General features: G+C 36.6%; 2 protein-coding genes and 1 long non-coding RNA gene across 3 annotated transcripts; 1 reads left to right on the forward strand and 2 right to left on the reverse strand.

Annotated features, from left to right (window-relative positions):
• Window positions 1-685: 685 nt before the first annotated feature.
• On the reverse strand, window positions 686-3951 carry LOC110928993 (pentatricopeptide repeat-containing protein At4g33170). Its single transcript, XM_022172082.2, has one exon. It carries the CDS (start codon window positions 3888-3890, stop codon window positions 846-848), a length of 3045 nt encoding a protein of 1014 aa, XP_022027774.1. The 5' UTR covers window positions 3891-3951; the 3' UTR covers window positions 686-845.
• A 17374-nt stretch (window positions 3952-21325) lies between these two features.
• Window positions 21326-21903, forward strand: LOC118490185. The gene is made up of 3 exons (XR_004888535.1): window positions 21326-21419; window positions 21508-21586; window positions 21669-21903. It is a non-coding gene; the product is annotated as an uncharacterized LOC118490185 (long non-coding RNA).
• Window positions 21904-27916: 6013 nt separating this feature from the next.
• On the reverse strand, window positions 27917-33962 carry LOC110928994 (polyadenylate-binding protein-interacting protein 7). The gene is made up of 6 exons (XM_022172083.2): window positions 33772-33962; window positions 31416-32206; window positions 30460-30910; window positions 30295-30365; window positions 29822-29946; window positions 27917-28659 (listed from the first exon to the last, which is right to left on the reverse strand). The coding sequence occupies exons 2-6, from the start codon at window positions 32112-32114 to the stop codon at window positions 28356-28358; spliced, it is 1650 nt and encodes a 549-aa protein (XP_022027775.1). The 5' UTR covers window positions 32115-32206; window positions 33772-33962; the 3' UTR covers window positions 27917-28355.
• Between the last annotated feature and the right edge of the window lie 38127 nt (window positions 33963-72089).

The following is a 72089-nucleotide window of genomic DNA, read 5'->3' on the forward strand; positions in this document are numbered from 1 at the left end:
ACTCATTGTTCCTAAACATATAATTTGCTCCATAAGTTTATAAGACAACACTAACCAGTTAAACAAAATAAACAATCATGTTCAACCATAGCCTATAACTTTCAATTATATTTTTAAACATTTAAGCCCTAATATTAAATGTTGATTAGTTGTAACTAATTATTTAAACAAACAAAGCTACAAATAAAACAACAAAATCATTTAACTACAAGTCTAGAACAACAAAAAAATAAAAAAATAAAATAAAATAAAAAGATTAAACCCTTACGCATCTATATTTTCTCCTAATCATCACATAAAACAAAATAAATAAATAAATAAACAAACCATACTAGTTCTATATTGGAATTCTGACGTAATATGGGTCGGTCCAACTGGAATTTTGGTTTTTACGGTAAAAAAAAGCCACCAGGTCGTGAGCAGTGGAGTCAAGTCGCTGGAAGTTTTAAAAATTGATTGTAGATTGGGCTTTGGTTGTATTAAATAATTAAGTGAATAAGTGGTTAATAATTATTTTTTTCTAAGTGGGGTGGTTCAAAATTTTCAAGGGGTGCGGGTGAAAATTTTCAAGGGGTGCGGTCGGGATTTCCGGCAAAAAATAACATTAAAAAATATTTTTTCATGGGGTGCGCCCGCCCACCCTTGGCTTAGGGTATTCCAAAAATTCCTAGACCAACGAACTGGATAAAATTTAAAAACCACCATTGAAACCAAAAAACTAACCGGTTTGGGCGATTTCACAATTTCAAATATGAACACCCCAAATGCCTTCCAGAACTGGACTTATTGAAAAACAGCTAAAAATAATACATCTCTCTTATATCTCATTCTAACCGGATTCATTGTCACCAGTAATCACCACAAGAGCAGACCCCATTACTGAACCGATGAAACCGATTAGCATCACGCAGCACGATTTCTCTTTCACAAACTTTAGATATATGTTTGATCGCGTTATGACAGTCGCCACAAACCCGAAGGTTTTTTATAACCCGCAACGTTGTAAACGAAGGTGTACTTAACAACCCGAACGCGATAGCAAGCTTCTCACTATGATAATATAAAGACCTTACTTTTTCTTCTTCTTCAACATCTAACAACACATAATCTGTATCAGGAACATATCCATCTTCTTTTATCAGTTTCATCATATCTTCAATCTTGTTGTATATTTTTTCAGATTGTGGGTGTGATCGATCATCGACAACAAACACATGATCTTTACTTTTTACGTTAATCCAACTGAACCCCGGGTCTTTTTTAACGTTCTTGCTGGTCATTGTTTTCCGCGCATCGGCTACTTTACTCCATTGATTTGAAGCAGCGTAAATGTTCGATAAAAGCACATAAGCCGAAGAATCGAACGGGTCGAGTTCAAGAAGCTTCGTTGCAACGCGTTTTCCGGTTTCCATATCGCCTTGAACCCTGCAAGCACCGAGCAAGGCTCGGTACATTGAACTGGAGGCTTCAAATGGCATTGTTGTAATTAAATTTTCAGCCTCTTTTACGCGTCCACCTCGACCTAAAGCATCGACAAGACACGAGTAATGCTCGATTTCCGGTTTGATACCGTAATCTTTAACCATCGAGTCAAAAAACTTATACGCGTCGGAAACTAAACCCGAGTGGCTACAAGCCGAAAGCACTCCGATAAACGTGACGCGATCAGGTGACAAATCGGGATTCGATTTCAAATCATTGAAAAGATCGAGAGCTTCTTTTCCATGTCCGTATTGAGCTAATCCTACTAGCATAGCATTCCATATAACAATATTGTCGACACGGGTTCGTTTAAATAACCGATATGACTCTTCTATGTTGCCACACTTGGCATAAAAGTCGATAAGTGACGTGCTGACGTAAGCATCAACACCACAGTTTGACTTGATTGCATTAGCATGAATCTGTCTTCCTTGTTCTAATGCAGTTGAGTAAGAGCATGCTTTGATTAACGTAGCGAAAGTAAACTCATCGGGAAACACGCCCGATCGCGTCATTTTATGGTATACTACAAGAGCGCGGTTTTCATCTCCGTTTTCTACGCATCCCGAGATCATAGAAGTCCATGAAACCTCATCCGGAGACGCGATTTCATCAAACAATATGTGGGCATCCTCCATGTCTCCACATTTTATGTACATATCAAGAAGGCTGCTACTAAGATATAAATCTTGATCGACCCCGAGTTTAAACGCATAACCATGAATTTGTTTACCGAGTTTTAAACTTACGAGAAACGCGCACGCTTTAGCCATGGTTGCTAACGTTATCTCATCCGCTTTCTCTCCGTTTTTGTGCATCAGAGTAAAGAGCTCCCATGCTTTACGGACATCGCCACTGTTTATATATCCAAACATCATCGCGTTCCATGATCCCAAATCAAACCCGTCTTTATCACGAAAAAGGGACTCTGCTTGTTCCGTTTTTCCGTTTCTAGAATAAGAATCAACAAGCGTTGTGGAAACAAATGTGTCACCATCGAGTCCATTCTTCATAGCCTGAGTGTGTATTTGTTCGGTTAGATATAAGTGTAACCCTCGAGAAAGCGAAGAACATGATCTTAACACGCTTGCTAATGTGAAATGATCGGGCTTTAATCCCTTGTGTAACATATCCATATACAAGTTAAACGATTCTTCCATCAAACCGCTTTGAACGTAACTGTTTATCATCGAGTTCCATGAAACAACATCGGTTTCATCCATTTTAAAGAATACTCCGCTTGATGACGCTAAGCAACCCATCTTTGAATACATGTTAATAAGACTATTTGACACGTTAACATTGGTTTCAAAACCTGACTTCACTGTCATCGCATGAATCTGTTCACCCAATCTTAGATCGCCAAGTGGCACTATAGTAGCAAGACACACGATGAATGTAACGTCATCTTGCTTTACGTTTGATTTATTCATGTCTAGAAAGCACTTGATAGCGGACCGATAGTCACCAAACTGGTAATGTTGGGACATGATTTTGTTCCACGATACCGCCTTTGAAATTTCATCATCGGTCCAAGATAACTTAACGGCATACGCTTGCACCTGCTCCTTATACTTCCTATTTGTGTCATTATTCTCAGGAAACCCGTTAAGAACACACTGCAAGGTGCCAATATCAGGACATACAACCTCACTCCGATGAAACTCTGACAAAAAACGGAACGCTTCCTCTTGAAATCCCATTTTCACATAGGCTTTCAGCATCACGTTCCATAACACAACGTCCCGATCACATTCCGCCATGTGATCAAACATCAACCGCGCTTCTTTCGCTTTCCCAAACTTGATATAAATGTTAACAAGAGCTCCGGAAACAAACACCTCCGATTCCAACCCAACTTTCACAGAACACCCATGAACACATTCCGAAGCCCAAACATAACTCGACATCAAACACAACTTCAAAACGGGTGCAAAAGTCATCTTCGTCAAAGAAACATCATTTGCTCTAAGCAAAAGCCTAAAAAGATGAAACCCCTCTTCTACATTTTCCAAATCAGAATCCCCACACGAAGCATACGCTGCCAAAATCGAGTTCCACGTAACAAGGTCTCGTTGAGGCATTACATCGAACAGCTGGCGGGCGAGATTAATGGCGCCGCATTTCGAGTACATGTTGATGAGATTGTTGGTCAGGAAGCGGTCGGATGCGTTGTGTCCGTGTTTTATGATGCGAGCGTGAACCGATTTTCCGAACAGGAAGTCGGTTCGGGCAATGGCGATGCGAATGAAGGGGAACCATGGTGAATTTGAAGAGGAAGATGTGGTGATTGTGCTGTAAGGATTTTGGGTATTTTGAGGAGTAAGATCGGATGAATTTGATCCCCGAAGAGTGTTGTAAGACGGCCGGTGGAAGGAAGATCGCCGGAATTTACAGTGTCGTTGCATTTAAAGGATGGAGATTACCTTTCCCTCCAAAATTTGTCTTAAATAGCCCTAACTCCCAACTTGGGACAATTTGGCAAAATAACTATATATAATTTTTATATAACTTTTTTTTGAACAAATATAATTTTTATAATTATATCTTTATAGGTCACAACATTTGTTTAATATAAATTTTGTTAATATTTATACGTTATAAAATAAACTAGTCTTTGATGTCATATAATACTATAGAGCTTGCAAACGGTTGTGGGTTGAGATGGAAAAGCTTGCAAACGGTTGTGGGTTGAGGTGGAAAAGAGACGCGGCCGAGAGGGAAAGGTTACTCCTAACTCTTATTTTCATATCCCTTTATATTTTATCTCTCTTTATATATGTCTGTGTATGTGTATGTATAGAGAGATAAAGTAAAAAAAAAACTTTATATTATGAGTATTATTTAATAAAATACATTTTAAATATACAGATAAATATGTCTTTTTTAGAATCATCCATTTTATCAAACCTATATTTTTTAAATTAATTTTTAAACCTTTTCTTTATAATAAACGTCTTTTTTGACCTATGTTTCTAAACTGTTTGTTTGTTTAAAATTGTTCGCTTTTAAATTCCTTCAATTTTTAGAATCATTCATTTTTTGAAGTTTTTTTTTCCTAACGGCTATAAATAAATTATAGAATACAAGGTTTAAAAAACGAAACGATTTTAAAAAGAACGGTTTTAAAAAAGGACGACATATCGTAAAAAAATTAACTGTTTAAAAAAACAAATGATTTTAAAAACGGTAAAAATGAAAAGCTTAGAAAAGGAAACAACTTTAGAAATAACGATCATAAAAAAATAAACGGTTAAAAATGAACCATTTTAAAAAAGATTGACGGTTTAAAAAATAAACGATGTTTATATTAGTCCATCTTACAACCTTTATATTATGCATCTTTTCCACCATCATGTTATAACTATCTCAACTTTATATCAGTTATGTGTCTTTTTAATGTTATAAATGTTTATCTATCCGTCCATCTTATAATCTTCTCTCCTTCGTTATATTTTCTTTTTTCCTTCACACCCATGCAACAATTAATAACTAAGTATAAATTTATTTGTTAAGTAAAAAAATGTGTTGGCATGAAATGATTGCATGTGATTGGATATGACGAATAGGTTGAACTTGGGATGAGTTAATTACACCATTAGTCTCTCAGTAGTCTCAGTGGTTTGTGGAAAGTAACTATCTTAGGTACTAAATATTTAAAATAACAATACAAGGTTTTAACGATTGATTTTGTAACAACCTGGTGTACTAAGACTAACAGATGTTAGTTTTTCTTTTAGGTTTAAGGGTATTTTAGTCATTTCACGTCTAAAAGACTAATTGTGTAACTGTGTTAACGAGCGACTGTTTTGGTAATTTACTCTAAAAGTCTAATTATGTTCATCTCCTTCTTTGTCTCAACTCTCAAGGACATGTACCAACCTTGTTTATCTCCATGGTAAGAACCTCCAATTTGTCCATGGTGTAACACGTCTCTCTAAAAATAAAGCTGAGCAGGTTTCGAATTTACCCGAAATTAACCAAAATCGAGACCGATATCTTGCATAGGATTGGTCTTCGGTTCATATATATTTTCAGTCTTGGAAACGGGTCGGTCCTTTGGTTTGGATTGAGAAAAAACAAAAAACAAAAGACCGACCCGATGATATTCATCTAGTAATGGCAAAAGGTGAAATACCATTACTGCGGAAAGTGAAACACAATTAGATGGCAACTCTCACTGTCCATGGTAAATGGTGTGTAAAATGTTTATATGTTAATTAAAGCATCAAATTAAATTAAATGGCCAGACTAACTTAATTACACACAATCGAAAACTGTACAGGTCATGATATAGTAAATTCGGTAAGACCAAGTATCAATCCAAGGACACAAGGGTGCGACTCTCGATACTAAACCATTATCGAGTCCTAGTCTATACTATTTTATAATGTATAAGACTAATGGGTATGGGGCGGGGGTTGGGGCGTGGGTTGGCCACAAACGCCCAAGTCACCACCCCGGGTGGGCTTGGGTTTCGGCGTGGCCCCTTGGGCGGGGGATTCAGCCCGGGTGTTGGGCGGGTCTATCAAAGTGACATGGCGGGATCTGATTGGCCAAGACAAGTAGCCATTGGGCTAGCCGTTGGCCAAGACAAGTAGCCATTGGGCTAGCCGTTGGCCAACAGCTATGTGTAAAAAAATTGATTTTTTCACTATAAAAACTCATTTCTATTCATTTCTTTTTACCACAACTACTCCCCCTCTTTTATAATCATCTCTATCTTATTTTAAAAAAAGAAATTCTTACCCAACCACAATACGAAAAATGAATCCTCATAATTGTGGTTTTGACCCGAACAACCCGTGGGCATTACAAGAAAATCCTAGCCCACCACCCAATCGTCCAATTGCTCCATTTTTAATACACTCCTCTATGCTTGATATGGCGGGTTACGCATCGTTTCTCTCGAATCGTGTGTATACTAACTTCCCTCACACCGACGATTCTATACCTAGCCCGATTCCACAAACGCCCATCAACCTTTCACAAACGTCCATCAACCTTTCCCAAACCGAAACCGTCCCCGAAACTCAACCTCCCATCGATGCTCCTTCCGCATCCAAACCCATCAAAAAGAGAAGTCACAAAAAAAAAACCGAGGCCGAGAAAGCACTTGAAAGCGCCAAACGAAAACAACAAAGATGGGGGCTTAAAGAAGAACTTGCATTGGCGAGGGCTTGGGTTTAGAAATCTCTAAATCCGACTTTAGGTATTTTTAAAAATTTTGTAGCCCTTATTTTAATATTTATGTTTTTTTATATAACTTTGTAATATATTAAATTTTGTTTTTATTAAAATAGGAAATTCTCAACATAGAAACCATTTGTGGGACGCGATCAGTAAAGCATTCCATGAAGAAATGGAAAAGGGAACTTTATCGTGAAAATGATAGCTTATCCTCGAAGTGGACCGAGATAAGCGAGCAACTCACCAAATTTAGTGGTTATTTGCATAAGGCAAAGCAAAACCCAAAAAGTGGTGAAACCGAAGCCGACTTTGTGACAAATGCATTGGTTATATACAAGACGAATGTGGGGAGCGACTTCCGTTTCATGCATTGTTGGGACATTTGTAAGTTCCATCCCAAGTGGGCGAATATCCCCAGTGGTAGCAAAACTAACACGTCTTCCAAAAGGTCAAGGACACCCTCGTCCCAAGCCCAATCGGATACACGAGATCAAGACTGGAAGACTATGTGGATGATTCGCCAAACCGGCCAGAATACGGAAGAGATGCCTCAAGTTAGATACATTTAACGTATTCCAACAACAAAGGGCAGAAATTCGGAAGAACAAAGAAGCTAGGGATGCTCTGAAACAAAGACGAGATGATATGAAATTTCTAGCCCAGCCCATCGATCACCTATCAGGTGAAGAGTTGGAACTAATGTTGGAGACGAGAGAAGAGACAAAGAAAAAATATTACAAGCACTAGGAATTTTTTTATGTAATTTTCTTTATTTAAAAAACATTATTAAACAATTTAAATTTGTTTTAAAAATATAAATATTCAGTTTGGGTCAGCCCAACGAAGCCCACCCAAGCCATGCCCCAAACCCCCGCCCCACCATACTGTCTTCATTGTGGGTCAGCCCAGCGAAGCCCACCCAAGCCACGTGTCAACCCGTGCCCCAAACCCCCGCCCCACCATACCCCACGGTCTAAAGGAAGGAAATTTTAAGATACCCAAAAGTTAAGAAAACTTTTTAGTTTAATGTATAATGTACAATCCTAAAATGAGGATAAATTAGTTTTCAAATAATAATTACAATTTAGTCCCCATCATCTTAATTACATTTTAATTCCTTCGTCTATAACCAAATTATATTACGCTTTATCCTCGTAAAAAACTAACTACCAACATGATATCTAAACAACCATAACTTTTTGGTACGTTAATATTAAAAAAAATACACCATAAAAATAAGCATTTTATTCTCTTTGATTTGAGTTGTAGCATAGCTATAGTTTTTTTTAGTTAAAAAAATGATATGTTACGTGATTAACAGTATCTAGGAGAGAGCAATAGCTTAATTGTTAACCAAAACCAATCGGAAATAGACTAAATCGAACTGAAATCAACCAAATTTGTATTAACTGAAAACCGGTTATCATATTTTTTTGTATCCTCGTTTAACCAAAAGTAACCGAAACGAACATGTAAGGACCTTCAAAAATGTCTTTAATATAACCGTACATGAAAACCTGGACCCTAAAACCCTAACCTGCATGAAAAAATCAAGAAAAACAAGATTTTTGGGTTTTAGGCGGGCCGCGTAATAGATACCTCAAATCCTACGCGGGCCGCTACAACTTAGTAACTAAACCGGATAAGTTTTAAGAGTCCAGGCGGGCCGCGTAAAAGCTGAATGTATCTTGACGCGGGCCGCGACAACTTGAATTTATCCGGAAACCGTGGCCACGTATAGCCCACCTGTCCAGCCTAGCCCATGACCCATCAAGCCTACGCCTAGACTAGGCGGCTAGGCGGGCCGCGTAAAGGCTGCCTATGGGCTTACGCGGGCCGCGTGAAGCCTGTTTTCAGGCTATAAATAGCCAGGGCATGAGACGGCCTTCTGTTGTCGAAAACTTTCAATTCTCAGACGAAATAATAGCATTAGAGGGTATAATTTTGAATAGTAGCGAGGTGCTGCCATAATACCGGGTAATAACTCGATCGCTATTACGATCCAACGTCCGATCGATTGAAACTATCCAACGAGTGTTTAAGTGCTGCTCAATCTGGGTTTATACTTTGTTATTCGTTGTGATTCCAACAGGATATTTGAGCTATGCTCTGTTATTCGTTGTGAATCCGCTTGATATTTAAGTATAGCACTTTGTCATTGGTTGTGAGGGTTGTATCTCGTGCATTATCGTAACTGCTGTATTAGTTACTAACCTGGTTGTGTGCATTATTGTTTAAACTAGGTTATCCGGCTTATCAGTAGGCTAAGTACTACCCATCTAAACTTGCAATGTGAGTCATTCTCTTTTTATCAACTGTTTTACAATACCTCAAATTATTTTCAAAAAGTTATAATTACAGGGATTAAGTCGCGGTTATCTTGAATCACTGGCTAGTGGGGTATTGTGCACATTACTAAGTTCTCACGGTTAGGTTAATAAGCCCTAACACAGGTTAGGCAAATAAGTCCTAACAGTGACAATCGTCACTACTTGGGTGAAAGGACCCAATAGTGGCATGACCATAGTCACCAGGAGGTGACAAGGCGCCAGATAAAAATAAGATACTGCCATTGTAATCGCTCTTATGCTGTAAATTATAACTAGGTGTCATTTTATTAAAATGAATGATTCACTCAGTATTTCCCCGCTGACAAAATATTTTTACAACATGTTTCAGGTGACCTACTTTGAATCAAGTACAAGTGCTCAGGAGCACTCTGAAGCTTAAAGTAGTGGCTCGAATAAAAAAATAAACATGTTTGTAAAATAAAGAAATTATGAACTTTCTCTACTGTAAATTACGGGGTTTATCCCGAATTATAAATAAATAAAAACTCGGGCATTTTCAAATTTAAAATGATCCTCATAAGACTTCCGTTGTGAAAATGAATACCACGGGATTTCTGTCCCGCGGCTCCTGAACCGGGTCAAACCAGGCACGGGGGCCGTGACAGAAAAAGGTGGTATCAGAGCCACTGATTTAAGCTAATTAAGTATTTAGAAAATACTTAATTTATCTGATTGCCATTCTGTGATTTTGTGAAATTTTAGTTTACAAAATTTTAACTTAGGATTATGTGCCTCTTCGTGTGTGCTAACAGCATGAACGAAATATCAGAAGCCCTACAGAATATCTCAATCCATAGTACAGATATGGATATCACCAGTATCACTACTGGATACCAGGCGGATGTAGAGGAGCCTATGGTATTTAAAGCCCAACCTTAGGAAAAAACTAAAATAGTGAAAAAGAGACATAGGTGGGCGGGTTGGAGGCGTGTGCGCAGGAAGAAGCCAGCAACCCAGAAAACCATGAAAAAGGACGACCCAAAAGACAAAGGAAAGGGAATAGAAATTGGGGAGAGTTCTAGACAAAACCAGGAACCACTATCTTGGGAAGAAGAGCTGGACCGTAAACTGTCACTAGCTGATATCATCGGACCTGCCGATGAAACTCTTTTTAACTACCCAGCAGAAGCCCTAATACCTGTTAACCTAGAACCTGCCGTTCCAGACCCTATTATGCACCCTAGACCTTTTCCAGGAACACTAGAAGAGTGGTGGTCTGCCGACTGGCAATTTCAGAACATCATGAATAGCCCTAACACTTTTCTCCCTCAATTCGACCCGGAACCTATACCAAACCCACCAATGAGTAACGAAAACCTAGCTGAACTCCGCCACTACGATGAGGAGTTGGTGGATGCAGGAAATAGGATTCGGGAGGTAGGAGAGCATATCTCCTGGAAATACGACGAGAGGGAACGTCGTTTCTGAAAAGCTAGTTAACAGGAAGTGCCGAGGGTGGTGTGGTTGTAATGTATAATGTATAATAGTAAAATATAACTCTTGTAAAATAGTTCTAAAATAAAACCTTGTAAGATAAGCTGTGTTTACGGAAGCATAGTATTAAAAATATATATAAAAATCGAATAGTCGCAAAGTCGACAGTTTTGGCTGTACTTGTTTGTGTGATTATTTGTTTCTTAATTGATCTTTTTGTATTAATTGACTACTTGTTAATGTACAGAATGGGTAAACAAAAGCTCTCGGATATTTACCATCAACTAGACAGTGCCCAAAAGACTAAGAAAACCTCATCCCAACCAAAATCCTCAAGATATTCAGTAAACACTAGTGAAGGAATATTTATTCGTAAAGCATCTTATGAAAACCCACTTACTCCCAAGAAAAGAGATTGGATTATTAGAAAAAGCCAAGAAAAAGTAGGAACGTCCAGTTCAAAAGAAGTGGTAGTTAATAAGGAAATAGGTAAAAACCCGCCATGGGAAGACGGATTAGATGAAAAATGGTCAGACCTTTATATGTTAGCCACTACTGCAGTGAACCTCGATCCGTGAATTAGATAAGTGGCCAAACCAAAAGCAACCATGATAAATAAATAAGTCCGAGGAAATAAAATAGATGCAGGGTATAATTGTCATAGTTAAAATAGTAGTCTGTTTTTTAATTTCAATTGTAATAGATCTATAAAGTTGTGTGTTGCTACTTTAAATAAAGTTTGATTGTACAGTGTACCCAAGTGTTTGTACTAAATAATAGTTCATATACGTTCAGATGGAACACGCCGTAAACGAACCAGTTAATGAAGTTAACCAGTCAGAACATAATAACGAGGATCACTTCCTAAATCGGCAAGACATAGAAAATATCGTTGCTCAGGAAATAGCTAATGCTATCCCAGCTATCGTCGCTGCGGTAAAAAGTCCTGTTGAGCCATCGCAAGCTCACCCTAGTAAACGTACGCACGACGATACTACAAGTAATAGTATCAACGGAGGTGGTAATAATAATGATAATAGAATTCACTCCCCAATACATAAAAGGATGAAAGCTGCAACACCTGGTTGCACTTACAAAGAATTCCTTGCCTGTAAACCTGTGGAATTTGCAGGCAACGAGGGGGCGACTGCGGCACTGCGTTGGTTAGAGAAAACCGAGGCAGTGATCAAAATAAGTAAATGTGCTGAGGAAGATAAAGGTCATGTACGCTTCTCACCTTTTCAAGGAAGAAGCATTAGAATGGTGGAACACGGTATTACAAGCCAAAGGAGGTGACATGGCCTATGCCATGAGTTGGGAAGAATTTAAACATCTGATAGAAAGGAAGTTCTGCTCTGAATACGAAAAAGAGCAGATGGCAAATAAGTTTCTGAGCCACCGAATGGTGGATGTAGATTGTCGAGGGTATACTTCAAAATTCTTTGAGTATGCCAAAATCGTACCTACTCTGGCTTCGCCAGAACCGGTACTTATTTCTCGCTATATTTGGGGTTTAATTAGCAAGATTCGTGATATTGTCAAAGCTGCAAGACCACGCACAATTGACGATGCGGTGGAATTAGCCAACACTCTGACTGACGGTCTGGTACGCACTCGAGAAGAAAATAAAAAGAAAGATTTAGCTCGGAAAATTACCTAGGGATTTCGTGTGGGTAATAGCAGAAACTTTAGAAAAAGAGGGACTGGACGATTTTCCACTACCCCATTTTGCAATACCTGCAAAGGAAGGCATTTTGGAAAATGCAAAGGATATTGTAATTTCTGCAAAACTATAGGACACCAAGAAGGAGACTGTAGAAGAAAGAAAGCAATAGTCTGCTATAACTGCGGAGAACCTGGACATTTCAAAACAGAATGTCCTAAACTGATCAAACCAGTAGACAACAAGGCTAAACCGGCTAAAGGAACTACCAAGAAGAACGCTAGAGCCTTTCAATTGACTACTCAGGAAGCCGAACTAATTCCTGATGTCATAGCTGGTACGTTTTTAGTTCACGGCGTTTATGCAAAAGTATTATTTGACTCTGGTGCAAACTAAAGTTTTATAAATACTTCATTCTGCCAAGCCCTTAATTTACCTTTAACCAACCTTAGGCAGATTTTTACAGTCGAAACGGCAGATGGAAATTCTGTTAAAATCAATAAGGTTTTGCAAGAAGGGAAGATAGAACTTTTAGGCCATAAATTTTCTGCAAACTTGTTACCCATGAATTTAGCCGGATTCGATGTTGTGTTAGGAATGGATTGGTTAATAGCCAACCATGCTCGAATTCTCTGTGATAAAAATTCCATAGAAATTCATACCCCCACAGGAGAATTAGTGATAATTACCGAAGATAAACCACAAAAGCCACTGAAATTTATTTCAGTAATGAAGTTGGCCAGTTATTCAAGAAAACAAGGAATAATATATATGATTTCGGTAGTTATTAATAACAAAAGTAAGAAACTGGAGGATATTCCGATAGTATCCAAATACCCAGATGTTTTTCCGGAAGACCTACCAGGATTACCACCCGATAGGGAGGTAGAATTTAGAATTCATCTAATTCCAGGAACTATGCCGATGGCCAAGGCACCCTATCGGTTAGCACCTACTGAAATGCTGGAATTAAAGAAACAGTTAGATGAATTACTAAGTAAAGGGTTCATACGACCAAGTTCCTCTCCATGGGGAGCTCCAGTGTTGTTCGTAAAGAAGAAAGACGGATCAATGAGAATGTGTATCGACTATAGGGAATTAAACAAGGTTACAATTAAGAATCGATACCCATTACCTAGGATTGATGATCTTTTTGATCAATTGCAAGGAGCTAGATACTTCTCTAAGATAGATTTGCGCTCCGGATATCATCAATTGAAGGTACAAGAAGAAGACATACCTAAAACAGCTTTCAGAACCAGGTGTGGACATTACGAGTTTACAGTCATGCCCTTCGGGTTAACAAATGCTCCAGCAGCATTTATGGACATGATGAATAGAATCTGTAAACCGTACTTGGATAAATTTGTGATCGTTTTTATCGACGATATACTCATTTACTCTAAGAGTCAGGAGGAACATTGTGAGCACCTACATGCACTCTTAACTTTGTTAAGAAAAGAAAAGCTTTATGCCAAATTCTCGAAGTGTGAATTTTGGCTCCAGGAAGTGCAATTCTTAGGACACATGGTGAATCACGAAGGTATTCATGTAGATCCCTCCAAGATTGAAGCTATCATCAAATGGAAAGCCCCACAATCAACAACGGAAGTTAGAAGTTTTCTAGGATTAGCTGGTTATTATAGACGTTTTATTAAAGATTTCTCTAAATAGCCGTGCCATTAACCAAGCTAACCTGTAAAGCTGTAAAATTTGAATGGGGACCAAAACAGGAAGAGGCTTTTAGGATTTTAAAGCAAAGATTAACAAATACCCCAATCTTAGCATTACCAGATGGAACAGAAGATTTTGAAGTTTACTGTGATGCTTCTATGCTAGGATTAGGATGTGTGTTAATGCAACGCAAGAAGGTAATTGCGTATGCCTCAAGACAATTGAAAAAGCACGAATAAAACTATACGGCTCATGACTTAGAATTAGGAGCGGTAATTTTTACCCTTAAGATTTGGAGACACTATCTGTATGGAAGTAAGTTTACTGTCTATACGGATCATAAAAGCTTAAGATACATATTTGGGCAAAAAGAATTAAACATGAGACAAAGAATATGGATGGAAACTCTAAGTGATTACGACTGTGATATTCAATATCATGAGGGAAAGGCAAATGTAGTCGCAGATGCCTTAAGTCGTAAGTACCATGAAAAACAAAAGCGAATTCGTGCTCTTAGATTAAATCTACAATTAGATTTAATGGAACAATTAAAGAGTGTTCAAACCACAGCAATCGAGGATGATACTGAAGGAATGAAAGGACGAACAAAAGAATTGGAACAAGGAAGTGATGGAATTTGGAGATTCCATAAGAAAAGAATTTGGGTACCTAAACAGGGAGATTTAAGGAATAAGATTTTAGAGGAAGCCCATAAATCTAGGTATACCATGCACCCTGGAAATAATAAAATGTACCAAGATTTAAGAAATAATTTCTGGTGGATAGGAATGAAAAAGGATATAGCTAGTTATGTATCTAAGTGTCTTACTTGTTCACAAGTTAAGGCTGAACACCAGAAACCTTCAGGGTTACTTCAACAATTAGAAATGCCTGTTTGGAAATGGGAACTTATAACCATGGATTTCGTTACTAAGTTGCCCAAAACCAGAAAAGGTAATGATGCGATTTGGGTAATTGTGGACCGATTAACCAAGTCAGCTCGTTTTCTACCCATGAAAGAAACTTTCACCATGGAAAGATTAGCAAAATTATACGTAGATGAAGTAGTATCCCTACATGGAGTTCCACTCTCTATTGTATCAGATAGGGATAGTCGTTTCACTTCACACTTCTGGACAAGTTTCCAAGAAGCCATGGGTACTCGATTAAATTTAAGTACGGCTTATCATCCCCAAACAGATGGAAAAAGTGAAAGAACCATTCAAACCTTGGAAGACATGCTTAGGGTGTGTGTAATAGATTTTGGTGGAAACTGGGATGATCATTTGCCCTTAATTGAATTCTCCTATAACAATAGTTATCATGCAAGCATTGAAGCTGCCCCGTTCGAAGCGCTATATGGACGCAAGTGTAGAACTCCAGTTTGTTGGGCAGAAATAGGAGAAAGTCAATTATCAGGACCTGAGATTGTGCAAGAAACTACCGACAAGATAACTCAAATCAAAGAAAGACTGAAGACAGCTCGAGATCGCCAGAAGAGCTATGCCGACAATCGACGTAAGCCATTAGAATTCCAAGTCGGAGACAAGGTACTTTTGAAAGTTTCTCCTTGGAAAGGAGTAGTACGATTTGGAAAGAAAGGAAAGTTGAGTCCAAGATACGTAGGACCATTTCAAGTAATCCAACGAATAGGACCAGTGGCTTACCGTTTACGACTACCAGAGGAGTTAGCTGGAGTACATGATGTATTCCATGTATCCAACCTTAAGAAATGTCTATCTGACGAATCTCTGGTAGTACCTCTCCAAGACGTGCAGGTAAATGAAAGATTGAAGTTTGTTGAAAAACCACTCCAAATAGAAGATAGAAAGATTAAGTTTCTCAAACATAAACGACTGGTGCTAGTCAAGGTCAAGTGGGATTCAAAGAGAGGACCTGAATATACTTGGGAGCTGGAATCCGAGATGAAACACAAATATCCACACTTATTTCAGTAAATCTCGAGGACGAGATTTTAATTAAGGTGGGGAGGATGTAAGGACCTTCAAAAATGTCTTTAATATAACCGTACATGAAAACCTGGACCCTAAAACCCTAACCTGCATGAAAAAATCAAGAAAAACAAGATTTTTGGGTTTTAGGTGGGCCGCGTAATAGATACCTCAAATCCTACGCGGGCCGCTACAACTTAGTAACTAAACAGGATAAGTTTTAAGAGTCCAGGCGGGCTGCGTAAAAGCTGAACGTATCTTGGCGCGGGCCGCGACAACTTGAATTTATCCGGAAACCGTTTTGGGCCACGTATAGCCCACCTGTCCAGCCTAGCCCATGACCCATCAAGCCTACGCCTAGACTAGGCGGCTAGGCGGGCCGCGTAAAGGCTGCCTATGGGCTTACGCGGGCCGCGTGAAGCCTGTTTTCAGGCTATAAATAGCCAGGGCATGAGACGGCCTTCTGTTGTCGAAAACTTTCAATTCTCAGACGAAATAATAGCATTAGAGGGTATAATTTTGAATAGTAGCGAGGTGCTGCCACAATACCGGGTAATAACTCGATCGCTATTACGATTCAACGTCCGATCGATTGAAACTATCCAACGAGTGTTTAAGTGCTGCTCAATCTTGTAACATCCGTCAAAAACGGATATCCAAAATCCGGCCCGTTTTGATATTTGGATCCTAACCTTTGAACCAACGAAATTTTTTTCGCAAAATGAATATCCGTTGAAAGATTTTTATCTTAATTTAATGCGGTTTTAAATATGGGTAATTATTTATTTGTTGAAATAATTAAACTAATTTTTACCATAAAAAAAAAGTTACTTATTTCTTTAATTAAATTAATTAATTTAAAAATTTATATATATTAACCAAGTTAGTTTGTTTGATATTAGAAACGAGTTTAAGGTTATATGATTAACCAAGTTAACTATCAAGTTAAAAACTTAAGGGACCATTTGTGTAGAATATAATATGATCATCAAACAAAACAAAAGGATCACCCTAAATTAAATTAGGACAGTGTTTTTAATTTGCCGCCAAAATGAGTAACGAAGGATAGATATCTTGTTGTCATTGTTTCTTTTTTTTTTTCTTTTTGGCTAAATTCCTCCTAGATTGAGACATTCCTTGTTTACCAATCTTGAACATGGTCTACTTTTCAAATAAATTTACACCAAATAGTTACATATATAGGCAAAAGATCAAATACAAATAATCTTAACATACTAAACATACAAATTGAAGTAAAACCCAAAAAGACAAGGTGGCATTTTTGTAATTACCACCAACTATCAAAGTTACAACCAAAAATACCTAAAAAAAACACAATTTTTTTTAAACATTTTTTATTAAAAAATCGCTACATTTCGTTAGCAAAAAAAAAAAAAAAAAAATTTTTTTTGCTGCTACTAAAAGTAGCGATTTTTTAATAAAAAATGTTAAAAAAATAAAATAAAATAATTTGTGTGTTTTTTTTTATTTTTTTAGATTTTTTAGGTTTTTTGGGGGTTTAGTTTTTAGCATTTTAGCTTGGGTGGGGTGGGGGGGGGGTTAGGTTTTTTTTAGGTTTTTGGGGGTGGGGGGTGGGGGGAGGGGTTAGGTTTTTTGGGGGGTTTAGTTTTTAGCATTTTAGCTTGGGTGGGGGGGGGGGGTTAGGTTTTTTTTTTAAGTTTTTGGGGGGTGGGGGGGTAGGTTTTTTTTAGGTTTTTGGGGGGTGGGGGGTGGGGGGTTTAGGTTTTTTTTTGGGGTGGGGGGAGTGGTTAGGTTTTTTTAGAGGTATTTGTAGAGTAACTTTGATAGTTATTGATAATTACAAAAATGCCACCTTGTCTTTTTGAGTTTTCCTTCAATTTGTATGTTTAGTATGTTAAGATTATTTGTACAAGAACTTTACCCTACATATATATCGATTTCGGAAACTTTAAAATATAACAAACAAGTCAACTGTTCCTTTGTTCCGCAATCTCTAATTGATCGGAATAAATTACGATTCCGTGTTTCCATTGTTATCTCAGTCATGAACCTAGTCCCTTGTCAAACAAAACATACATCAACCGACACTCTTATTTTCGGAATTCTTCGAAACTTACCGAAACGAGATTTCGAAATGTGTATATATATAGCATCAATCCATCTTGACACTCTCACACCTCCTCTCTCTTTCTCACTCTATATTTCGAAACAACCTGCACGTTGTCGGAGGCATCGCCGGAGACCAAGAAGACGACCGGAAATAACGAAGCTCGCCTGTGTTCGAAGCTTCTACCGGAGCAACCATAGTTGGCCGGAGATCGGAGAACAAACCGTGAACCCTCAAGCCTTGTTCGGCAGTCCGGGCATCAAACGTCGGCGTCTTGACAACACAAATGTACCATCTCTGCAAACCGAAGACGAAGACGACGTCGGAACACGGTCGAGACTAGAGTCGTCATGGTTCGGTATAATCCTTTAATTTAATCGATATATTTTATATATATATATATATATCTATATATATATATATATATATATATATATATAATGGGATTTTAACAGATGAATAACAATATCTTAATTTCTGAAATGCTTATGATTTGATCACTATTCTGCTCGAAATATCTAAAAGAAATTATCAAATTTTTACTTACTTTATAACAATAAAAGTTGTATTGAGATAAAACATATCTACCAATTACTAATTTGTAAACCATAATATATTATTATTATTATTATTATTATTAATATATCAGATTTATTATTACATATTACTTATCTATACTATATAATAAAAGAAACCACTTTAGGGACACTTGTCATTATATTAGACGATCTCTTACAGATAATTATTATTTTAGTTTAATCTTTTCTAATTAATTATAGATAATCACCATACTAAATATTATTTAGTTTAATATATTATATTATAGATAACCCTCCTACTAAATATTATTAGTTTAATATCTTATGGATAAATATTATTAGTTTAATTTCAGTGAGTATTATATATTCATAAATCTTAAGTATAAAACGACTTATTTCACTCTTCCATATTTAGACCATGCACACTTTACTTTGTTATTTACTCCATATTTAGACCATATACTCTACTTTAGTTCAATTTCTTTATAGTCTATTCGGTTAACTTTATACTCGGTATTTCATATCCACCTCCCTTTTTGTAGTGTTGTTTGTCACATTTGTAGCGTTGGTTATGGATCCATGATATGAAAACAAATTATGTTATCGATTGAAACAACCGATGATGTGAACATCTATATCTATATCTATGCTATATAATTAAAGAAACCAATATGTGACACGTGTCATTCATTGGAGGCACCTATTTTTTGGGTTTTCCGCCTTTCTTTTATATTTATTATTTAGTATATAAATTAGATTTTTTACTATTATTAGTATTTTATTATATATCAAATATATTAATTACTTAAAATTTATATATAAGACTTTATCCAACATTATATTTATTTAATATACTATTAATCTAAAATTACATTTATTCAACTCGTGTAATACATAGAGTTTTTAAAGATTTAACTTTTTTATTATTTGGTATATAAATTACAATACACGTGGTTCTTAAAAATATAATAGTTTTTATTATTTAATATATAAAATTACATTTATTCAACCCATGTAATAAATGAGGTTTTTAAAGATATATTGTTTTATTATTTAGTATGTAAAATAACACTTTTTTCAACCCGTGTAATACACGGGGTAATAATCTAGTTATTATTAATAATCAGAACTATTATTAAGCGAGAAATCAGTATTTATTTCGTTTAATATAAATCCAATTACTTCTAAAATAAATTATTATAGAAACTATCTATATATATTCTAAAGTTTAGTTATATGTTCTATTTTAAAACCAAAATTTATGGTTGTTTTAAATGCATCATCCTATAAAAATCCTATTAATTGCATTTAATTTATATTAAATAAATAAGAGATAAGATAAAAAATAAAATAAAATAATTATATATCAATAATCATTAAAATTAATATCATCAATAACACATTATACTAAATAATATATTATAGATAAAGGTAGATTAGTTTAAAGTTAACTTTGATCTTAATTTGTTTTAATAATTGGTTTAAAGATAATTATTCCAAACTTATGATTATTCTATAAAATGATCTTTGACAAGGTAACCATAAATTTAAATTTCGAAGTAACTAATATATTAAAAGTAGCTCAAATATAATTCGTAATAAAAACACAACAATATATTTTCAAAGAAAACATATAATAAAAAAATAGGTAAAGGGATCCAAATGATATCAAATATTAAGAACTTATCCATGATATTAGTATCAGAATTTAATAGATTAAGATAAAATTTAAACCGAAAGATCATAAGTATCATAAAAATATCATTAAATTAAAGTTAAAAAGTAAAGAAAAGAATTATTATTATAATATTAAAATAATAAAAATATATAAAAACTATATATATTATTAAAATATTAAAATTACTATTTGTACCGACACCAAACAAGGCCGTACCGGTATTTTCGATACCAGTACCGGTTGACACCAAGCTTATCCCACCCCGTGATACTAAAAAAATCATTAAATTAAAGTTAAACAGTAAAAAAAAGGAATTATTATTATAATATTAAAATAATAAAAGTATTAAAATAACTATATATATATATATATATTATAATATATTATTAACAAGATTTTGGCTAAATTAATTAGATTATTATAAATAATAATAATAATTTACAAATAAAACAACACAATTTGCAACAAAGCAATGCATGAAACACCATATTAACATATAGTACAGTACATTAATGCTAGAACCTAATCTATACTATATTATAAAGCATTTCATAAGGATACCAACCAAATTTAAGTAATTACAATCTTTTATACTTATGGTACAACAACTTAATGATGTTAGTAAGGGGTGAAATGGTCTTTCTACATTAATATTAAAAAATAAAAAAAATAATTATCTATATCTATATCTATCTATATATATTATATTATAAAGCATTTCATAAGGATACCAACCAAATTTAAGTAATTACAATCTTTTATACTTATGGTACAACAACTTAATGATGTTAGTAAGGGGTGAAATGGTCTTTCTACATTAATATTAAAAAATAAAAAAATAATTAAATGAGAATATAATCACAATTAATTATAATAATACAATAATAAGTTCGGTTCTTAAATGCAATTAATAAACGAAACCTATTGGGATAAACCGCAAAAGCACTCCAAAGGTCCAATTTCAATCAATATGTAATAAATTTGACCGATTAAGGAATCTTCTATCATTGCTATAAATTCACCATTTCACTCAACATCAACTCCTTTGTCTACTATTGTGCGAGTTAGAGTCGAAAAGAAAGAGATAAGAAAGAGATAAGTTGATATGAAATTTATTTATCTTGGTGGAAAGGTGTGTTCTTTTATACCCATTTCAACATTTATTCGAAAAAACTTTGGTTTGTTTCTTAAAATATTCAGATGGGATAACAATTTTCTTTTACATAATCTATGAGTTTATATTGATGTTTTATTATGTTTTTGGTGATTTAGTGATTTTTTTTTTCAAATTATGATTTTATATTACATATAAAGTATACACACAGGTTATTGGATACAAAAAGACAGACATTTCATACTTCATCAAGGTACCCTTGCATGACTATAGTATCTGGAACCATTTACCAATGTATTGTTTAATTGTTCATAAATTTATAGTCTTTTTCCTTTTTGCAGCTTCATGTATATGGAGGTGTAAAAGGGTGGGTACGAGAAAAGTTATTCATTTGGAGATAGACATTTATTTGGCCTATTGGTATTTCCTTTTTTAATTTCTACTTTACTATATTTTTTAAACATATGATGCTTTTGTGTGATTTAATTGATACTATATATAGGCAATATAGATGCAGAGGAAATATTTGAGGAGGTATTGTTTGACAGGATTTGGCAGCAAACTTTAAGGGCTCGGATGTTTTCAACCCGCGCAAAAGATTTAAATTGATTGCGTTTATCTATACTATCGTATAAAGCATTTCACAAGGGTTCCAACCAAATTTAAATAATTGCAACATATTATGCTTATAGTACAACAACTCAATGAAGTTAGTAAAGGGAATTAGTCTTTCTACATGAGTATAAATTGATAAATACAATTAAATTGATAACTTTATAAATTAAGTATTGTTAAATACTTGATAAAGAATTAAATCATTTGACTTAGTTGAACATCATCACCTTCCTCATATTTACATTGCTTTTCCATTTCAAGTTCTCCGTAACCGATTACTTGATTGAATTTTATAATTAAGTCATTATTATTTGGTTTAGTAATTGCTAAACATCATACAAATAAGGTTACAACCTTTTTTGCAATTTTATCAGATAGTTGATGAACATCATATGAAATAAAAATAAAAATAAATAATAATAATAATAATAATAATTAAATATAAAAAAACTTAATCAACGTTATTATGAATTTAATTATAACTATAAATGGTTTTAAAACTTAAAAGATGCTAACCAATTAGAAACGAAAATTACTAAAAAGTAATTTCATGGGGTATTATTATCTATAATACCTAATAATTGCAACAATAATGATTAAATAATGAACTTAATTACAGATGGTTTAAAACTCAAAAGAATGCTCTTTGCATCTTACCTCAAGTCTCATGGAATAAGGTTCAAATGATAACCATTGCATAATTAGGAACCACTTTTTAGCCCTTGGATCGTATTTTGATGGTTGAGACCTTTAAGTGCAATATCTATATCTCTAAGATGAAGATAATGTATGGTAATGAAGATTTGGAGCAGCAAGAGGTAAAAACAACCCGAATTTTTCCTTTTATAAATTCGATTCTATTCGTGAGTGTTAGTGTGTGTGTTTATATTGATTAGGGTTTCATCAAATGCAATGTGAGGGTTTCCAATCGGTGTTTATACAAATAATATAGAACCCAATTTTTATGTATGTGTATGTAGTGTGTAGTATGGGGTCTTGCTTACCTCATTCAAGGAATAACAATGAAAGACAGGGGTCATTGATTTCGAAAAACTCCGCCCCTTTGTTCGCCCTTCTTCCTGATTTTAAGTTACGGTGAGTCAATTTCCTTTTTTCTGATTCTAATCGATTAAGAACTATACGTGATTAACCAACGAATTGTGGTAGATTTTATGTTTCTATTGCAGTATTTGGATTGAATTGACTGTTGCAATTTAATAATCGTCAGTTATAGTTCGTTTTTTGAATATAGAGAAACACTGACTTATTTAAGGTGCTTGATTTGGGTGAATAGTAGCAATATAAACTGCTATTGTAATTTGGTGTGATATTCAATTCAATATCAGCAACCTAATCAAATTGTTCCCTAAACATAGAGTAAATGTGTTCACCAGCAAGGTAATAATATGTACTAATTTTCAATTATAAGAGACTTCTAATAAGGAAATATAGCTATTAGGTTATGTCAAGGTAAGCATAGTTTATAAAGAATATGTTGCAGAATAAAGTTAATACAACATTTTAGTAATAAATAATAAACTGCTTTCTTATCTATAAAAGGGAACAAAACCTGCAATTTGACTTTTAGATGTCAAAACTGAATTTATATGTATATGTGTATGTAGTATAATATATATATTTAACATCTATTTTACACCATCTAAAACAATGAAAAAGAAAAAATAAAAATAAAAAAATTTGAAAACTGTGACGTCTTTTGAAGAGGGTTGAGAAACCACACGTCCATAGAATTGAAGTTTTGTGAGACCACATGTGGTGGGGCACAAACCTCTCTCAAAGCGTCTTAAAAACGCGGGGGAACACTGTACCCTCGGGCGTTTTGGGCCTTTTTTTGACTGGTAGTGCTACCACAAAGCGCCGAACGAGGAGTGGACTTTGGTCAAAATAACCATGGTCAAACGGCTAACTTTAAAAAAAAACCGGTTTTTGTTTTAAAAATCTATACTATATTCGCACTTTCGTACCGTGTCACGCACTATCTATATCAGTCGTCGTTCCAGGAAAAACAATAACTATTATGCATGTCGTGCATCGCACGGGTGTTCCCCCTAGTTTATTAATAACAAATCAGTTATATTACTACCATTATTAATATGATCACTTTTAATATTAAGGTTATTTATTCACTTAAGATTAACATTTTATTACCATATTCAATCCCACTAAAATTCCCAATCCTCATTTTGAACATTTTATCGTCATCCCTTAACATATTCTCAAATTACAAATAGGGTGAATCTCTTGCAATCTCTTGGATAATCTCAAACCATTCTACTCTTCCTCATTTACCAAGAAAACGCAACGCAATCCAAGGTGAGTATACATGACCCATTTTCGTTTTACACTTTTGGGTGCAATATGTATTACATATCAAACATCACAACACATTAAACATTTTATGCACACTCATTCCATATTCTATGTGACACACTCTATTCATGTTAGACATGTTATTCTACTGTAAACACCTAATGACTATGTGTTCATTAACTTCGTACAAGCCTCCCCTAACAATGGTAGCGCTATAGGTTGAGAAACGCCCCTCCTGTTCTACGAGCAGGTATTGTTAGGTTAAACTATGTCAACCTACTCAAACTCGTTTGGGTACACTTTAATTGCGTTAAACTTTGGTTTGGGCACATAGAGTAACATCGTTTCGAGTACAAGATTCAAGAATCAAGCTAGGATGAACTCTAGAAGCCCACATAACATTTGAATTATTGCTGAACAATATGTTGTGTTGTTTGGAACTATGTATTTCACTTTAAAGTTTATGAAATGAATTAAATAAATTATTGTCACATTTAGTGTTATATTGTTTTGAGCAATTTGTTCGTCTCATCCCGATGTTTCCGCCATCGGTTGGGGTGTGACAAATCTGGGTTTATACTTTGTTATTCGTCGTGATTCCAACAGGATATTTGAGCTATGCTCTATTATTCGTTGTGAATCCGTTGGATATTTAAGTATAGCACTTGTCATTCGTTGTGAGGGTTGTATCTCGTGCATTATCGTAACTGCTGTATTAGTTACTAACCTGGTTGTGTGCATTATTGTTTAAACTAGGTTATCCGGCTTATCAGTAGGCTAAGTACTGCCCATCTAAACTTGCAATGTGAGTTATTCTCTTTTTATCACCTGTTTTACAATACCTCAAATTATTTCCAAAAAGTTATAATTACAGGGATTAAGTCGTGGTTATCTTGAATCACTGGCTAGTGGGGTATTGTGCACATTACTAAGTTCTCACGGTTAGGTTAATAAGCCCTAACACAGGTTAGGCAAATAAGTCCTAACAGTGACAATCGTCACTACTTGGGTGAAAGGACCCAATAGTGGCATGACCATAGTCACCAGGAGGTGACAAGGCGCCAGATAAAAATAAGATGCTGCCATTGTAATTGCTCTTATGCTGTAAATTATAACTAGGTGTCATTTTATTAAAATGAATGATTCACTCAGTATTTCCCCGCTGACAAAATATTTTTACAACATGTTTCAGGTGACCTACTTTGAATCAAGTACAAGTGCTCAGGAGCACTCTGAAGCTTAAAATAGTGGCTCGAATAAAGAAATAAACATGTTTGTAAAATAAAGAAATTATGAACTTTCTCTACTGTAAATTACGGGGTTTATCCCGAATTATAAATAAATAAAAACTCGGGCATTTTCAAATTTAAAACGATCCTGATAAGACTTCCGCTGTGAAAATGAATACCACGGGATTTCTGTCCCGCGGCTCCTGAACCGGGTCAAACCAGGCATGGGGGCCGTGACAGAACCTTTCATAATTTCATATATTTCTAGTTATTATACCTTCAGTTCATGTATTTTATATTTTATACCTCAATTTCATGTATTTATTATTCCACTTCATGTATTTATACTTCCATTTCATGAATTCATACCCCTCAATTTTATATATTTTTAAGCAAAAGTTTTAGCCCAAGTGTTGTTTTGGCTATTAACCGGAATTAGAATAACCGAACAAAAAACCATCAATCTAGGTGAATAAACCGAACTGATTAACAGAAAACTGATTGGTTAATAAAATAAACTAACCGGTGACTTTGGTTTTATTTTAGCTTTGGTTGAGGATAATAGCCGAACCGACCATACCATGCACACAACAAAGAAAAGGATTAATCAAAAATTTCACTTATAACGTATATCCACCACAATGATGCGACAATCTATACTATATATTAAAAGAAACCAATAAGTGACACGTGTCATTTATTGAAGGCGTCTACATTTGTAATTTCCTGCTTTTCCATACTTATCTTATATCAATTAATTAAATAATAAATAATCAATTAATATTAAATCTTATCTTACTTTGAATGTCGGATAAAATTATTCTATTTTTTCTAATAATAAAATTTTATCTTTAAATTTAAGCTATAAATATTCTATTTTTTCTAATAATATATTATCTTCAAATTTAAGTTATAATTAAAGATATTTTTTAAATAATGCTTTCTTTCCCTTTGTATTTTATCTTTCTTATTTATTCATAATATTGAATTGATTCTAAGAACAAACATTTAAGATGTTGCACATATTATATATTTTTGTATAAACATTGAACATCATATATTCGCCCCGCTTGCGGTATGCGCATATAATATAGATGTGTGGACGCTCGGAGGGCAAAAGTGAAATTGCACTAATTTTAAAGTTATTTTACTAAGTTCGTAAAAATAATGTTAAAAACTATGGACGGTTAATAATGCATCATCATCATGTGGTGGCGTTGATAACAGAAAGACAAAAGGGGACATGCACTAATCGGTCTTTGTCCCGATTGCTGAGTGTTATGTGGTTTATGTCCAAGGCTTGATGCAAAACTACTATCGAGTCGGGGGTATCACTGAAAGCAGCCTTTACATCTTACCCACCTCAGACCCTACCTTAGCTTTGCTATTGGTGAGATTTACTGAGTATGATGATAATGATGATTTAGTACGTATAATTAGATTTATTCAACCCGTATAATACACGAGGTTTATAAGGATATAACTTTTTTTATTATTTAGTTTATAAAATTAAATTTATCCAACCCGAGTAATATACAAGGTTATAAAATTACATTTATTTAACATGTGTAATACACAGTGTTTTTAAAGAAATAATTTTTTTTATTATTTAGTATATATAATTAGATTTATTCAACCCGTACAAATCACGAGTTTTTATTATTTGGTATATAAAATTACATTTATTCAGTACAATACATGGGATTCTTAGAGATATAATTTTAATATATAAAATTACATTTGTTCAACCCATGTAATAAACGAGATTTTTAAAGAATTAATTTATAAAATTACATTTATTTAACCCGTGTAATATACGGGGTTATGACCTAGTATATATTATATGAACAAGAAAACTAACGGAAACGAGTAATGTAATGCAAATTGTCACCCATACCGCATCACGCGAACACCCTGCTGATGTCTTTTAAGTGTTCGGATTAGCATTGACTTTTTAACACAAATAAATAAATATATAGGTAGTGATCTCTACCTACCACCAACCAGACAAAATTACAAATGTGTGCAATCTTCAACTCAATAGTATTTTTAGCTAATTGTTAACATGTTTAGCCAGATAAGCCATATCAGAAAATTACCAGTTCGACACTAATTTGAAGAAAAATATAAATTAAATTACAGATTTACAACCACTAATTCAAACTTGTATTAAAGATTTACTTTATATGAGAAAGCCACTATTTGTTCACGTAATAAGTTAGGTATTAATATTCACATATCCCTCCCTTCTATGTCTCTCTATATATACATAAATATATAGAGAGATAAAGTGAAAAGAATGTAAGAATACGATTTAGAAGATGTGGGAATAGAATCACCCCAATTTAATTGTTGACATAAAACACTTTGTCTAAAAATAATCATAAAATAAACATGCTACACGTGTCAACCCACAAACCTGTAAAGTTGACCTGAACCTTATTAGCAAAATTTGTTTGTGGATTCAACAAGAAACCAACTCGAATCCATTTAAACTAAACCCGAAGTTTAAACTAAACCCAAACACGCAAATTTCATGTTAGGTCATGATCCGAAATTCAAACCCATAACCAAATACTCTTTTAAGGCCCAATACCTTCCATCAAGAACATTGGTTGCAGTTCAAATCGACAACATCACGAGATTTGATGATCGACAAGTTTATGTAATTTGCATCACATTTTACAGTATCACATCAAACAATCTATTACACTTCTACACCTACAGCCAAAAAAAAAAAAAAAAAAATACAAGTCACTGATGTTTGTGACTGATCAAAAACCTCCCTACCAAAAGGTAATTCTGTTGTTGGATGATTACACCTTTATAATACACACAGATACACTAATCTATCTCATAGCCCTTACTTCCACCATGTACACCTACAACAATTTCATTTTTTCGCTCCTTTTTCATAAACCTTGATTTTTTTTTTTAAAACGGGTTATTTTTTTTTTTATTTTTTTTTTTTTTTGTGGTGTCAAAAAGCGCGTATACTTCCAAGATTTTTTTTATCAATATAGCACAACCCGTAGAAGTCCGGGCTGGGGTTCAGAGTAGTCGAGCCCTTCTTCCTCCAGGAGGTATCTTTGAACAGCAACTGGGAGCCTAGCTGGAGTGCGGGTCCCTTTTGTGTGGTGGCCTGTTCCAACACATATGTAGACTTGCATCCGCTGCCCTGCTGACCTGGCGATGTTTCTTAGTGTGGTGAGATCTCGTTTTAGGACATGAAGCGCTTCACTCACATGTAGCCCGTGCAGATCGATCATCCTTTCTTGTCCTCTTCCGTTTCCTTGCATATCTAGACTTGCTGGGTTCCTGCAGAAATAAGAAACAAGGCCGAGAAAGAAAATTAGAGGTGGCAAGATGGGTGGGTCGGGCATGTCAGGTAAGAAGTCACAATATTTTCAACCAGGGCATATATATAGGGTTAGGTTCATTTGTGAACGATAGTGAACTGTGTGAACCAGGGCCGGCCAACCCGTGCCGTCGCTCGAGGCCCAAATTTTTAAAGGGACGAAAGTTTTTAAAAGCTTTTATATATATACTAAATTATATATTTAATATATGCATCCATTTATGGGTGGTGGTGGGGTGGGTTTATTTTGTTGTGTTCACATTGGTTCTCGTGGTTCTCGCAATAAGAGTGGTTCTCAAATGAACCCTACTCTGTACACGGGAAGGATATTACAAGATTCGTGAGAACAGTGGCGGATCTTGCCCGTTGAACGTGCCAGGGCCGAAAGACACGGGCACTAAAAAAAGCCCGGGCCAAACATAGTATATATAAAAAATTTCGATCGAAATGCGGAAAATTAGCACTACGGCCGAAAAACTTGCCCGGGCCGTGGCCCTGCCACAGCCCTTCTAAGAACCGCCCCTGCGTGAGAACGAATGAAAAACTCAATCAAAATCAATTTTAATAATTGTTTTACACGTGTAAAAACAACAAATTTACACATGCGAATTGCAAACTTACTCATGTATAAATTCTCTTTATTTATAAATGCATGTAAAAATTTAAACGTGTAAATTTAGTTTCTAATATTGTATTCGAATAAAAATAATAAGTGTAAAAAAATTGAATTTGAATTGTTTTTGGGCAAGTTCTCACGGTTTTTTCATTCGTTCACGCAATATATATCACATCTTGAACTATAAATGACAAAATGCCTATGAATGTACTCAAAATTTCACCTGCAGTATGAATGTACTCCTTAAACTTACGAAATAGATTATCGATAAATAAGTGTTAATTATAACGACAAAAACATTATTATAAGAACAATAATAATCTAAATCTTAAAATAAAGAATTTGAAAGTATTAAAAGATAGATTTTGGGATATGTTCCCCACTTGGTTAACTTTTCCTAAAAAGTGGTACAAGTACACTTGGCCCATTATACACGGCCCAAATCGACCCATTCATAAGTAAATGGGCCGAAACTTCCACCTTAATAAACAGAAATAAAAACTAACCTCTGAAAGTAAATAGACTCTTGAGCCTTTTCATGAGCAGCCTTCATTTGCATGTTGTGTAATTGCCCTTTTAGACTCAGTTCCTTAGCTAAAGCCTTGTTGCCGACAAGGTAAGCCTGCCGGGCCTATACTCATGGCAAAAACGCATTTCATCGGCACGCATAAAAACAAATTTTAATAATAAAATATTCAGTATGAATGTAGCAGTCTGATTAGTTTTTTCTCAATTAAATCAATTATAATTATCATGTGCGCTAGAATTATTGAAAATTTATGTCATTGCAAGTATATGATATTATGATCTAGAGTTACCTCAATGAGATACGTATAATTAGTATATATATCACTTTATGTATATATATATAAGTAAATATATATATATATATAATAGATTGCATGATAACACATGATAACTTCATAATTCAGAAAAAGGAGTGAAATTAAAAGAGCCTCAAATATATAAAAAAACATACCTGTTCAAAATACGCGTTGCGTAGACGCGCATGATCACGAGCTTCGCCCCGCATTTCCGAATACATATTTGCTGTGATCTCACAAAGTTAAAGTGCATAGACACAGCCCATTCAACCAATATAATATTATTTAACCAAATATATATATTTCATCAAAAACATTACCGACTGCTTCACCAGTTTCAAGCCAGACAGGAGCCGAACGTGTTGAACTCCGATTAACATTAACCAACCGATCCCCATAACTGCCACTTCTTCCATGCCCGCCAGCTAAGCTATGAGAACTTCTACTAGATCCAGTAAAGGAGTTCGGAGAAGGGTTTTTATCGTACTTCCATATGCTCGAGTCTTGCGACGCCATTTTTCTAACCGCAGCAGCAAAATCTGTAGCGCCTAAAGATGGAGCGGTTGAGGAAGATTTAAACATGAGTAATTCTTTCTCCAAAGAACGATAATCATTAATATTCTGCTGCTGATTGTGTCTGGAAAACGTTGCCACGTTATTATGATTATCGGTAGGAGAAAGTGCGGGGAAATCCATAGCACTGAGATTCGGAGCTGAAGCTGATAACGCCTTGGAATTTAGATTCTGGTTCAGACCGTTATCTACCTGAAGCTGCAATTGTACATAAGGGGATTCAATTAGGACTATAAGAGCTCGATCTCGGCTCATAAAATGTTCGAGCCAGCTCGAGCCAAGTAGAGCTGGCTCGTTATTATTATTTTTTTTTTTTTACAAATACTGATAACATAAAAAATATAAATTAATCCAAATATATTTTTTTTATTTTTCTAATATTTTAAAGATCAAAAGACATATTAAAAGTATTATATGTATAATTTTTGTTTATTCTCCCATCTTTTTATATGTTACTGATTAATTAAACTTAAAATGTTAACACTTCAACCCACTCCCACATATTTATAATTTTAATACATTTAAAAGTTAAAACTAAAGATAATATATATTAAATATTATAATTCGAGTCGGCTCACGAGCTCACGGGCCGAGCCGACTCATTTACAATCGATTTTTTTTCGTGCGAGCTTTTGGAACACCCCTAGATTCAATCAACTGGACCCACAACATGTAAACGCAGAATATATATACATACACATACCTCAAGCTGAGTAAGCATCTCAATCGTCAAATTCAAGTCGCACCCATTTGCATAATAAACCTCAGCAAGACTTTCAGCCGCAAACCCTGGAAACTGAGAAGCCAAAAACTCAAGTGAATTTACTTCCATACCCTCCATCTGCTGTTCGTTAAGCACGTCATCTACGTATCCTTGCCCAACATCACCGTTGTAATAAAGCTCGTCTAAACCAGTAACCAACTGATCACCGTGCATATCCCATGGCTTATTTTCTCCATACGATGGAAGATATCTTTTCTTCTCAGTATAACCGCTACCGTTGATTTGATAAGAGGATAACCTTGGGTTCCCGTTGACATCGGTTAACGATAAATTCGAAAAAGGAAGACTGTTGATTCCTTGTGATTCTTCTTCTCCCACAATGTTAAAGTCGGGAGTGATGTCATCAGGTAGTTGGTCCCGCCAGAACTGGTGGGCCGTGTCATCTGAATTATTTGACGCAGACGATTCTTGCCTATCTAGTATTGACTTCCCTTGTGTTGAACCTCCGAACTTGCTAAAACTTGACGATGTGTTCGCAGCATTTGTGTTTCCGGAAGGTGATCGTAAAGCGAACGGGACGAATTCTGCAGCATCTGGATTTAAACTTTTTGCCTTTCCGGTTGTTGTTGTGGTAAGTGTTTTGTCGATGGCGGAAACCCCTCTATTGACCAGGCTCATTCTTCTTTACGCTATGAAATTAAAAGTAATTTATTGGCATGTAATAGAACTATAGATTTAACCTTCGAATTGCGGGTCGCATTACCCGTATCCTGAATCCAAAAAGGAAAACCATAGCACATTAATATTGTAGTAGATGCGTACACCCTTCTTAGTCAACAAGACAGCAACTTGGTCAACCTTTTTAAAATTAGTAAGGTTCAACGTTCAAGCAAGAAATCACGTTTATAAACTAGTACATCACATCACAAATCTAAGATTACTATAAAGTTACAATCACCGCCAACTATCTGTCTAAGGAGTCCTTAAAACTAACACACACATGAATATACACGCGCGTGCACGCACGCAGATACACACCTATCTATACCTAATAAATAATTAACTTGTTACGCCACGTGTCACAATTCTACGAGTCGCAGATTCTTTTTCCCGCTTCTATTCTATTTCCTAATTTAATTAAAAAATAATAGTTTATTAAAACAGAATATTTTCTAAATATCCATTACTAACTATTTAATATGTCCTTATACGTGATTTCAATTATATCTTATCTCAAAATATTGTTTTATACTTCGGTAGTTCCTAAATATTTATTACTGACTATTTAATATTTCATTTATTCAACCAATGTAATAATCTGGTCTCCAACCTAGTACATATATACACTAAACAACAATTATATATGTATACTAAAAAAGATTGGGCATTTTACAATTAACATGATATTAATCTATAACATCATGAGCAATAGTGATGTTTGCATTTGTTGACTTTTGCCACGTAACTTCTTCAATTCGACACCTTTAATCCCTCATAAGTTAGGAAAAAAATGTTAGTTATATATTAATTTCAAACATACTAATTAATAATAATTATTTTTTGTCTTTTTTTCATTGTAAACATTAGAGTTTTTTTTTCAATTAATTTTGTATTTTGGTTTTTAATAATTTTGCTATAAAAGTTAAATGAGTTTAGTTTTTTATTAGTTTTTATTTACGTTTTTTCTTCAACTTGGTCGTCGTTCGGTTGCTACTTAGTACGGTGTTTGATGGTCATATTTGGTCCCTCGGGTTTTTTTACCTTATCAACTTTCAAATACGTGTTGGTATAAATTCAACTTCGTCTACTTTTTACATCATGTTAGTCACTTGGTGTTATAGATTCATGTTTTTGTTTTACATTTTTTCCCGCTTTTGGTCGTTGTTCGGTTGCTACTTAAAACGATTTTATGCCCCCCGGTGCCGCAACGTTGGTAGCACGGTATTACGCCTCCTGCCCCGCAACGCGGGCGACTTAAGACTAGTTCCAAACCATCCATATAACACAACAAATCATTCAAATATTTCACTCAACATATTATTCCAAACCATGAGCCAACAATAGAAGTTAAAAACTCATAAAATGCATACCAAATCCAACAAAACCAAACTTTCCCCAATCCTTATTAACAAACAAATCATAATCAACAATAACCTACCAAAGTCAATAACCAACTCCTAAAAGGCTAAAACTAAACCCTAACCAACAACACACAATCTCACACATTACATAATCATCAACAGTAACAGATCTCAAAATTTAAACCAATAACAACATAATCAACAAGAAGATCTGATGATGAAACAAAAGATAAGTGGTGAATTATTGTTATCACCTTTTCGAAGCTCTAGGATGAAGGAAACCGTAGAAAATGGATCCATTGGGGATAAAGTACAGCAAGAAATGAGGATGAATGTGTTAGAAGAAAGGGTTGAGGAGAGTGATGAATCTATCCGTGTACACGTTGACACCGAACCACTTGCACATTGTTTTCTTGTTCCTGACCCTTGGTCACTCTTTGGAGGTGCATTTAATAATATTATTCTTTTTTAGAGTTAATTGCTAAAATCGTGCTTGAGGTTTGGGCACGCTTGTCATTTTCGTCTAAAATGACACTTTTGTACCAAAATATCCACAACGTTTGTAACTTTTTGCCATTTTCATCCAAACCATTAACGTAGTTTATTTTTTCTGTTAAGTCAAGGATATTTGGATGAAACTGACAAATATAAAACCACAGGGACGATTTTGGCAATTCACTCAAAACCTTTTTAATTTCTTTTATTTAATTATTTTTGTTACATATATAATAAAAAAATATACATGGAGTTTTTAGAAAAAAAAAAATTAATAGTTTTGTCACATAATTTTTATAAATTTTCATCCAAATCACTAACTCAGTTTATTTTTTCTGTTAAGGTGAAGGATGTTTTAAATTTTATAAATTAAGACAGAAATTAAATTACAGCTTCATTTATATAAATCAGTTTTGTAAAGAGAAAACGTCATTGGTGTGCAACACATAACAATCGATTACAACTTTTAGTATTTATCAGTTGTAGAGATAGAAAAAAATTGTAAAACGTTACATATTTTGTAAATGTGTTGAGCACCTAGGAACTATGTTGGTAGAAATAAATTATTTATTTAATTAGGATTATGAGGTAACTAACTAATACTTATTTAGAGTGGCTTGACTAAAGAAACTTTTGGTTCATAGCATTATAATTACAATTTGGTGGGTAATTTTAAGGTTTGGTAACGATACGTTGTTTGATAGAGGGGGGGGGGGCGCACTGGCTTCTGTTTTTCCTTAGGAGCGAATTTAAAAGAGTAGAAGATGAATTACAAACTTGGTATATATGATAAGTTTTTTTTATCTGACCCTTTTCAATAAGGTCACCAGCATTTTAGTTTTATAAAATTTAGAGGTTTAAGTAGATTTTATTGTTATAAAACTAATCTATATAAAAAACTAGAAATTAATTTCTGTCTTAGTTTATATACATCCTTCGCCTTAATAAAAATTAACTTAGTTAGTGGTTGGATGAAAATTTATAAAAATTATGTGACAAAGCTATTATTTTTTTCATATAAAAATTGCATGTATATTTTTTTATTATATATGTAACAAATTAATTAAATAAAAGAAATTTAAAAAATTTTTGAGTAAATTGCCAAAATCGTCCCTGTGGTTTTATATTGCCAGTTTCATCCAAATATCCTCAACCTAAAAAAAAAAAAAGAAAACTAAGTTAATGGTTTGGATGAGAATGGCAAAAAGTTACAAACGTTGGGGGCAATTTGGTACAAAAGTGTCATTTTGGACGAAAATGGCAAACCTGCCCAAACCTCAGGGACGATTTTGGCAATTAACTCTTTTTTAAGAAACTTCAATAAAACATACCAACCCATAAAACGGGGCGGCCGAACGAAACGAACTACATATATACAAAATTACAACACTCGGTTCAAGACACGTGCCTAGCTTTCATTATACTTTTAGTCCACAAAAAAAACCAACTGATCTAATTTCACTAAAAATATCTTCTACCCGAGCTTGACTATTAGAAAATTTACTTCATTCCTGGCGCGTCATATACTCCAACAACTTATCAAGACAATTCCATGGAAATCTCTTTCGGCAAACCTCTCAAGCCGATATTATTGTGAAGATCCAAAAGCTCCCTGACCGAGTGAACATCAAAATTCGCAACCTTACACCATCTAGATATTTGATGCCATAACCTACACACCACCATACAAGAAGCAAAAAAGATGGTTGCTCGTTTCATCACTGGAATCACGTAGCGGGCAAGAAATATCTTCAATCTCGATATTCTTGCCTCTAAGCGCCATTCCTGTGGGGATTTTTTCCATTGCAGCTCTCCAAGCGTGAACGTTGCATTTAATAGGAATCCATTTGCACCATTTCATAACGTAGTTTCCACTGAGATTCGTGCCTCTTTTTAGCACTCTTCTAACAGCCCCAACCAAATATTCTCCCGTTCCACGACCATTTATCTCTTCGATCTTCAAACTTGACCGAAGCCAAATCCCTACTAATCCAGTTTAATTTCGAGATCTTCAGGAAGGAGCCGGGACCACTTCTCCAATTCCAAGTCGTCTTGAAGGTTTCATCTTCACTCCTGCCAATCCTGCTATCCACACTACATTTTTTGTCAATTCTCTAATTTGAAAATATTAGGATATATGTCTTTCAAAGGTTCATTAAAAAGCCAAGGGTTCGACCAAAAAGAAGTATCCCCGCCATTACCAACCATACTTTTAAAAAAATTACGTAAAGGAATACCATCAACCATAATTTTAGCAACCATTTTAGCAATACTGTTCCACACTCCATTCAAACTTCTTTTGATCGGAAGAAAATCCCAGTTGCTTCTACTCTCATGAAGCGCATCTATCACCTTCCTCCAAAGTTGATTGATCACCGTCTTGATTCAGCATCCCCATTTGGATATGAGAGCAATATTGATGTGTTTCAATTTACTCAAACCAAGCCCCCTTCATCTTTAGAGGTAGTCACACGATCCCATGCTACCCAATGCATCTTCTTGCTTTCACCCGATCCCCCACATAAAAACTTTCTTATCATCGCTTCCAAATCTCTAATAACTTTCGTTGGGGCTTTGTAGTGAGAAAATAGTAATTTGGCAAGCTTAATAGACTTTATCAACACAATACGACCTCCAATAAAAAGTAAATTCACTTTCCTACTTGAGAGCTTTGCTTCAAAGATATCGTACACCGGCTTCTAGTTGTTTATTCGATTCATATTCGCCCCCGGCTTCTAGTTGTTTATTCGATTCATATTCGCCCCCAACATCAAGCCAAGGTACTTGAAAGGAGTACTTTCTGCTCTACAGCCACCAACGTTGCATTGTTCTTAACTTCAACCGTATCCACTCCAATTCCATACAGATTTGACTTGGATAGGTTTATCTTCAAACCTGAACACATATAAAACGCCCGAAGAATTCTAACCACATTTAATTAAAGATGGGTATAATAACCGGTTCCAAACCCGACTCGTTAGACCCGACCTGGAACCGGTTCTAGTTCCTACCTGCTTTATTGAAAAACCGGTTCCGGGTTCAAAAAACCCGTAGGTTCTTACCCGGTTCCACATTTTATAAAAAAATTGGTTCGTACCCGAATCTTACCCGGAACCGGTTCCTACACAATGTGGATGTGGACTTATTGTGCTCGTGTTCTACTGCTTGATTAATAATATAATGTTATATATATCTACTTTTGCTTTGATCAGGAAGATGGAAGATATGTTGGATGCCTTTGCTGACGGAGTTGCTAACCCCGCCTCTATTTTACTGATAAGATGCAAATCCCCTTGGTAATCATCACTTCTCTACCTTTTTACTCATACAAATTATATAGAAACCGCTGTGTTTTGCTTCTTACATTTAAGCTTGTCGCCGGAATCCATGGAGATTTGTGATTTTCTCTTTAAAAATCAACAAAAAACTTGCATTTTTAAATCTCTCGAACCGTTTTTATTGACTTACCCGATGGAACCGCTTCTTCAGAGGAACCGATTACAACCCTACCCGGAATCAGTTAGTATCGGAACCAGTTCCTACAAGAACCGGTTCCACCCACACTCATACAAGAACCGGTTCCGGGTATAAAAAATGATATGCCCATCTCTACATTTAATATGTTAGTATTCAACCACTCTCCAAGAATAATGGCATCATTCGCATACAAAAGATGTGAAATCATGGGGCCACCATTCGGAATTTGAACACCATGCATCGCGCCCCCTGCAGTAGCTTTAACAAACATACAAGATAGCGTTTCCATAACAATAATAAAAAGAAAGGGAGAAAGCAGATCATCTTGTCACATACCTTTACCGCATTGGAACTCGAAGGTAGGCATACCATTCACCAAAACTGAAGACCTCCTGAGGATAACACCCCTAAAACTCACTTACACCACATGAATGGGAACCCATTTGACTCATAATATTTATCACGAATTTCCAGTTAAGTTGTCATAAGCTTTCTCGAAATCTATCTTCAAAATAAAAGCTTGTTTTTTTAGTTTTCTTAATCTAAGATATTACCTCGTCCACCACTAAATGACCATCCAGAATGAATTTCCCTTTTATAAAATCCGACTGAAAATCCAAAATTACCACCTCTATAACCTTCTTAAGACGAGTAGCTGATGTATTGCAAAATACATATGTTTTATGTGTATATGTCAGTTTTAGTCTCGTTTTTAGTTAGAATATGAGTACTACTGATTGAATTGTGATTTCCAGGTCTCGGGAATGAAGAATAGCTGAAAAGGTATAAAAACGGTTCATATTTGTCAAAAACCGAGCACCGAATCGAGTTCAGGAGTACGAGAGTTGAAACAGAACAAAAAACGAGGAAAATCACCTGGACGCGTCACGCGACCAGGTATAGGCCTTTTCCCCGCGCGACGCGAGGATAGATCATTGGTTTGCAGCAGAAAGCACACGTCACGCCGCACATTGTTAGATCCATATGCTCCCTGTGCGACGCGGGGAGCTCTTTTCCACAAAAAGTTTCATCCTGTTGATGGGTTTTGAGCCGGTTATAAGTATAAAAACATCCTCAACTTGAAGAAATCATAACCCTACGAATTTAAGAACACTTTGGATGAAATTTGGAGAACTTGGAACAAAAGTCGAAGGTTTTCAAGCATCAGTTGAAGATTCAAAAGTCGGGGATCAAGTCGGCTCGTGAATAATCATTTGGTTCCTTCGTTCTTCTACTTTCCTTGATTTAAACCATGTTTTGAACTTTCTACTTATTCTTTGTTTATATTCACATGACGATTATGGGCTAAATAACTACCTAGACTTGGATGAATAATTAACAAAGTTTGGATTTTTATTAGTCGTGACTACGTTTATGGTTTGTTAATGAAGTAAGAAACTTGGAATATTATTTTGTTGTGTATGATTATCTTGACTTGTTTGATTTCACGTTTATCGCTCCCACACGTATCTTGATGAATGTCTTTCATGTAATAGGTTCGTGTTAGATTAATTGCATTTGTGTTTATAGTCTTTATGGTTAATTGGCCAATACATCGTAGGAAGTAATTTCGTGACTCGAGTACGTCTAGGTGGTTAACTAATCTTAAAATCCTTAAGGGGAGAGATTATCGGTTTGTCTAGGTTGTTAGATCACTAAAGTTAGGATCTTTGAAAAAAGATCAATTTAGTTAACCTTTCAATTCTTGCTAACCGAGTCAAACTAATTTATAAACCTTAGATTATTGCACCATGAGGGTAATTATCATATTAAAGTACCTAGTTAACATAATTGGAAATCCGGGTAATTTAACATCTTGCTAGGTTTCCATAGGTGTCTTCCTGAGAAGGGTTGGGGGGTCCTGTTCGGTTACTTAGTGGGTTTAGTATCTCAAGATCCTGGTTTCATAGTTTAGTCACGCCAGTAGAATTCCATTCTGAGTTGTTTAGGATTCTAGTCTAGGTAGTTGTTTCATCATCATCTGAGTAAAACTTCAAAGTTTAGTTTGCGTCTTCATTCGTTCGTCTAGTTAGTATTTAATTTAATTGCAATTTTAGGAATTTAGAAAAACTCCCCCTTAAAACATAAAAATAAATAGCCGTGTCAGTCATTAGGTCTAGTTAGTCTATTTTACGTAATTTAAAGATTCTCATGGGCTCGATTTCCGGACTTACTTAGCTTACTACAGTCGATCGGTTCGCTTGCCAGTTAGTCGTTAGTTGAGTTTTAGAGAGTCTAGACTCTAGAGTATAACCTTGAGTCTAGATTAGGTTAACTTAGTCGTTAAATAATAAACTACTTTTAACACATTGATGCGTGTTGGTGTGTATATAATTTAGATGTATATTTAAGCCCCTTTTTACACTTTTAACCAAGTTTTAAATTTATAAAACACGATATTTACTAACACTAAACACACATATGGGCAAGTGCACCCATCGTGGACGTAGTATAGTGTTGGTAAGATACCGAGGTCGTCCAATGACACAAGAGCTTTTAATACCGGTTTATCCTCAACGTCTAATCAAATCAAAAAGTAAGAAAAATGTTTTAATCTAAGAAAAATAAAAACTAACTAAATGCTGAAAAATAAAATAAAATAAAAACAGATAGACAAGATGAATCACTTGGATCCGACACGTGTGTTAGTATAACCTTTGATTATTTTCGCACTTTTGCACTTGTTTAAGAGATTATCTTAGTTATTGTAGTAGGCCCCTCTTTTGAAGGCGACGTTACCCTCAACCCAGTAGTTTGAGTCAGCAAGGATACAATCCTAAAGGGTCGGATTATTGAAAGATAATGAATTAAGTTATTAATGCAAATTGTGGTAGGCCCCGCTTTTGGCGGTGACGTTACCCTCGGCTAAGTAGTCTGAGTCAGCAGGGATACAGTCCTAAATAGCCGGGTTATAGTATTAATAGTAGTTAACTTATGAGGGGGTCAAAGAGTTTGGATCCCCGCCATCCAATACCTATGGGCATTGAAGGAGATCCTACTAAAGTTGACCCAGGTCCCAAGCAGGACCTCTAAACGCTGAACAAGGGCAAGACCCTTACCAAACCGTTCCCTTAACCCCTGACCAGGTAGCCAACATACCTCGATATAGACCGTGGAGACATGAATGGTGAAAATCTTTTATTTTATATAGACAGTAAAATAATGCCAAGACACCACGGACAAACGATAAGGAAAGATCACCTTCAACATAAGTAACTAGTTATTAAAGTCATTAATACAAAACCAAATAAAAAGTGCAAAAGATTAAAAATAAAAAGTATTATACTAAACACTTGTCTTCACCAAGTGATGTAAGAGACTTAGGCAAACATGGCCTTGATTGTCAAGAACTCTTACGATCAATCTTGGATCCCGAGACGACTCACACACTCTACGATGGACAATGGATGATGGTGGTGGATGATGGTGTTATGGTGGTGGTGGGTGGTGGATGAAGTGTGAGAGAGGTGGTGTGCCAAGGGATGAGTTGAAATGAAGCCAAGCACTCCTATTTATAGACTAAACAGAAGCCTGGGCACGGCCCCGTGTCCGCTGGACACGGCCTCGTGCCCGTCTGACACTCTCTCTCTTCATTAATTGTAATTCGCAATTACAATAAATGCACCTGCAGCACTCTGACCACGCCCCCGTGTCCGCTGGGCACGGCCCCGTGGTGGGCAATAGAAGCTTCTACCACTTTGTCTTTTGTGCCAGGGCTGACCATCCTGGACACTGCCCCGTGCTCGCTGAGCACGGCCCCGTGTCCGCTGGACACAGCCCCGTGTTCAGCTTTCCTCTTGTTTTTGCTTTGGGAGATGCTGTCGAGGAGTCGGGCATGCCACGTTTCTTCCTTTTCTTTGTATTTATGTTGGATTTGGCTGCATTTTTGCTTCTTTTGTTCATTTAAGCTCTTTTAACCCTGAAAATACAAAAGGAAGACAAAAGCACACTTTTTCCAACATTAGTACTTAAAAAGGGTTAGTTTTATGCCTCATTTGATGTAATTTATATGTTGCATTTTACTCACATCACACATCATTAGCAAGGATCTTGGAGATCACCTTACTGATACTTCCCATAAGGTTAATAGGGCGGTACTTATTGAGATCAACCGGGTCTTTAACTTTAGGGATCAAGGTGATAAATGACGAGCCGCTTCCACAACTAATGGTCCCATCCTTATGATAGTTGACCATTACCTCGTAGAAGTCATATCTCTTGTTATTTTAAAAAAACATATATATTTTTATAATGTCTAAATCTTTGTTACTAACAATTTAATATTGGGAGGGAAAATAACGAAATTGGTCGTTGGCCGGTCAATTTTTCAAAAATACCCATTTGAAGCGGCTTAGGGAGATGCCTCACGGAATAACATGCCACTGAAACGTCTCTAAAAGCCCTTTAAGATGAACCAACCACGTTCCGCCACATGTGGCGCCGACATTCAGATGTAGATGCTTAGCCGAGACGCTTCCATCGGCTTGATCAAGGCTTGTCCCTTGGCTCCAATTTTTGAGATGTTTGAATGTAACAAAGCCGTTACAATAATTGAAACGACTTAGAGCCGCTTCGTAGAGATCAGAGCCGTTTCATACAATCTGGAAGCCTCTTGTGCAGCTTGAAATGGCTTAGAGAGTTTTCTGTACAACTGAGCCTTTTCTACTAAAACGGAGCCGTGTTCGTACACCTTACCACCTTTTTTAAAAAATAGTGAACATGTTAATTTAGAATGTAACCGAATGTTTTGTTTCCCACTATCAACACAATCACGTTTTCTATCGATTATTTTTAAAATATAAGGGTTAAGTTTGTGGTATATAGCGGGGGAAAGTGGCAGGTCATTAATGGGAACATCGAGTATGTTGCTGAAGCCGATGCAACGAGACGTGGTTTAGAAACTGAAACAAATATTTCATACCATTGATACTAAAGTTGTTCGTATCAGAGCATAGGACATTCAAATTCGATCTAACAATCAATTTGACATAAAAGTTCAGCTCAAATCCATTAATACTAAAGTTGTTCGTATCAGTTGAAAAACAGAGTATAAGTGTAATCACGTCTAAAGTTGATTATTCAAAAACTTCTGTAAAACAACCAAGATGACTTCACACTCACAGGACCCTCATAACACCGGAACACTATTCAATCCACCTATGCTTGTCAGATCTGAATACAATATCTCCAACGTAGGATGGGCCATGTGTTAGCTCAGCAAAACACCGGCTGCTGGAAGTCTGTCATCTTTGGACCTAATGTTCCTATGGTGCCAAGCACAGAAGATCCCAAGACCCAAATGCCTAAAAGCCTTGAAAATTACTCAGATCAGGATTTTTAAAAAATTGAATTAGATGCAAAGGCTTTTAGCATTGTGGCTTTAGTGTGACAAATGGCAAATAACCGGTGATTCCGTACAATCTAATCACTATTTTTAGTCTATAATCTCATGCAATTAGCGTAATTTAATTACTTAACTATGTCCTAAACTAGATAACAGTGTTAGGGCAAAAAAAATGCTAAAAAATATGTTGGTTTTCGTCGTATTGTGAAACCAATCAAACAATGTCCTAAAAGTGTTGGTAGAAAGTGTTGCGCGCACTATTCACTGTTACACTATTCATGCCAGCTAAACCGTGAAAACAGAACGGAAACAATGAAAAACGACAAACGGATAACATGACTGAGTCCATTTATATAAGAAAACACTAATAAGAATACATATCTTGCAAAAATCTAGGACTTTCCGGTACAACGCCCTAAATACAAAATCGTCCGTTAGGTAAAAAAATAAAACAATTCTAACTCGTCTGAACTAATAAGCTAGCATTTTCGAGACTCCAGAAGGAGACAAATGATAACAAACACATGAAAACAATATGAGAATATTAGGGGGTGTCCGAAAAATAAGCTTTCGGCGCTACGCCACAACCCCCGTAACTTGTCCGTTATGGAACTAACAAGCTAGTTAACCATATCTTCGCCAAAACAACCAAACAGACAACATGGCGAACTAGTTAAGCTTAATTTGGAACTCGAAATCACTCCATACATCATTTGGTTGCGGGATAACAACTTGCAGCAAACCTTCGTCGGTACGAAATGAAAGTGTCGTTAACTAGCCGACACCTAAACGGAAAGCATTTAAAGCATCAAAATACAACTTACACTAGTCTGCCGAACTAGTTGACCATATTTTGACATCACAGGTATCCTAAATAAACGCCATAGCATCGATGGTGAATTAAAACTATAGTTTCTGGTATTAAATAGTATTTTTCGTATATCACCCTGTGTCGAACCGATGAGCGAACTAGTGGTATTTTTACCATCTGAAACTAATACCCACTAGTCTAGTGAACTAGTGAATAGCACTTAGCATCTTAAACCCCTAATTACCTCCCTTAATGATGCAAGACAATCCCTAATTAATATACTTAAAATTAACCACCTAAATATATCTAATAAAATGAGCACATGTTTATAAAAAAAATACAAACCATGCTCCTAACACTCATTATTTCGGCCAAGATGAGGGCCCACAACCCTCTCATGAGATGAACATGCAAAAGATAAGGAGCATGGCTCATATTGACAAAATCTTGACTTTAAGGGATGTAGTAGTAGCTGATGAAAGATTATAGAAAGATCACCTCATTTTTTTTTTTTACATTTTATCACTTCAAAATTTACACACAAACATTCCCATTTTTCCCCTCTCATTCACGGCTCCAAGAGCCCACCACCAACCTCCAATTTTCATTCTATATCAAACCTAAATCAAGCACTTCTAAGCCATTTTAAGGATTATCTAAAGAGTTGCAAGCATGGGAGGTTTGTAGGAGCTTGGTTGGAGCTTAAATCTCTTCTTAATCTTATTTTTGGCTTGTGTAAAGTTGTAAGCTCTCAACCCATCATATTTAAGCTTCTTATTACTAGTATTTACTAGAAGTACAAGTTGATGATCTTGAAATTAAAGATAAACATAACAAAAAACCCTAATATCAAACATAACAAACACTAAATATAACTATATTTTGTGTTGATTTATTAGATTTGTGATAGCTAGTTAGTATAATCTTGTTGTTTATGTTGATCATGTTAGAACAAGTTGTGTAAAAATGGGATTATGATGATCTTAATGCTTATATATTGTAGTAATCTATAAGCTTGTTACTCTTGCCATGTTAAACTTGAAAATATGATTTAAACATGATTATTTTTAAATCATGCAAGATCATCATCCCTAAAATCATGAGCTTTACATGTGTATATAACCTTTATTATGGTTCTTGAAATATTAAACATGTAATGGACATGAAACTTGACTTTTAAAAACTAGTAAACTTGGTATTTATATATAAAAAAAGTGGACATATAAAGCTTGTTATAAAAAGGGGTGATATATAAAAGTCTTGGTATTTTACTAACTTGGAAAATATAATATGTTAAAAGCTCATGAAAGAATGAAAGCATGTGTGATTATTACTTTAAAAAAATGGTTTTTGGTAAAGCTTAACAACTTGGTGATGATTTGGAAATTGATTGTGATTATGATTTAAACGCGTTTTTATAACGTGGGAAACGTCATAGTTTTAGGGGAAACTATGGCGAATTTTTCTAAAAATCTAATCGCGATTAAAGAGGGGACTAAAGGGTGATTAACAATGTTAAACGCGATTAGTAGTCATAAACGTCATTTTTGGAAGCCCTAATGAGAATATGTAAGTCTTAAATATTCAATAAGTTCTATGGACTTAAATTTATTCTTTTACAAAAATAAATGGTTAAAATGTAACCATATATGTATATATACTTTTTGGTAAAAAATTATATATATATTTTTTGGAAACTTGTCAAATGTATGTATCATGTGCAATAGGTGTATGTATTAGATACCTATAGGGTGGTTAGAATAAATACACTTACATGTTCCTACATGGTCCAATAAATGCTAGTAAATCGGACAATTGAATAAAATGGCCAAAACGAAAATACATAACACTCGATGACGACAAATTGGGCGTATCGACATCGTGAACAAGTTACTACAATGTCGAGTCTAAAAATAACATATTTTAGACACTAAAACGAACACATATCTAAGTGGTCAAAAACAAGAATCCGGAAAGTCGAAAGCTATAAAAATTACCAAGTATTTTTCATGTGAAAAACAAACTTATTAAGTTACATGCTTGGTGAATTTTTGGTAAAAATGCAAGAGTATATTTAATGGACTCACCAAAATTAGATTTGGGCTAGACCCAAATTACTAAAATGTATGGGCTAGAGCCCAAAGATAAATTATTTGGGTTAGGCCCAAATTACTAACATACATGGGCCAAGGCCCAATGGCAAATATATGGGCCAAGACCCAAATTACTAAAGTACATGGGCCAAGGCCCATTAACAAGAAAACTAGGGCGAGGCCCAATGACATAAAACTAGGGCTAGGCCCAATAACAATAAAACATGGGTTAAGCCCAATGACATAGGTTCGAAGCCGTTCACACATAAGTCAATACACATAGAATACATGGATATACATAACAATCGAGCGAGTAAACTATCAACGCTCTAAAATACAAAGTTGTTCCAAAGATGACAAATGAGAACATAACAAAGAATTCAAGATGAACAACTTGTACGAGGTCCGAAAGACCTAGAGTCTAATCAAGTTAGTAAACATGTAGGTTACTCACGTGTACGGATGCTCACCTACGGTATTACTTAATACGGAACGCAAATCTGTGAGTTCATGTCCCTCCTTTCACTGATTTCAATGTTTTGTTTTCAAAAACAATCGAGGGGAAATACATGCTAAAACTACGGATATGTTAGCATACATGCTAATACTATGGGTATGTTAGCTATGGGTTTAGATGATAAGACGATCAATGTACATAAGTAGGATGATGACATAGTAACCATTAATCACTTAGTGACCAAGGTGCAAAAGGTGTAGATCTATAGAGCTTGAGACACGCTCCACTCCTTGATAGGCCATAGGAGTGCTTTTGTGATCCCAGAAAATATCAAAGTTGTCTCGGTTTGGTTACGTAACTTGTGGTACATATAGTCAGGGGGCTCGCTACGCACTGATAGATCCTTAAACTCCAAATATGCTAATACATACCAGGATTTCATTTTCATGAATACTACGATTACAAGATTTCATTTTCATGAATACTACGATTACAAGATTTCATTTTCATGAATACTACGATTACAAGATTTCATTTTCATGAATACTACGATTACAAGATCTCATTTTCATGAGTACTACGATTACATATGATAACAAATACTGCATGAACTCGCTAAACTTTTGTTGACTTTTTTTAAAACTACATGTATTTCAGGAAACATGACCTGAGCCGGTGATATTCTATGGGATTCGGGATAACTAATGACAACGATTGCCACTTTTGAAGGGTTTGTCTTCTATATCCCAACTTAGTATGGGTATATAGGGAACAAATCCTTACTATGTGACGTGTAAAACAATTTTATAACCCTGTTATGTTTAACGTTGTAAACGTTGTATGAAACTCGAAACTACTTTTGGAAAAATTATAAATATTGGTTGAAATCTATATATCTATGGCATCGTTGTTGGTTCATGTTACCAATACATTTGGATGCAATGATTACCATGCTTACGTCACACACAATACGCTTCCGCTACTAGCAGGGTGTGATAGATTGGTATCAGAGCTCCGATTGTAGTGAACCGGGGAAAAACTTTCATTAAAGTTTGGTCTACAATCACCGAAGGGCTCTCACATGAAAACAAAGTCGATAACATTACAAAAGTGATTTCAAAAGTATGACAAAAATGACAAAAGGTTTTCATTGTGTCACTATAACATGAGGATCTATCACGCAGGCTCTATCGTAAGTAGCGAATGAGAATCAATACATGGTTAGTCTATAAGGATTAGACTTGAAACATTAGAAATTACATGTGAAACATGAGAACAAAAACAGCATGAGATTTAGTGATTATATATATAATGTATTTGTATATTTGTTGTACGGAATATTTGCCAAGAACGAAAAATACCTTCGACTATGAATTCTATTATTACCCATGACTCACGCGATGAGAATGACAACCTCGCGTCTGTTACGAAGCTTATGGCGGACGTGGTCCCTAAGAGAGATCCTAAAGCATTGATTCCATGGAAGATGGTTTTTTTCCCTTGGATGGTATATGTCTGGCTTCGGTAGTGACGACGAGGCGGAGGTGGCGGCCTTGGACAACAACTCTATTAATGGGACGAGGCCCCTGAGGCTCATACTAATCGTGATTGATGACACTCTCATCCAGACAAGGAAGATGAAGTACTCATCTTAAAGGTGCCCCTCCAGTTGCTATTGTTACGGATTCTCTATATTTCTATTCCGTCTAAGGTTGTGCCCTTTCACGAGTAATGACAATGGGCGTTAGCACATGAAACCTCACGAAGGTCCCTCCTATGTTGAGGGTATATAGACAATAGTGTCCTCTCTTTGATTGATTGTCTGTTTGAACGAGAGAATGCTAGGGTGACCATACAAGGCAATTTATTATTACGAGGGCCCACGTAATAACAACTTGTAGTGTATGGAAATCCTGGTGGGCTCTGCGGGTTAAGCTAATGATCACTAGCCATACGAAATTCCTAAGCTGTTCAAGTTTCTATCTAGTGAGAACACTAACCGGGATGGTTACTATAACACTCTACGATACAGGAGGACCACACGCATTATTCACACCTAACATGCGATCTATAACACGAGTCGTTCGATACAAGTCATCGAAAGCAAACAAAACTTGTTAGCCACTCATGGAGGAATTTCCTCAACATTCTTGGAGTTCTTGTACATGGGCTGGTTCTTTGGTGTCCATGACACCTTACCTTATCTTAGTTATCAGAAATGATTACATTAAACTCCGTCGTTTGACAATTTTCTTATTCTAAGGAATGATATAGCATGAGCCATGCTACTACCCCTTCCTTTCATTTTATCCGACATCCGTGGAAGTCATAACTATTTTGTTGGAGCTCGTGGAGCTCAAGGGATAACAATGTATTCGTCACACGGGTTAGTGCGGCGAAGGATCTTCCTAACTGGGACGATCGAGGTCCACAAGGTAGGGAATACATACTGTAAGGATGGAGATGACCGTTGGGTCTCTCCTCCCCAACAATTTTTCCTCCCCCCCCCCTAGGCATTTGGCCCATACACGCAGGTGGTACTACGCATTTTGGATTGCGACTATTCATATTATCATGGTTTCAAACATGTATGAACAATGAGATCTCGAGGTTTCCATGACCAATTATATTCTTGATTCTTAGGCGCATGGTAGGCTATATATGTCTGAATATAAGTCTAGACCCTTTGATACAATGTATCAAAAGTAACATGGCACCGAAAAAAAATCTACACGCAAAAAGGGTCAGTGAATCAACACGCTACTATTAAAGCCGAACTCGAGTTTTTATGGAACAACATGAGGTTGTGGAGATTGCACAACATGGGGTTGTTGGGTCGAAACTAATGATGGTACTGATGGTACCGGCAGCTCAAGTGGTTCAAATTCCTATGGGACGAGAACAAGTAGCAATGCCACACTTGGAGATGCAATCACACCAGATTTTAATTCTAAGGCATCTCTGGATTACAAGCCGCGAGACCTCATCGATACGAGAGGTGCGGTAAGTTATGTCCGCTAAATAAAGACAATGAAGTCAGTTAACCGTGCTAATATATGTACTCCTAAGTAAACGATTTGGTAAACGAATAGTCATCTATTGAGGGAGACGATAACTTGGTGGAATCTCCAAGTGCAAACTATAGGGAGTAATACAACAAAGAGGTTATTGTGGAAGAACTCAAGGATCTAACGCGAGAATAATATTGTTCGCTAGTGGTAAATTCCAAGGATGGGAACCGAACTCTAGAACTCGATTATGATTAGAGCGAACGTAGCTGGTTACCCCGACGCCTCTATGATCTCTAAAAGATTGTTGCATACTAGATAACACCCGAATTCAAATGCACTAGGCGTTACATTTGGGGTTTAGCCATGAGATACGAAGCTGACATCAAAATGTGTGCTAATAACTTGCCAAAAATTCTGAGAGAGATAAGTGAAACTCTCACCATGAGGGCACTTGCAAAAGTGCCAAGAGTAAAAGTGTGGTGAGACTAGGCACAAAACGGAAACTAATGAGTTAGTTATATTCAAGAATGTACGAGTAGGTTTTAACTGTGGCAAAGAGATCACTACAAGCATGGATGTTTAATGACGAATCATGCAAGCGAATAAGTATGTGTACGGGTAGAACTATGAATACTCCCCAAAATCCCATTGTTGCCATGGGTACGTTCTACACTACAACCAGCATGTATCAATCCCTTGAATACCAACGTCGGCATAGCTTAGTGTCTTTAGATACTAAGCATATCTATATACGAGTCAGAGTCATGTAGGTTAGACATGTTTTACTCTAGCAAGTTAGCTAAAGGGGAATTAGCGGAGTCATGTAAGGTCATTAAGGGTCGTCGATACGTTTCCTACCAACCGACCCGTTGCATCCATTTTGGTTAATACCGGTGTCAGTATTAGTTTCATCCCCCTAGAATTCGAAATATACTTGGCCAAGAGTCAAGTAAGCTAGACGTTCCCCTCATTCCATAGTATTGGCCAACGGTAAATTAGTTGAGTCGGGAGAAGGCATTAAAGGATGCACACTCGAACTTTGAGCACAGAAATTTAACTTTGACCATCTTACCCGTCCAACTGGGTTGTTACGACGTAGTTTTTGACATAGACTAGTTATCCGATAGTCAAGCCGAAATCATATGTCACGAGAAGATCATTGGCATCGCCCTGTCCGACGAGAGAACATCTTTTAGTGCACATGGAGAATCAAGACACGTTGCTATGAATTATTAATTGCATGAAAGCTCGGAAGAGTCTGAGAATAGGATGCATTGCCTTTCTTGCCCACGTGGTTAACAAGAAGGCCGAGGAGCGCAAGGTGGAGGATATACCCCTGGTAAAGGAATATCCCGAAGTCTTTCTAGAAGACTTGTCGGGACTACCTCCACAACGACAAGTTGAATTCCATATCGATCTGGTGCCAGGAACTGTACTGGTGGCGAAAGCTCCGTATCGACGGTTGCCCTTGGAGATGCAGGAAATGATCTACTCAGCTTCAGGAACTACTTGACGGAGGATTCATTAGACTGAGTTTCGCACCTTGGGGAGCTCCGATACTATTCATCAAGAAGAAGGATGGAACCTTTCGGATGTGAATCGATTACAGAGAACTAAGCAAGCTAACTATCAAGAATCGGTATCCTTTACCGAGGATCGACGACTTGTTCGATCAATTACAAGGTTCCAGCTTTTATTCCAAGATTGATCTAGGTTCCGGATATCATCAGCTGAGGATTCACGAGGAAAGCATTACTAAGGCAGCGTTTAGGACTCGCTATGGGCATTACGAGTTCCTTGTTATGCCTTTCGGCTTAACGAACGCTCCCGCTGTATTCATGGACTTGATGAACCCAGTATATAAGCCATATCTCGACAAGTTCGTGATCGTATTCATTGATGACATTTTGATATACTCACGGACAGAGGCGGAACACGAACAACACTTGAGAACTTTGGAGTTGCTTAAGAAAGAACAATTGTATGCCAAGTTCTCAAAATGAAAATTATGGATTCGTGAGGTGAAATTTCTTGGTCATGTGGTGAACGAGAACGGTATACATGTTGACCCAGCTAAGATAGAAGCCATAAAGAACTGGAACACTCCAAAAAACCCCAACAGAAGTAAAAAAAATTCTGGGTTTAGCGGGATACTATTGAAGATTCATTGAGAATTTTTCTAAAATTTCTCAACCGCTAACCTCACTCACTCAAAAGGATAAAAATTTCGATTGGGGTGAAAAACAAGAAATGGCATTCCAAACACACAAGGATAAACTATGTCAAGCGCCAATCTTATCACTCCCGGACAATACCGATGACTTTGTGGTGTATTGTGATGCATCACACCAAGGTTTGGGTTGTGTGTTAATGCAACGTGGGAAAGTCATCGCGTGCGCGTCATGACAGTTAAAAGTCCATGAAATGAATTATACCACTCACGACCTAGAGTTGGGCGCATTGGTATTCGCTTTAAAGATTTGGCGTCACTATCTTCATGGTACTAAGTGTACCATATTCACCGATCATAACAGTCTTCAACATATATTCGATCAAAAGGAATTGAACATGCGCCAACGACGATGGGTAGAATTGTTGAACGACTATGACTGCGAAATCAGGTACCTTCCGGGAAAAAGCAAACGTTGTAGCGGATGCTTTGAGCCGGAAAGAGAGAGTTAGAACATTACGAGTACGAGCTTTAGAGTTGACAATCCAGACAAACTTCACTACTCGGGTGCACGATGCACAACAAGTGTGACAACCCTCATAATTATAGGTATCCGTACAATTAATTAATATTAAATTTGTGCTTAATGACTGTGCTTAATTACAACTGTTGATATAAACTGCTTTATGATTTCTGTATCATACATACATGTGCATCACACTTCATACTGTCACACCATTTATTACACACAAACTTTAGTGACAAACTTGATGCACGAAGCACAGTTAGCACAATGGGCGGATAACCCAGAAATATACTGACAGTGCCAGTACATAGACAGACAATATTTTGAGGCCCAGTATGAGCCAGGGACAAGGTACTACACTAGTATAGAGTGTAGGGAAGTAAGGACCATAAAACAGCTTCACTAGGAGATAGTTTCAGTGCCGGAAAGTGCCTAAAACTCACTAATAATGCAGAATTATGCATTATTTATCAAAATTCAACATTTTAACATGCTAGTAATGTGCAAAATTATGGCAAAATGGTCCTGTATGCTTTCCTAAGTGTCGGGAATTAAAAGGACCACAAAAAGTAACATTAAAGACACTATACGGTATAACTTGACACTTTAACGGAATGGTATCTAACCGAACAACCGGACATTACCCGGAACACCAAAATTTTGCCAAATACATTGTTTAATTATTTTTGAGTTAGTCCTGATCCCCGAACACCTTAACACCCACTAAAATATCTAGTAAACTAACTAAACTAACTTTATACTTGGTTTTGGACTATTAACTAACCAACTAGTTACAAGTTACATTTAGACCCCCTCCCCCTAGGCCTAGTAATCGGCCATCACCACCATACCTCCACACCATACCTCTTAAATTTTGTCTAATATTTTATTTAGATCTTTACTTGATTTCTTGAACATAATATTGTGTGAAGAGATTATAAGTATGGTGCTCTAAGATCTCCATCATATCATTCATATCTTCACTCAACATCACCCCACTCCCTCAACTCCTCTCTCTCCCTCTCGGCCATAGAAGGTGCCGCCACCACCACCACCTTGTCACCACCATCATTCCATTTTCAAGCTTCATTAAAGTGTTAGAAGGTGATTCTTGGAGCTTGAAGCTTGTGGATCATCAAGGAGCTCTCTTACTTGCTTTTACACACCAAATTTCATCATCTTTTTCACTAGTGTTCTTCCTTAGCTTAAAGCTAGTAGTAAGACTTCCCTTAACTCTTGTCTACTTTTATTTTTATGGTTAAAAGATGTAGTATGGTGAAATGCAAGAACACTAAAGAACATGAACTAAAAGCTTGAACATAAAGTTTACATAAAGATGAAATATGGTGAAATTTTGTTAGTATGAAGTTGTTTTGATTATGTTGATGAGTACTTGTTGATTTCTTGATAATATGATGTTGATCATCATATGGAACTTGTTAAAGTATGATTAAAAACATGGTTTAACAAGTTAGAAGGTGATTATGGGTTGACATGAAATAATCATCTTCTAGATTAAACATGAACTTGGAAGAAAAATGATTTTCTTGAATTATAAGTTAACAAAGTGAGTTGATGATCATGTAGATCCGAGACTTACAAATGATTTTCTCAACAAACCAAGTCCAAGAGCCGATTTTTGAAAGATCATGACTTTTACTTACACTTACACCATTTTTGGAAATGAAATAAGTGTAAGAACACTTTATTTACAAGAAGAGTTCAAAAGAATAAATTTTGTAAACTTTTGTTCACAAGTTGTAAACACCAAACCTTTGCAAGAATGAGATTTTATAAGAAGTAAACACACTTTGGAAGGTAACTAAACCCACTAAACACTTTACCAAGTTACTACGCGTTTTTATGAAAACTCAAGTTCATGTTACTATGTAAAGTGTATAGTTTTGCACTCGGGAAGTGTAGTTTGATTATTGATTGTTGAATGATTTTTGGAAAAGAAAATGATATGCTTAATAGCATGGACACCTCCGTTTTTAGGGGAAACTATGGCGAAATTTTCTAAAAATCCCAAACACTTAGAAATTATTTTCTAACAGGTGTTTGCAAATATGTTTTAACCTTGTTTTTCGAAAATAAACTTCGTCATAGGATTTGTAACAAAAATACAAAGTGTTGGAGGTTGGTTTTCGTAAATAAAAGTGGATAAATATATATTTAATATATATTTTATACTAAAAAGCTTGGGTGAATATTTGTATAATTTGTGTACTAGTTATGTTATTTTAGGGTAAAATAATATAACTTATCAAAACACCATTACATTTACAACTCCAAAATAATACCAAAATTACAAGGAATAAATATTTAAGTTACACCCCTGTTATTGTGGTACCAAACGCTAAAACGTAACTTACCAAATATTCCGGAAAATACTTTTTACAAATATATTTTTGGTAAATATTATTTTGGAAGTAAAGGAAGTGAAAAATATATATATTTTGGAATACGTTATTTTGACAAATAAGTTGTATATATTCTCTAAGTGAGACTTAAAAATATATTATTTCGGAGATACAAATATACATGTATGAATACCCCCATCCTTGGAAAGGAAATACGAAATTAAAATACTTGAGAAGTATTAATACCAAAAGTATCAGTTAAACAATTTTTCCAAAACCAAATACAATTTAAGGTTAAAATAATTATTATTTTAACAAATAATTATGCTTGGAATAATATTGGGAAACACAAGAAAGCGTAACTCAAAAACCTTCATACTAAGCAAAGGCACGACCCGTTTATCTAATAGACGCTAGTACACTGTAGGTAGTCGTGTTTGCTGACAGAGTTTGGGTTACGAGCTGAGGACGCAATACTGTGAGTTCATGTCCCCCTTTTCCTTAAACTGTTTTGTTTACTTACTTCGGGGGTGAAATACATGTTACAAAGGGATACTTACAATACTATTGGTATGATTAGCCTAGGAAAGAACCATAGATCATGTGATAGGGTAGGCGGATACTTGGGACCATTAATCCTCGTATCAGGACCGATGAGCATGAGTGATAGATCTTGGGTGTAGCGAGCCCGCACCCATGAGGCCGGGGCAGCCCATAGTGGTGACTATGTCTTCCAGCTGGGAGCCCGGTATAACTTTGCTAAGTTTGAGTCTTCCTACACCGTCACACATATCAGTGGCCTTGCAAACCATTGGTGATCTTTTCCTTGTTTGAAATCATACCGGGACATACATACATTGTTTACAAAGGTTTATACATACTCACTTACACATGAACTCGCTCAACTTTTGTTGATTTTTCAAATTACATGTATTTCATGGAGTTAATCAAATCTGGCAAGTGATGCATGTTAGTCAATCTGCATACTAAATAAAGATGTCATCCAGGGTCATAGGGTTTGGGAGGTGTAACCTCTTCCTGGACAGGTTACATGTCTCTAAACCTCGTTTTATTGAAAGTCTTTTGTTAAGTCTTATGAACTCCTTTTAAACAAATCATGGTTTGTAACTTATTTTGGGGTTGATGTTTCAAGACAAGTATGTTATGGTAATTTTTCTAAACTATATTAATGGATGAACATCTCGTATTTTTATCATATAGCATTGTTATGATTGTTGCTATGGTATTAAGAAGTCACACCAAATTAACCACGCTTCCGCAAAAGCCAGGGTGTGACAGTTTGGTATCAGAGCCTCGATCATAGCGAACTAGGATTCTTTCTCGAGTCTAGACTATGATCATCAGGGCTCTCACGAAAACATTTTTACATTGCATACACAAAACGTCCAGATCCGGGGTACAAACATTTTTTTTACAAACAAAAGGCACAAATACACATTTCAAAATTTATATTTTTAATTCAGTCTTAGAGACTGAGGGAGGTTCAGTCTTAGAGACTGAGGGAGGTTCAGTCTTAGAGACTGATGGAGTTCAGCCTTAGAGGTTGGGGAGGTTCAGTCTTAGAAACTGAGGGGTTCAATTTTAGAGATTGGGGAGGTTTAGTCTTAGAGACTGGGAGGTTTGGTCTTAAAGGCCAGGGAGTTGGTCTTAGAGACCAGGGAATTAGTCTTAGAGACTAGGAGGTTGGTCTTAGAGGCCAGGGAGTTAGTCTGAGAGACTAGGGAGTTCAGTCTGAGAGGCTGGGTGGGATAGTCTAGGGAAGACTAGGATGAGTACTTGCTTACATTGTTGTGACTTAAATGCTTGCTTGATTACATGTTGATATATGTGCATATGTGTGGTTGTGTTACAGACAACATGTCATCTTCTTCTGATACTGGAGTGTCAAACACGTTGGACCCTATAGCGATAGTGTCGGACGACGAGATTATCCTTGAGGACGAGGTTTATACATCTGACACCACGAGCACCGACGAGGATGATTTCCAGCCATTTTCCCTACCGGACTTTGGAGACGACATGCCTTTAACTGATGGTCTTTTTGACAGGGATCTCCCTCTTGTTCAGATCTCTGCTCCTCTCCCTCTCGCTGCAGTTCCGGTTGAGGATCTGCTACTTGACGCGTTATTGGATGACGATATTCCACTTGCTGGTGTTCCGGTTGATGACCTTGTTGTCCTTGTTGTTGAGGTTCCTTCTGATTCATCTGGTCTAGATTCTTTTGAGTCAGTGTCTTCTTCTACTTTCCATGCGCTGGGGTTACAGCAATACCCCACAAACACCGATACCGACACTGCTATGTCTGAGGCGCCCGTTCCGCCGCTGGGATGATGATCAGGATATCGAGTTTGAGGACGAGTTCGACCCTATTTTTCCACTCGATCACGATTCAGACCAGGAGGTCGAGTTTATCCCCGAGGAGCAGCCTGCTGAGGCTCCTGTTCTTCCTGATGATCAGCTTCTTGACATGCCCGCTGATCATGAGCCTGCTTTAGCTGATCCTCTACCTGTGCATGACCCTATTCCTGATGATGCACCAGTCGTTGCACCACCCATTGTTGATATTCTAGTTGTGGCACCTCTGCCTGATCCTATTCCTATGTTTGATGACCGTGCACCTTTTGCCACACACATTGATCCTAGGTATGCCAACACCCGTAACGGGTGGATTGAGGATGACGCTGATTATCCTCCTTTTGTTCGATCAATCATTCCCCCTGCTGCACCTGTTTTTGCACCCTTTGATGTCCCACAGTATCACCCTCACGGATCAGACGTCCACCGCACAGACTTACCCATCACTTTTCTTCAGGACATTCCTCCTCCCCGTCCAGGGGAAGGACCTTCTACTCGGCACCACGATCACGTACCACCTATGACAGCAGCCTTTCCATTTATGCCCCCTTTGCACCTGCTGCACACACTACTTTTTCTTCGTCAGCACCCACGGGCGAGCCATTTATGTGGTCTTCGCCCAATGTCATGCCTTTGTCAGATCCATACCATCCTTTTCATGTTGGGTATACGATGGATGATATACTCCTATCCCTGCAGTTACAACAGGACATGTTGAGCCGGAGAGTCGCTGAGCTTGAGAGGATCCCGCGTCATCCATCTTTTGTTGATCCAGCACAGTCTGCTTTTCCACATGCTCCATTATTTCCTTATCCAGATTATCACATCCGATTCCTGACGATGGAGAAGCAGATCGCTTGTTTGTTGCGTATTGTGCACGCACTCGAGGAGGATTTGGTGCATCTGCGCCGTTTGCTTTTCATTCCTCAACCTCCTCCTCCTCCTCCCCCATCAGCTTGAGGATTTTTGGTTTGTTGCAGGTATCATGTTTTTGGTGAGAATTCAGCTATTGAGCCTGACTGCACAACATTTTGAAGACCACTTGATGACTTATGACTTTTGATATTTGACTTTTGGTTGTTGTATATGGTTAGATGATTCAGACAAGGGTGATGTGACCCTTATTCTCTTTTGGATATATGATACATTTGTAAAACTTGTAAACAGTATTTGTGGTCTGGTTATATGATAGCTCAATCGCAGTATTCTCATTACATGCGTTGTTGGATTATTTGTTTTATGTTATGACATGGGATGTTATGTGTTATTGTGTTGATGAATGTTATTACATACGTGTACTACGTACTCATTATACTTATTACAACTTGACCAATACAATCTTCTTATAGAAGATGCCTCCAAGAAGGGAAAACCGTTTGCCCACTACTGAGGCCGAATTACAAGCAAGAATCTCCCATGCAATAGCGGATTACGAGGCCTCACGCGTCAAAACTAGCGGGGGTACCTCAAGGAACAATCCACCAAATGGTAATGTCTAAGTCGCTTGAGACACATTACATTACATTTGGACATTCCATGTGCAATTTCTAATACTTGCTGTGAACAACATTACTTGTACATGCTGTACTTTCAAGCAATTTCTAGACTGTAAACCGCTTAACTTTGATGGCACCGGGGGTGCAGTGGCGTATGTTCGATGGACGGAAAAGACCGACTCAGTATTACGAATGAGCAAATGCGCACCAGAACAGCAAGTTACCTACATTTCCAGACTGTTCACTGACGGAGCACTTTCATGGTGGAATCTCCAGATCCAAACTCTGGGAGAGGCTGCAGCATATGCTTTGACTTGGAACGAGCTGAAAGAGCTCATGCGTAAAAAGTATTGCTCCAGGGCCGAGATTCAGAAGCTAGAAACGGAATTTTGGAACCTTAAAATGGACGGCCCGAAAATCGCCAAGTTTGTGCAACGATGCCATGATCTGTCACACGTGGTACCATACATGGTTACGCCTGAATTCAAACGCGTGGAGCGTTTCATCTGGGAGTTGGCACCTCAGATTATGAGCATGGTCACATCATCAAAACCGGCAACGATTACTGAAGCTATAGACCTGAGCGTGTCTCTGACTGAGGAAGCTATCCAGTTAAACAAGTTTTCAATTTCTGATCCGAAGAAGAAAGAACCACATGTGGAATCCTCGGGAGAGAACAAACGGAAGTTCTCCAACTTTAAGCAAGGTACTAGTGGTTCAAACAAGAAGGGTGACGCAAGTGCACCGGCCAACGCTAAAGGAAAGGGATATATGGGCACCTTGCCCAAGTGTAACGCTTGTCAGTTGCATCATGAGGGACGATGCAGATCTGGGAAATGTGAATCTTGTGGAAGAGTGGGCCACTCAAAAGAAACATGCTGGGTTGGTACTGGCCGTGGCGGTCAAAGGGGTTTTGGAAACAACAACCGTGGGGGTAATAGTAATGGACACCGCCCGCAAGGAAATAATGGAGGTAATGGAAACCGTGGTAATCAAGCTGGTAACCGGGGAGCAAACAACGCACAAGGCGGTACTGGAAATGGTAATGGTCGAGGACCAAGATGTTTTTACTGCGGAGACGTCGGGCACTTTAAACGGGAATGCCCAAAACTCAATCAGGCCCAAGGAAGAGTGTTCAATATCGGTGCAAGGGAAGCATGCCAGGATCCAAATGTCGTTACTGGTACGTTCCCTATTAATCAACGCTTTACATCTGTGCTATTTGATACTGGTGTCGACTATAGTTTTGTATCACTAGAATTTAAGAAAATGCTTGGGTTAACTGCTAGTAAGTTAGACATTCCATACTCAATTGAACTGGCTAATAGAAAGCTAGTTGAAACAAATGAAGTCATCAGAGGATGCGTGATCGAATTGGGAGAGCACGAGTTTACATTGGATCTACTGCCAGTCGAGTTGGGGAGTTTCGATGTGGTAGTATGGATGGATTGTTTGTCAAGTAACAGAGCCTAAATTGTATGTCACGAGAAGACCATTCGCATCCCAATGGCAGATGGAGAGACGATTGTGGTACACGGGGAGAAGCGCGATACGCCCTTAAGAATCATTAGTTGCTTTAAGGCTCGAAAATGTTTGAAGAAGGGATGTGTTGCCTTCTTGGCACACTTCGTCGATAAAGCAGCCGCGGAGCCAAAATTAGAAGACATTCCAGTCGTGAAGGAGTATCCTGAAGTCTTTCCAGAAGACTTGCCAGGATTGCCGCCGCAAAGACAAGTCGAGTTTCATATTAACTTAGTTCCAGGCACCGCGCCTGTAGCTAAGGCACCTTATCGACTTGCACCTTCAGAGATGCAAGAGCTATCAACACAACTCCAGGAGCTGTTAGATAAGGGATTTATCAGACCAAGCCTCTCGCCTTGGGGAGCTTCAGTTTTGTTTGTTAAGAAGAAAGATGGTAGTTTTCGCATGTGTATTGACTACCGGGAGCTGAACAAGTTGACGATCAAGAATAGATATCCTTTACCAAGGATTGATGACATGTTCAATCAATTACAAGGTTCAAGCTTCTACTCAAAGATCGATCTACGATCAGGTTACCATCAGTTGAGAATACAAGAAGAAAGTATTCCAAAGACGGCCTTTAGAACTCGATTTGGGCACTACGAGTTCCTGGTCATGCCGTTTGGGTTGATAAACGCACCAGCCGTGTTTATGGATTTGATGAACAGAGTTTGTAAGCCGTACCTCTATAAGTTCGTGATTGTATTCATTGATGACATTTTGATTTACTCAAACACGAAAGAAGAACATGAGCATCATTTAAGAGCTATTCTAGAGCTGCTTAAAAAGGAGAAGTTGTATGTGAAGTTCTCGAAGTGCGAGTTCTGGTTACGCGAAGTCCAGTTCTTGGTCATGTAGTTAATGGAAATGGAATTCATGTGGATCCCACAAAGATCGAGGCGATCAAGAACTGGGAAACACCAAAGACACCAACCGAGATTCGACAGTTTCTAGGTTTGGCTGGTTATTACCACAGGTTTATTGAGGATTTCTCGAAAATCGCTCAACCATTGACCTCCCTTACACAAAAAGATAAGAAGTTTGATTGGGGAGACAAGCAAGAAGAAGCATTTCAGCTGTTGAAAAACAAGCTTTGTGACGCACCAATCTTATCTCTACCCGAAGGCATGGACGACTTTGTGGTATATTGCGACGCCTCGCGTCAGGGTTTAGGCTGCGTGCTGATGCAGCGGCAGAAGGTTATAGCATATGCATCTCGCCAGTTGAAAGTCCACGAGAAAAATTACACCACGCATGATTTGGAATTGGGTGCAGTGGTATTTGCTTTGAAAATCTGGCGATATTACTTGTACGGCACGCGATGCACGATCTTTACTGATCACAAGAGCCTGCAGCACATATTTGATCAGAAAGAGCTTAATATGAGACAAAGACGCTGGGTTGAACTACTGAATGATTATGATTGCGAAATTAAGTATCACCCTGGGAAGGCGAATGTGGTCGCCGATGCCCTAAGTCGGAAGGAAAGGATCAAGCCCATAAGGGTTAGGGCTTTGGAAATGATTACTCAAACGGACTCTCATTGCGCATTCGTGCCGTGCAGAGAGAAGATCTTAAAGAAACGAATCTTGAGAATGAGTATCTCCCTGGGATGGAGAAGCAGTTGGTACCAAACGAGGAAGGAACGTTGTGCTTCATGAAATGAATTTGGGTTCCCTTGTTTGGTGGTTTGGGAAATGTTATTTTTGATGAAGCTCACAAATCTCGGTACTCGATCCATCCAGGATCGGATAAGATGTACCAAGATCTAAAGGATTTTTATTGGTGGCCGAGAATGAAAGGCGATGTTGCGATTTATGTTGGCAAATGTTTAACTTGCGCCAAAGTAAAGGTCGAATACCAGAAGCCTTCAGGTCTTCTGCAGCAACATGAAATACCCCAATGGAAATGGGAGCAGATTTCGATGGACTTCATAACGAAATTGCCAAGGACGCCCAAGGGCCATGATACGATTTGGGTAATTGTAGACCGTTTAACGAAATCTGCACACCTTTTGCCAATCAAAGAGAAAGACAACACGAGCAAACTTGCTGAGCTATACATGAGAGAGATTGTTGCACGGCATGGAGTGCCTCTCTCAATTATCTCTGATAGAGATGGAAGATTCGTGTCAAGGATTTGGCAATCCTTTCAAGAAGCTTTTGGCTCTCAGTTGAATCTGAGTACTGCATTTCATCCGCAGACAGATGGACAGAGCGAACGAACGATTCAAACTTTGGAAGACATGTTACGAGTTGCGTAATGGATTTAGGTGGAAGTTGGGACACTCACCTACCATTGGTTGAATTTTCATACAATAATAGTTATCATGCAAGCATTCAATCCGCACCGTTCGAAGCTCTCTATGGACGCAAGTGTCGATCACCATTATGCTGGGCTGACGCGTGTGATAGATAGCTTGTTGGCCCGGAATTGGTCCATGAAATGACTGACAAGATTATACAGATCCGAGAGTGCATTAAAGCGGCTTGCGATCGTCAAAAGAGTTATGCGGACCGAATAAGGAAACCTATGGAATTTGAGGTGGGAGATATGGTTTTGTTAAAGGTTTCACCCTGGAAGGGTGTGGCACGCTTTGGGAAGCGTGGGAAGTTGAACCCCAGATACATTGGTCCATTCAAAATCCCGAAAAGGGTTGGTTTGGTTGCATACACGTTGGATTTACCTGCTGAACTAAATGGCGTCCATGATACATTTCATGTATCAAACCTGAAAAGAGTCCAACTCAAGAGACAGTGGTCATTCTAGCCGACGAAGTTCATGTCAATGACACACTCTATTTTACTAAAGAACCTGTTGAGGTTACTGATTGGAAGGTTAACAAAACACGCCGGAGTAGTGTCAAGGTCGTCAAGGTTCGATGGAATGCAAGACATGGCCCAGAATTCATGTGGGAGCGTGAGGATCGCATGAAGGCCAAATACCCACATTTGTTCCCCCAGACCCCTGCATCTAGTAGTAGAGCTTAAATTTCGGGACGAAATTTTCTTAACAGGAGGAGAATGTGACAACCCTCATAATTACAGGTATCCGTACAATTAATTAATATTAAATTTGTGCTTAATGACTGTGCTTAATTACAACTGTTGATATAAAATGCTTTATGATTTCTGTATCATACATACATGTGCATCACACTTCATACTGTCACACCATTTATTACACACAAACTTTAGTGACAAACTTGATGCACGAAGCACAGTTAGCACAATGGGCGGATAACCCAGAAATATACTGACAGTGCTAGTACATAGACAGACAATATTTTGAGGCCCAGTATGAGCCAGGGACAAGGTACTACACTAGTATGGAGTGTAGGGAAGTAAGGACCATAAAACTGCGTCACTAGGAGATAGTTTCAGTGCCGGAAAGTGCCTAAAACTCACTAATAATGCAGAATTCTGCATTATTTATCGAAGTTCAGCATTTTAACATGCTAGTAATGTGAAAAAATATGGCAAAATGGTCCGGTATGCTTTCCTAAGTGTCGGGAATTAAAAGGACCACAAAAAGTTACATAAAAGACACTATACGGTATAACTTGACACTTTAACGGAATGGTATCTAACCGAACAACCGGACATTACCCGGAACACCAAAATTTTGCCAGATACATTGTTTAATTATTTTTGAGTTAGTCATGATCCCCGAACACCTTAACACCCACTAAAATATCTAGTAAACTAACTAAACTAACTTTATACTTGGTTTTGGACGATTAACTCACCAACTAGTTACAAGTTACATTTAGACCCCCTCCCCCTAGGCCTAGTAATCGGCCATCACCACCATACCTCCACACCATACCTCTTAGATTTTGTCTAATATTTTATTTAGATCTTTGCTTGATTTCTTGAATATAATATTGTGTGAAGAGATTATAAGTATGGTGCTCTAAGATCTCCATCATATCATTCATATCTACACTCAACATCACCCCACTCCCTCAACTCCTCTCTCTCCCTCTTAGCCATAGAAGGTGCCGCCACCACCACCACCTTGTCACCACCATCATTCCATTTTCAAGCTTCATTCAAGTGTTAGAAGTTGATTCTTGGAGCTTGAAGCTTGTGGATCATCAAGGAGCTCTCTTACTTGCTTTTACACACCAAATTTCATCATCTTTTTCACTAGTGTTCTTCCCTAGCTTAAAGCTAGTAGTAAGACTTCCCTTAACTCTTGTCTACTTTTATTTTTATGGTTAAAAGATGTAGTATGGTGAAATGCAAGAACACTAAAGAACATGAACTAAAAGCTTGAACATAAAGTTTACATAAAGATGAAATATGGTGAAATTTTGTTAGTATGAAGTTGTTTTGATTATGTTGATGAGTACGTGTTGATTTCTTGATAATATGATATTGATCATCATATGGAACTTGTTAAAGTATGATTAAAAAACATGGTTTAACAAGTTAGAAGGTGATTATGGGTTGACATGAAATAATCATCTTCTAGATTAAACATGAACTTGGAAGAAAAATGATTTTCTTGAATTATAAGTAAACAAAGTCAGTTGATGATCATGTAGATCCGAGACTTACAAATGATTTTCTCAACAAACCAAGTCCAAAAGCCGATTTTTGAAAGATCATGACTTTTACTTACACTTACACCATTTTTGGAAATGAAATAAGTGTAAGAACACTTTATTTGCAAGAAGAGTTCAAAAGAATAAATTTTGTAAACATTTGTTCACAAGTTGTAAACACCAAACCTTTGCAAGAATGAGATTTTATAAGAATTAAACACACTTTAGAAGGTAACTAAACCCACTAAACACATTACCAAGTTACTACGCGTTTTTATGAAACCTCAAGTTCATGTTACTATGTAAAGTGTATAGTTTTGCACTAGGGAAGTGTAGTTTGATTATTGATTGTTGAATGATTTTTGGAAAAGAAAATGATATGCTTAATAGCATGGACACCTCCGTTTTTAGGGGAAACTATGGCGAAATTTTCTAAAAATCCCAAACACTTAGAAATTATTTTCTAACAAGTGTTTGCAAATATGTTTTAACCTTGTTTTTCGAAAATAAACTTCGCCATAGGATTTGTAACAAAAATACAAAGTGTCGGAGGTTGGTTTTCGTAAATAAAAGTGGATAAATATATATTTAATATATATTTTATACTAAAACACTTGGGTGAATATTTGTATAATTTGTGTACTGGTTATGTTATTTTAGGGTAAAATAATATAACTTATCAAAACACCATTACATTTACAACTCCAAAATAACAACAAAATAACAAGGAATAAATATTTAAGTTACACCCCTGTTATTGTGGAACCAAACGCTAAAACGTAACTTACGAAATATTCCGGAAAATACTTTTACAAATATATTTTTGGTAAATATTATTTTGGAAGTAAAGGAAGTGAGGAAGTAAAGGAAGTGAAAAATATATATATTTTGGAATACGTTATTTTGACAAATAAGTTGTATATATTCTCTAAGTGAGACTTAAAACTATATTATTTCGGAGATACAAATATACATGTATGAATACCCCCATCCTTGGGAAGGAAATACGGAATTAAAATACTTGAGTAGTATTAATACTAAAAGTATCGGTTAAACAATTTTTCCAAAGCCAAATACAATTTAAGGTTAAAATAATTATTATTTTAACAAATAATTATGCTTGGAATAATATTGGGAAACACAAGAAAGCGTAACTCAAAAACCTTCATACTAAGCAAAGGCACCGCCCGTTTGTCTAATAGACGCTAGTACACTGTAGGTAGTCGTGTTTGCTGACAGAGTTTGGGTTATGAGCTAAGGACGCAATACTGTGAGTTCATGTCCCCCTTTTCCTTAAACTGTTTTGTTTACTTACTTCGGGGGTGAAATACATGTTACAAAGGGATACTTACAATACTATTGGTATGATTAGCCTAGGAAAGAACCATAGATCATGTGATAGGGTAGGCGGATACTTAGGTCCATTGATCCTCGTATCAGGACCGAGGGGCATGAGTGATAGATCTATTTGGGTGTAGCGAGCCCGCACCCATGATGCCGGGGCGGCCCATAGTGGTGACTATGTCTTCCAGCCGGGAGCCCGGTACAACTTTGCTAGGTTTGAGTCTTCCTATACCGTCACACATATCAGTGGCCTTGCAAACCAATGGTGATCTTTTCCTTGTTTGAAATCATACCGGGACATACATACATTGTTTACAAAGGTTTATACATACCCACTTACACATGAACTCGCTCAACTTTTGTTGATTTTTCAAATTACATGTATTTCAGGGAATTAATCGGATCTGGAAAGTGATGCATGTTAGTCAAGCTGCGTACTAAATAAAGATGTCATCCAGGGTCGTAGGGTTTGGGAGGTGTAACCTCTTCCTGGACGGGTGACATGTCTCTAAACCTCGTTTTATTGAAAGTCTTTTGTTAAGTCTTATGAACTCGTTTTAAACAAATCATGGTTTGTAACTTATTTTGGGGTTGATGTTTCAAGACAAGTATGTTATGGTAATTTTTCTAAACTATATTAATGGATGAACATCTCGTATTTTTATCATATAGCATTGTTATGATTGTTGCTATGGTATTAAGAAGTCACACCAAATTAACCACGCTTCCGCAAAAGTCAGGGTGTGACAACAAGAAGCTCTAAAACCGGAAAACATTCAAGCAGAATCCTTACAGGGATTGGAGAAACAAATGGAAGAGGACAAAGATGACACTTTGTATTTCATGGGAAGGGTCTGGATCCCATATCTCGGCGGTCTAGGAGACTTAGTGTTGGGTAGAGCACCCGTGCCAAAATATTCAATACATCCAGGATCCAGATGAAATGTATCTATACTTAAAAGAACATTACTGGCGGCCTGATCTCAAGAGAGATATTGCAACCTATGTTGGGAATTGCCTAACTTGTGCAAAGGTCTAGGTTGAATATCAAAAGCCGTCTGGCCTATTATAGCAACCCGAGATTCCTATTTGGAAATGGGAGCAGATATCAATGGACTCCATTACAGGACTGCCACGGACCTCTCGAGGTCATGAAATGATATGGGTTATCGTTGATCGATTAACCAAGTCGGCTCACTTCTTACTTATTCGTGAAAAAGACTGACCGCGAAGTTAGCTGAAATCTACCTCAACGAGATTGTGGCACGTCATGGAGTGCCTATTGCAATAATCTCGGATCACGATGGTCGCTTTGTGTCAAGAATATGGCAATCATTTCAAGAATCGCTTGGATCTCGTTTAGATCTAAGCACAACATTTCATCCGCAAACCGATGGACAAAGCGAACGAACCATCCAAACATTGGAAGACATGCTTCGTGCATGTGTGATGGATTTAGGCGGAAACTGGGATACTCATTTATCTCTGGTATAGTTCTTGTATAATAACAGTTATCACACAAGCATCAAAGCCGCCCCATACGAAGCAATATACAGACGGAAGTGCCGAACACCCCTGTGTTGGGCGGAAGTCGGAGACAAACAATTCATTGGCCCTGAACTAGTCCAAGAGACTACTGACAAGATAGCAAAGATACGAGACCGTATCAAAGCGGCTCGTGACAGACAAAAGAGCTACGCGGACATAGGACGTAAACCATTATCCTTCGAGGTTGGAGACAAAGTCTTACTGAAAGTCTCGCCTTGGAAAGGCATAGCTAGATTTGGGAAACGCGGAAAACTAAACCCGAGATACATTGGCCCATTTGAGAATCTAGAAAAGATCGGTACCGTCGTGTACAAGTCGAATCTGCCAGAAGAACTCAGTAACGTACACGACACATTTCATGTGTCGAATCTCAAGAAAAGTCCGATCGTCGAGACAGTTATCATCCTGGGGATGAAATTCATGTAGACGACACGCTCCAGTTTACCGAAGAACCCGTTGAGGTTATGGACTGGAAAGTCCACAAGACAAGGAGAAGTCGTATCAAACTAGTCAAGGTCCGCTGGAACTCACGTCACGGACCCGAGTACACACGGGAAAGTGAAGTTCAGTTCAAGATAAAGCACCCCCACCTGTTTGAGAAGACTCCTTTAAAGGATAACTCAACGTGAATTTCGGGACGAAATTCTTTTTAACAGGGGGGAAAATGTGACAAATGGCAAATAGCCGGTGATTCCGTACAATCTAATCACTATTTTTAGTCTATAATCTCATGCAATTAGCATAATTTAATTACGTAACTATGTCCTAAACTAGATAACAGTGTTAGGACAGAAAAAAATGCTAAAACATATGTTGGTTTTCGTCGTATTGCGAAACCAATCAAACAATGTCCTAAAAGTGTTGGTAGAAAGTGTTGCGTGCACTATTCACTGTTACACTATTCATGCCAGCTAAACCGTGAAAACAGAACGGAAACAATGAAAAACGACACACGGATAACATAACTGAGTCCATTTATATAAGAAAACACTAATGAGAATACATATCTTGCAAAAATCTAGGACTTTCCGGTACAACGCTCTAAATACAAAATCGTCCGTTAGGCAAAAAAAAAAAATAAAACAGTTTTAACTCGTCTGAACTAATAAGCTAGCATTTTCAAGACTCCGGAAGGATGACAAATGATAACAAACACATGAAAACAATATGAGAATATTAGGGGGTGTCCGAAAAATAAGCTTTCGGCGCTACGCCGCAACCCCCATAACTTGTCCGTTATGGAACTAACAAGCTAGTTAACCATATCTTGGTCGCCAAAACAACCAAACAGACAACATGGCAAACTAGTTAAGCTTAATTTGGAACTCGAAATTTCTCCATACATCATTTGGTTGCGGGATAACAACTTGCGGCAAACCTTCGTCGGTACGAAATGAAAGTGCCGTTAACTAGCTGATGCCTAAACGGAAAGCATTTAAAGTATCAAAATACAACTTACACTAGTCTGGCGAACTAGTTGACCATATTTTGACATCACGAGTATCCTAAATAAATGCCATAGCATCGATGGTGAATTAAAACTATAGTTTCTGGTATTAAATAGTATTTTTCGTATATCACCCGATGTCGAACCGATGAACGAACTAGTGGTATTTTTACCATCTGAAACTAATACCAACTAGTCTAGTGAACTAGTGAATAACACTTAGCATCTTAAACCCCTAATTACCTCCCTTAATGATGCAAGACAATCCCTAATTAACATACTTAAAATTAACCACCTAAATATCTAATAAAATGAGCACATATTTATAAAAAAAAATACAAACCATGCTCCTAACACTCATTATTTCGGCCAAGATGAGGGCCCACAAGCCTCTCATGAGATGAACATGCAAAAGATAAGGAGCATGGCTCATATTGACAAAATCTTGACTTTAAGGGATGTAGTAGCTGATGAAAGATTATAGAAAGATCACCTCATTTTTTTTTTACATTTTATCACTTCAAAATTTACACACAAACATTCCCATTTTTCCCCTCTCATTCACGGCTCCAAGAGCATACCACCAACCTCCAATTTTCATTCTATATCAAACCTAAATCAAGCACTTCTAAGCCATTTTAAGGATGATCTAAAGAGTTGCAAGCATGGGAGCTTTGTAGGAGCTTGGTTGGAGCTTAAATCTCTTCTTTATCTTATTATTTAGCTTGTGTAAAGTTGTAAGCTCTCAACCCATCATATTTAAGCTTCTTATTACTAGTATTTACTAGAAGTACAAGTTGATGATCTTGAAATTAAAGATAAACATAACCAAAAACCCTAATCTCAAACATAATAAACACTAAATATAACTATATTTTGTGTTGATTTATTAGATTTGTGATAGCTAGTTTGTATAATCTTGTTGTTTATGTTGATCATGTTAGAACAAGTTGTGTAAAAATGGGATTATGATGATCTTAATGCTTATATATTGTAGTAATCTATAAGCATGTTACTCTTGCCATGTTAAACTTGAAAATATGATTTAAACATGATTATTTTTAAATCATGCAAGATCATCATCCCTAAAATCATGAGCTTTACATGTGTATATAACCTTTATTATGGTTCTTGAAATATTAAACATGTAATGGACATGAAACTTGACTTTTAAAAACTAGTAAACTTGGTATTTATATATAAAAAAATGGACATATAATGCTTGTTATAAAAAAGGGGTGATATATAAAAGTCTTGGTATTTTACTAACTTGGAAAATATAATATGTTAAAAGCTCATGAAAGAATGAAAGCATGTGTGATTATTACTTTAAAAAAATGGTTTTTGGTAAAGCTTAACAACTTGGTGATGATTTGGAAATTGATTGTGATTATGATTTAAACGCGTTTTTATAACGTGGGAAACGTCATAGTTTTAGGGGAAACTATGGCGAATTTTTCTAAAAATCTAATCGCGATTAAAGAGGGGACTAAAGGGTGATTAACAATGTTAAACGTGATTAGTGGTCGTAAACGTCATTTTTGGAAGCCCTAATGAGAATATGTAAGTCTTAAATATTCCATAAGTTCTATGGACTTAAACTTATTCTTTTACAAAAATAAATGGTTAAAATGTAACCATATATGTATATATAATTTTTGGTAAAAAATTATATATTTTGTTTTGGAAACTTGTCAAATGTATGTATCATGTGCAATAGGTGTATGTATTAGATACCTATAGGGTGGTTAGAATAAATACACTTACATGTTCCTACATGGTCCAATAAATGGTAGTAAATCGGACAATTGAATAAAATGGCCGAAACGGAAATACATAACACTCGATGACGACAAATTGGGCGTATCGACATCGTGAACAAGTTACTACAATGTCGAGTCTAAAAATAACATATTTTTAGACACTAAAACGAACACATATCTAAGTGGTCAAAAACAAGAATCCGGAAAGTCGAAAGCTATAAAGATTACCAAGTATTTTTCATGTGAAAAACGAACTTATTAAGTTACATGCTTGGTGAATTTTTGGTAAAAATGTAAGAGTATATTTAATGGACTCACCAAAATTAGATTTGGGCTAGACCCAAATTACTAAAATGCATGGGCTAGAGCCCAAAGATAAATTATTTGGGTTAGGCCCAAATTACTAACATACATGGGCCAAGGCCCAATGGCAAATATATGGGCCAAGACCCAAATTACTAAAGTACATGGGCCAAGGCCCATTAACAAGAAAACTAGGGCGAGGCCCAATGACATAAAACTAGGGCTAGGCCCAATAACAAAAAAACGTGGGTTAAGCCCAATGACATAGGTTCGAAGCCGTTCACACATAAGTCAATACACATAGAATACATGGATATACATAACAATCGAGCGAGTAAACTATCAACGCTCTAAAATACAAAGTTGTTCCAAAGATGACAAATGAGAACATAATAAAGAATTCAAGATGAACAACTTGTACGAGGTCCGAAAGACCTAGAGTCTAATCAAGTTAGTAAACATGTAGGTTACTCACGTGTACGGATGCTCACCTACGGTATTACTTAATACGGAACGCAAATATGTGAGTTCATGTCCCTCCTTTCACTGATTTCAATGTTTTGTTTTCAAAAACAATCGAGGGGAAATACATGCTAAAACTACGGATATGTTAGCATACGTGCTAATACTATGGGTATGCTAGCTATGGGTTTAGATGATAACACGATCAATGTATATAAGTAGGATGATGACATAGTAACCATTAATCACTTAGTGACCAAGGTGCAAAAGGTGTAGATCTATAGAGCTTGAGACACGCTCCACTCCTTGATATGCCATAGGAGTGCTTTTGTGATCCCAGAAAATGTCAAAGTTGTCTCGGTTTGGTTACGTAACTTGTGGTACATATAGTCAGGGGGCTCGCTACCCACTGATAGATCCTTAAACTCCATATATGCTAATACATACCAGGATTTCATTTTCATGAATACTACGATTACAAGATTTCATTTTCATGAATACTACGATTACAAGATTTCATTTTCATGAATACTACGATTACAAGATTTCATTTTCATGAATACTACGATTACAAGATCTCCTTTTCATGAGTACTACGATTACATATGATAACAAATACTGCATGAACTTGCTCAACTTTTGTTGACTTTTTTTAAAACTACATGTATTTCAGGAAACAGGACCTGAGCCGGTGATATTCTATGGGATTCAGGATAACTATTGACAACGATTGCCACTTTTGAAGGGTTTGTCTTCTATATCCCAACTTAGTATGGGTATATAGGGAACAAATCCTTACTATGTGACGTGTAAAACAATTCGATAACCATGTTATGTTTAACGTTGTAAACGTTGTATGAAACTCGAAACGACTTTTGGAAAAATTGTAAATATTGGTTGAAATCTATGTATCTATGGCATCGTTATTGGTTCATGTTATCAATACATTTGGATGCAATGATTACCATGCTTACGTCACACACAATACGCTTCCGCTACTAGCAGGGTGTCAC

The sequence above is a fragment of the Helianthus annuus genome, chromosome 3 (assembly GCF_002127325.2).
Source record: "Helianthus annuus cultivar XRQ/B chromosome 3, HanXRQr2.0-SUNRISE, whole genome shotgun sequence".
In the NCBI taxonomy this organism is placed as follows: Eukaryota; Viridiplantae; Streptophyta; class Magnoliopsida; order Asterales; family Asteraceae; genus Helianthus; species Helianthus annuus.

What these genes read in the sequence shown, in the direction of transcription:
- LOC110928993 (XM_022172082.2), bottom strand. Translation starts at nt 3,890, where the DNA reads ATGCAACGACACTGTAAATTCCGGCGATCTTCCTTCCACCGGCCGTCT.
- LOC110928994 (XM_022172083.2), bottom strand. Translation starts at nt 32,114, where the DNA reads ATGAGCCTGGTCAATAGAGGGGTTTCCGCCATCGACAAAACACTTACC. An exon ending in GCAACGCGTATTTTGAACAG is followed by an intron (nt 29,947 to 30,294) that starts GTATGTTTTTTT and finishes CCATGAGTATAG; the next exon opens with GCCCGGCAGGCTTACCTTGT. An exon ending in GAGTCTATTTACTTTCAGAG is followed by an intron (nt 28,660 to 29,821) that starts GTTAGTTTTTAT and finishes TTATTTCTGCAG; the next exon opens with GAACCCAGCAAGTCTAGATA.